At 40.8% G+C, this 56057-nt stretch overlaps 2 protein-coding genes across 4 annotated transcripts; one reads left to right on the plus strand and one right to left on the minus strand.

Moving 5' to 3' along the window:
* Window positions 1-1012: 1012 nt before the first annotated feature.
* Window positions 1013-7926, minus strand: ZC3H12B (zinc finger CCCH-type containing 12B). Its single transcript, XM_082289155.1, has 5 exons — window positions 7268-7926; window positions 4303-4442; window positions 3354-3588; window positions 3160-3266; window positions 1013-2603 (listed from the first exon to the last, which is right to left on the minus strand). Exons 1-5 carry the CDS (start codon window positions 7867-7869, stop codon window positions 1183-1185), a joined length of 2505 nt encoding a protein of 834 aa, XP_082145281.1. The 5' UTR covers window positions 7870-7926; the 3' UTR covers window positions 1013-1182.
* A 15279-nt stretch (window positions 7927-23205) lies between these two features.
* ZC4H2 (zinc finger C4H2-type containing) lies at window positions 23206-36296 on the plus strand. Of its 3 annotated transcripts, XM_082289421.1 has the most exons (6): window positions 23282-23344; window positions 24265-24316; window positions 29906-30077; window positions 31313-31485; window positions 32626-32788; window positions 33924-36296. In XM_082289421.1, exons 2-6 carry the CDS (start codon window positions 24276-24278, stop codon window positions 34035-34037), a joined length of 663 nt encoding a protein of 220 aa, XP_082145547.1. In that variant the 5' UTR covers window positions 23282-23344; window positions 24265-24275; the 3' UTR covers window positions 34038-36296. The 3 variants fall into 3 exon arrangements, with proteins under 3 accessions (XP_082145548.1, XP_082145547.1, XP_082145546.1); XM_082289422.1 differs by lacking the exon at window positions 24265-24316 and having other exon boundaries at window positions 23206-23344; XM_082289420.1 differs by lacking the exons at window positions 23282-23344; window positions 24265-24316 and adding an exon at window positions 26819-26970.
* Window positions 36297-56057: the final 19761 nt, after the last annotated feature.

Genomic DNA, 56057 nt, shown 5'->3' on the forward strand with positions numbered 1-56057 from the left:
ACCAATAAACGCCTCTTTTGGAGACATTTAGCTACAAAGGTTCCCACCCTGAGCAAGATACCAGTTGCGCAAACAATGCCACACAAAATTATCTCACCTGTTGAAACAGGAACTCTAAAAGCCTTCACGAGGCAAATGCACACCTTTGCGTGGATCTGTGGAGCAAAAACCAGGACAGCTTTGCCACAAACCCAAACTGGAGCATCTCTTTTCAAGAAGCAGCCTTCCCCCTCCACCATTTCTGAAGTTGATCTTGTACAGCCATCTTGAATGTCAGGCTCACTCAAACACCATCCTTGCTCCCAGAGGAAGGGCTGTAGTTAGTGATGAACTTCCATGTTAACATCCAGTTTTTGCTGCTTCAAGCTGAGTAATCCAGTTTACATAATACTGACAATTTATTTTCAGCTTGTCTAGTCATTTGGGCCAGCAGCTGCTTACTGCACATTTGAGAGGAGATTCTGGAGAGAAGCTACAGTTAAACTTTTCAGTTTACTGAATGGTACTCATGCCTTTACATTCCTTAATGTTTTGGTCCTAATTTAATAAAGTATTTGGCTCCTGTTGGGTTGAGCCAACATATTGAACAATGTAATAGTTATTCAAACTCTTGAGGAACAGTTCTGAAATTTAAGTACCAACAACCATGTTGACACTGAAAAACTGAGATCAGTTTTTCCTTTTATAAACAATTTAAATTTTTATCAAATTTACTTTTTCTTCAATACTTGAGATGCCAGTAGGCTGTGTCAAATGACAAAGCTGAAACCCTAAAAGTCATCTGGGTGTGTATAGAGCGTACTTTTAGAGGCCGATTAGGTATTTATATGCAAATTGTAAGTGTACACTAATACATGCAATATAATTGCTAACACTAATTTTGTAGTTACAGCTCTGAGACACTGATTGTGACCTTATAGTTCTTAGTGAGCTATCCATGCACCAAGGTATGCATTTCCTATAAAATACTATTAAAAATCCCTATATTTAAAATCTTAAAATTTGCAATACAATCAACTTTTATATAGTGCCTCAGCATATATATGATTGCTACTGTGTACAGAATTTTATACTATCTTAGTAGAAAGTATTTACAATAGATTGGCCTCTTCTTTCATGTAAGTTTTCCTCTGGCTCCTATGTGCTGTACAGTTTCATTTATCCAAAAGAGGCTGTACTCCTCTAACGCCCTGTTCTTAATTTGGCAACAATCATAGCTGCCAGCTGTTGTGCATCTGTCATATGGGGATTCTTTTCCATCACAGAAAGAACAATGCTTGGAGGGAAAATATTGCAGAGGTTCTTGTATGTTTGATACTGATGTTCTGGGATGATATGAGGTTCCCGTGGCTCACCACATATCCCAATCCAGGGATTTCTCCAGAGCTGCTCCATCTTCTCAGGCATGCTTCTTACCATTACAGGTTCATAACATGGCTGCATGAGGTTGTTACTCAGTGGATATGAGTGGTAAGTGTAAGAGTCTGATGCACATGGTAATGGATCCCAGCTGGCATGCTGCTCTCGACAGAGAGGTGGTCGCCTCTGCCTTGTCGGGTTACTTTCATAAAGCCGTGAGTCAGAAATACTGTCCATTCTTGTCATCACCAAGGCACGGCTTGGTTGTGCAGTTGATGGATGAACATTTTGAGGCACAGGGTATTCTCCTGGACAACTGGACCGTGCTCCAACAACTGGATGCTGGGCATGTAGGCCTAAGTGGGAAACTGACTGTTTGCGAAGGGATTGCTTAGGCTCTTCAGTTCCGTAACTCTGACCTCTATTTAAGGCTTCATGGTAACCATGAGGGAAAGGCTGAAGACGATTTTTCGATGGCAGTCTGTGGCTCTTCACATTGTCTTCTGGACTGGCATCTGCTACACCCAGATACAAGTCATTGTAAGAGGAATAAGAATCATTACTTGTATGGCTTAAGCAATTGTCAGGACAGGGGCTTGAGTTTCTAGAATACATCCCCTGGTCCATATCAGCCCCGTAATAATCTGAGTTACGGATACTACTTATGCTTAAGTTGGAGAAATCACTGAGTAAGGAGTAATAGCCATGGTCCCCCAGTGATTCATATTTGGGATACTGGTCAATATAGCTAACTGAGGTGCCATGGCTATTGGTGACTAGTATAGGAGGATATTGCACACTGGACATATGTTCCAGTGAGGATTTCTGATGTACGAACTGTGAGGAACCTGGCACCGGACTGCTTGCAGAACGAGTATTTAATGCACCAGCTGCATGGCTTTTTGGTGGAGGGAGCGTTGGTACACTTAATGCAGAAACCAGAGACGGGACAGAGCTGGCCTCGGACTTCCGGGCTGCTGATAACTTTTCCTCAGGCTCCACAGCTACTGACCTAATGCTTGGATCTGACTGACGTTTTGGGGCAATGCGTTTCACTTCAGAACTGATTTCTCCTTTGGAGCTGGATGGCCCTGTGCCACATTTGGCCAAGGCTCCCTCACTCATAGTTTTCACAGCAGATAATTTGGCACTTATTCGAAGCTCATCCGCTACTGACCTTTGAGGCTGGTTTGCACGTTCTGGGTGGTAATATTTACATTTGTGCCCATATGTGCACTTTTTACCTGGAAGAAAAGGAGTTTTACATTAAATAATTCAAAAACTCATTAATACCACCAGTTGCTATATTTTTTCTTTATGTTTCACCACTTTTCAATAGTAGTATTTCTATTTTAAACCCCTAAGGAATAATCATGTATTTGATATATACAGACAGCCACAGCCTCTGCTGCCTGTATTCATGTATATCTGCATCAAAGGCAAGATATACCATTTTTCTTCCTACTGGCTCATGATTTCAATAATGACAACATACACACAGTGCTATATAAAACAAATTGGCTTTAACACAGTTTTATTAATTATGAATCTCCTTCCTTTAATACAAACCAGAATAAAATAGCAAAAATCTGTATTATCCACAAGGTATATCTGGTAATCCTTAATTTTCTGCTACACTGTTTTTATAAATATACGTATGAAGAGTATAAAAGCGGATGTTGTGCTTGGATGGCAGCATGACAATGGTACATTTTCTTTTCCAGTAATGAGAAGATGTTAATTAATTGCTTGCTTCACCTACCTTTAAATGCAACAAATCAATCTGACTTGGGCACTTACCATAAGGACACGGTTGTTTCTTATGTTCAGGAATAACTGGCCTTTTTCTTAAGAAATTTTCAAGGCTTGGACCATGGCGTCCTAAAGGATCATCTGGAGGCATAAATCTAAGGGAAAAGAAATGAAACATGATCAGTTTTTCCTGAGAATGCTGAATTAGAAAATTTACTTACTTTTGAAGAAAAAACCCATACTTGTCATTCACAAAAGAATACATTAGTAGCCGCTCCTCTATGAACTTCTTCCATTCTGGTTTTTCATTTTGAAGATCCCGATAGTTATCATTTGACACAATAATGCCGTCTGAGTCGAAAGCAAGTTTTACTATGAATCGATCATCATAGCAAACTACTCTTCTTCCCTGAACTCTTCGAGATGGGGTGAAAACAAGAATTTTCTCTTTCTCCAATTTACGTAAGATTTCTTGATCTGTAAAATAAGTTTAGTTGAGTAGCTTTTAAAAAAGTTTTAAAAGAAAGAAATGCAACCATTGTATTATGAAAATTCTTCCCCTCTTTTCTGACAAAGTATCTTGCAATTATATTCATACACAGTCCTCATTATCAGTAAAAAACACCTAGATGTGGATTTTATTTCTGAGGTTTCAAAGCACTGAGTAAATATTCAATATTTGAACTTCATAATCACTCTGTAGCCATGTACCTTTACTCAGTCTTCCTGAACACATCAGGAACTCAGGTGTTACTGTATTACAGTAGCTTTCTTGTTAGCCTAGAGTAAAATGTAAGGACTTTCTATGGGTCAAAACACATGCTGCTTCTTCAGTGTTCAAGACAACCCTATTAACTGAGTCCCTGGCCTATTACTACTTATTTTATGTTCACCCAGCAAATAAGACTCAGTTCCTGTATGCTCAACAATGTTTGCTAATGGGAAAATTTCAACTACTGCTTCTCAAAAGTGTTGAAACCATCCAATAATGTTACAAAACCCACATCATTGTTTACACATGCAGGTACTTAAATGCTTGTTTCCTCACCAATGAAACCGTTGTGTTTTCAAACAGTTGAGTGCAACATTATCATCACCACATCCACAGTCCAGTACTGGGACCCATCAGAAACATGACAATAATTTTTTTTTCTTTTTAACTGAGGGGTCGAAGAAAAATCTTGATGTTACCTGTAATTGGTGCATCAGGTCGAGACTGTTCTTTTCTCCATGCAGGTACAAACACAGTGATATCTTTATGTCCTTTTTCCAGAAACCAATCAACAGCTAGTTGAATTCCCCGGCAGGAAAATCCTTCTTTGTTCCCATGGCTGAAGAACATGCAAGTTTTAGAAACAGCAAGGACAAAAGTTACAGTTGGTTTTGGTTTTTGTTGCGGTCGTTTGGTTGGTTTTTTCCTCTAAAGCTGCCATGGCCAAAGGACATAAGGAAAACAAAGTCTGTAAAGTTTTATTAGGCCTCCTTACATAATTGGAAAAAGACAACTGTACAGAGCTATTCAGCCATCAGATTACAGCAACCTTGCTACTTAAAAAGTCTATAAACGGTGAAATTTCACTATCCCCAGAGCAAAAGCAAGTAAACATGAAGTTTTTCCATTTTTTTTCATTTTATTAGCTGACCTAATGAAAAATAACACTTTCCCCAACAAATTGAGCTTACCTTAAGTAGCACCATAAAATGCTGTCACAAAAAGAGGAATGAACAGTGCTGATTGTCATGGGTGACAAGTGCTCTTAAACATCTTTATTAATAAAATCTTTTCCTCTGATACTAAATGTTCTGTGTTTTTTATTAGAATTTTTTATAGGAAAGAAATAATTGTGTTGAAGTTGTTTAAGTCCCACCCCCATCAAAAATTTGTTTTCTGAAACACACAGGAGTCTCTAAAACAGCACACAGTCCAAATGAAAGAGTTTAATTTTAAAAAGGCCTAAGTTTCTGCAAGGGAAAGGAGAAATTTTTAAGAGGTTTGATAGAAACCAAGGAGAATCTTAATTTTTAATCTTATTCAATCTCTATCTGCATCATCTATAATTGAAATATTTTTAAGCAGGAGAGGTACATAAGCCTTATGCTTTTCAGATATTCTCAGTCTGCAAAACAGAATTTGCATAATTAGGAGTCTTCCATCATACTAAAATTGTCTTTAAAATCCATAAAATTCTACAGATTATCATTCAAAATTTCACCTCAAAGTTGCTGTTGTTATTGTTACTATTGTAGAATGACATCACAGATTACTGGACTATGTTTTCATGGGCATGAAACATTCCAGGAAGTAACACCAAAGCAGACCCAAGGCAGATAGATCTAATATCTTCTGTTTGATTATTGATAACCCACATAGTCTAAATCCTCACAACTTAAATAATGAATACAGAAGCCACAATTTCTAAAAGCATTTTCCTTAAATTTTTATACATTTCAGATTTTACAGAATTTAATATCCTTTAAAACATTCAGATGCACATGCATTTTGTTATGAGTTGGACTTGATGATCCTTATGGGTCCCTTATAACTTGAGATAGTCTTATGGTCTTACAAATAAAGCATCAGATATGAGCTATGAAATAGTCAGAGTACACACCCTTTTTTCTCCAGTTGCTGCCCGCCACATTATTCTCAGAAGTAACTCAAGCAGTAGAGATTACAAATTCAACAGGCACAGAAAAAAAAAAAGGAAAAAAAAAAGTTAAATCCAGTTTTGGCAATGTTGGTTTACAGAAACATCTTATGGATTGATGTAACCACAACTTGACACTGGAAAATCCTGTATATAAAATACTGTTACAGGATTTGAAGGGTTTATGTATTTGAAAAGTCAGCATACTCAATACACCTATAAAAATCTGAATTTTCTTAATACATTGAAAAAATAATAATTAATATCCCAAGTTCCTCTAGAGCAGAAGACTGATACTAAAAGAAGTCTATTGTATGAACACTACCTGAATAAATCTTGGTATCACTGATCACTAAACAGACTTTTAATAGCTCCCTCATAAAAAAATCATATTTACTCAATGATAAACAAATCACTGGCTAGCTGAACCCTGTACTCTACAGACATGTTCAAAAGTGGCATGGGACAGGTATCTCTTGGGTTAGTGTTGACCTAAGCAGCCAAGTGTACATAGAATATCCTGAGTCAGAAGGGACCCACAAGGACCATCGAAATCCAACTCCTGGCCCCACGCAGGATACCCCAAGAATCCCACCACGTGACTGAGAGCGTTGTGCAAATGTTTCTTGAACTCAGACAGGCTTAGTGCTGTGACCACTGCCCTATGGAGCCTGTTCCTGTACTCAACCACCCTCTGGGTGAAAAAGCTTTTTTTAATATTCAACCTAAACCTCCCCTGACTCAGCTTTATGACATTTCCTTGAGTCACTGGTCATGAGAGTGAAGAGATTGGTACCTGCCCCTCCACTTCCCCTCGTGAAGATGTTGAAGAGCACAATGAGGTCTGACCTCGGTCTCCTCCAGGCTCAAAAAACCAAGTGACCTCAGTGCTCCTCATAAGACTTCCCCTCCAGACCTCTCCCCTTCCTCACGGCCCTCCTTTGGATGCCCAAAAGTACTTGCACACAGTACTCAAGGTGGGGCAAGCAGCATAGCCATGCAGGTCAGCAGGTTTAGCTCATGCATTACCCCTGTTCTGACACAGCTAAATTGCTTTGAATCCTGAGCAGGCTCAATCATCAGGAGCTCAAATACCATGAATTCACTGCATTTCATTAGCACACACTGCATGTCACTTTAGAAATAACCAAGTTTTCCTACCCTACTTGGTTACTTTCCTTTAATGTCCAGAAGCAATTTTCAGTATTGTTGAAGGACTTCAGAATATTAAACCCATCCACACAAAAGCACACTACAAGCAGATTTCTTGAACAAAAGTTTTGAGGCGAGAACTTGGGTTTAAAAGGAGGGTAGGGGAACTGGAATGTGGATTATGTATAAAGGAATAACAGCATAATTAAAAAGCCTAGACTAAAGAGTCTATAAAATATATGTATTATCAGTGTAATAGTCTACATGACTTAAAATGACTTTGCCATCAATATTGATTTTTCTCTTAAATATTTTAGTGAGCTATTATTTTCAAATATTGTGACAGGGAAACCCACCTCATAGCAACATTGCTTCCGTCAATGACAATTGGCCTCAAGTTATCACTGTTATCCACAACTTCATCTTCCAGGGACAATTCAGGGCTTGCTATTTCCTTTGGGCAAGGGCCTCTTGGCACCAGAGTACTACTGGTACTGCTGGCAGTGCTTTGTCCCTCTGATTCACTTTTGTTGCCAAGTCTCACAAGCTCTGCTAGAACATCATTGATGAGCGCATCTGCTCCCAACTTATTCAGTACAGCCTGGATCTGATCTCCTGCATACCCAAGCTTTAAAGCAAAATCCATTTTAGCTTGGTATTCCTTGTCCAAATTTGTTTTGCATTCATCTAGCTTCAAGTCTTGTGTGATACTGCTCTGTGAAAAACTTGGGCGATCCAAACACGGGGATCGGCAGAGTGGCCGATGTGGTTTGGTGGAAACCTCCTTTTCTCTCCACTGAGTACTGCTTCTGAAGTATGGTTGCTCAGGCTCACTTTCTGAGCTCGTCCATTCCTCAGATTCAGCACTGCATTCCCCCGCGTCTTGTTCCACATTTCTGTCTTCTCTGGAGTGCCTCTTCTCCATTTTCAGCTTCCCTACCATAGACCAGGCCGTCATCACGTTCAACTTCCAGCCAGAGCACTCAGTTCTCTTTCATTTCCAAAGCCACCTGGAATTCATACTCAATTGCATCATGTTAGCCAATTAAAAGTTTACACAAGGCTGGAGCTAATTTGCCTTGCTTACTATATTCTGGCATAAGCAGCACCAACATGAAGTTCCTTAAAAAAAAGAAAAAAAAAAAATTAGGTTTTGATCAATTCTGCAAAATAATCAACTACAATGATTTTGTTTACAAGTCAGTAGATGTCCCCAGTCATCCACATTTCTTTGTAAACTGATTATAATAAAGCATATAATTACATATTCTCTGTAATCACAAATAAAACTCTCCTTTTCTCCCCCAGTTACTCTACCGACAAAAAAAAGGACAATTCCCACAAAATAAATGTAGAGCTGGAACGAATGGATTATCTGAGTAACACTTAAGGATAATAAAACAGAAAAGGGTCAGCAACCATTTCCACTAGAAACCTGTCTTCTACTGCAAGAACAGCCTGTCTACATTAGGAACAACTGTGCAGTGTTCCAGTATGCATAAAATTTAACACAAACCATTTCAGCCTCTTTCAGTAAGGATTTACTATCAGGACCAACAAGTTTACCTAGCAAAAGTATCTTCTGGAAAACAATACAGACATTTAACAAAATATTATAAGCCACAAAAGAAAATTAAAAGCATCACCAGTGTGCATATAAGTCAAAGCTTATTAATTCTAAATTCTCATATCCTTTTGGTTTTAGGTAATAAGATGCTGAAAATCACAGCACCTAATATACCACTCACAGAATGATAGAATGGCCTCTTCAACATTTGCGAAAGGCCATCCCTAATTCCTTTGGGACAATTTACAGGTGTTTCCCTGCTGCTTCCTAGAGCGCTAGTGTTTCCTGGTTCCTCTCTGACACTCAGAAGTACATCCCTTCCCCTGATGAATCTAGTTCAAAGCTCTGCTAATAAGTCTTAGAAGGTTTCTTTCTTGACTATTTCTCTACATTAAATGATGGGGTTTTGTTGCCTGCGGGAATATTTCAGAGAACAGCAGGTCTAGAAGAGTGATAAAATTTGATAAGCAAAACCATAAAAATGTCAAAGGATCTCTGAGACAGGTCCATATTGGCCTAACAACAACCAAACTCCCTAGAATTGTCTCAAAGTGAAACAAAGACTATTAACCTGCAAAACCTTTACACAGTAATGTATAATTACCATAAACAGGCAAAACAGTAACATTCTACCAGACTGCACTCCAATTTATGCAAACAAAAATGTACACACATGGAGAGACAGCTGCTCAAAAGCCTAATTTCCCTAGGAAAATGCTAATCACTCCTACCTAAAAAAAGCCCCTAAAAGGTCAAGTTTTGAGCCAATCAACACTATTTTTAAATACAGAAGAACCATACTTTTTCATATTTTCATATATTTGTATCATATTTATATTTTGTCAGCCTGGAGAAAAGGAGGGTCAGGGGAGACTCTCTACAACTGCCTGAAAGGAGGTTGTAGCCAGGTGGAGGTCAGTCTTTTCTCCTAGGCAACCAGCAATAGGACAAGAGGAAACGGCCTCAAGCTGCGCTGCAGGAGGTTTAGGTTGGACACCAGGAAGAATTTCTTCACAGAAAGGGTTGTCAAGCATTGGATTTGACTGTCCAGGGAGGCAGTGGAGTCACCATCCATGGAGATGTTCAAGAAACAACCGGATGAAGCACTCAGCACTCTGGTCTATTTGACAAGGTGGGGACTGGTCAAAGGTTGGACTCAATGATCCTGGAGGTCTTTTCCAACCTAAATGATTCTGTGATAGTCTAAGTCCTTTATGCCATATAAAATAAAAACACAGTTTCCCTGCTTGTGAATGGAAATTCCAATCTTCACTAGTTAGGTTTAAATTAGACTTTAAAAACTGCTGTTCTTTCATGTTATTTATTCAAAGAGTATCCCTCTAAATACTTAGGTATTATTTCTACAGTACTCTCTATTTTCATTCCAAGTGATTTTTCTCTCACATAGCACTAATAGCAGTATATTTACAATCCATGTACTTGCCAACATAGATGTATTAATAGCTTAACCTGGAATGGATTTTAATTAGGTCTCATGCATAACCTTGTACCTTGCCAAAACCAAAAAAAAAAAAGTATATACAAAAATTATTATAAAAGAAGGTTAAAAAAACAGGTTAACAGCACACTGCGCTCACAGCTTACAAAATATTGCAATGAAGAAACGCTTTACAATACATGTGGTAAAACTAATTTTTTTCAAATTATTGAGACTATACTGCTTTGGCACTGGACAAAGAACAGCATGATTCTGTTCATCCAGGTTTAAAGAGCTCCATTATTCTTTCCCAGTTGTGATCTCTCTAAGCACAATCTCACAAGCATGTTTTCGGCTTTTGTTAAATTTATCATCTTGAAACCTCCATTCTCTTCCCTGAGCCTTACAATGCCTTTGATGCCTCCCCAGACTGTCCAAGTCATATGCAATCACAAAACGCTTTTTCCTTGCATGCCCCAAGTGCATCCCATACTCCCTCCATCTGTGAGACGGCCCAGCCAGCCTCGACCCCCAGACTCATGGCGATGGGTGTCACCCCCACAGCACAGCGCTGGCGGCTCTCCTGTGACAGCCCCCAGAGAAGCCTGTGCTGGGCCACCACTTCTCTGTGTTACTGCAGTTCTTGTGCTGACCATTGTCATCCCAAACTCCTTTGTGGTTTTGAAGATGAGTTTTTATCACACTCTGTAACAGTTTATTACAAACATTTCAGGCAAGATGCATTTTTATTACTACGTGTAGATAAATACCTACTCTGTGTAGACAAATACCTACATTTTCACTACTTGAACTTCTTAAGGTAATTTGTTACAGGTATTTCTTTATAGTGTTTTCCATACAGCTGAATGAACTGTGACTGAGAAGACAATCAAATTATATTCTAGTATTATAATAAATAAAAGATTAGAAAAGGTTCAAACAGCAAAAGCTTGATACACACAAAAAATTATATTGCAGTTCTTAAATATAAATTAAATATTAATTGAATATTACACACATTTCTAAAATACCATATTGTGCCCAAACATTGTAATTTTAGCTTTACTTGAAAAAATATTTAATAAAGTGCAAAATGCAAAACTACAATGTAAAGAACTCAACATCTGAAATAATGCACCCTGGTTATTGAGTTTAAAGCCTATCTTTGTTACTAGTAACTGTACAGAGCACACATTTCACGAAGTGCCTTTAAATCTTCCAACTTCGGCTAAAGCTACATGTATTCAATTTCTTTTCTAACAATGACTCAATGGCTTGACTTTTTAAATTCACCAAATCACCACTATATTTTACTACAAAAAAAGAGAAGTGATAGTCTGCATGTGATATATATAATTTGTATACATACAGTCTGAAAGAAAAATATAAAATGTTTATTTTTTTAATAAAAGACTATTTGGTAGTTTGTATTTCCCACATCCAAATGAAAACAACTCCTGGCTATTAATATTCCTACTGTTTCCCACTTTAAGTGACAAATTCCATAATTTCTTTGATACATGTAAAAACAACCACCACAATTATAGCCACAGCTCCAAGAGTACTTCCAGTCAGCAGGAACATATTTATGCAATTAACTCACTGGCATTTAGACTAAAAAAAAAAATCCCACAAACAACAACAGCATAGTTTGTTTGTTTATGTGTTTTTCCACACTGTACTTCTCAGAAATTCAAATGTCATCTTGCAGAGTACTGATAACAGAGAAGTTCTTTCCTTTCTGATCTATATTATTTAGTAGTGGTAGTACAGCTGTACCTAGGGATCTCTATCAGTTCCTAGCCTATTCTAACCACAAAGTCCCTTGCACAATAAATATACAATCTAGAATTATGATGACAGGCTGCAATATCAGAAAAACCACATGGAACAGTTTGGTATTGCTTGTCCAGACACCTTTAGAAGGTAGTACTTTGCGGGCACACTAAGGGAGTTTATGGGGGGAAAAACCCACTAATTAACAGTTAATAGAACTATCACTGTGAATAATTTTCCACTTTTTTGTTTTCTTACTGCTTATACTCAATACTTATTAAGGTTAGTATAGATGCACTAAGGAGTTATCACAGTGGGTTAAATTAATTTTTTTTTAAATTCTCTTACAACCAAACTCAGAACAAAAATTAAAAACCATAAATAATTTGAGTAATGCTTGATTTTGCTGATAAGTACAAAATTGAGAAACAAGTCAGAAAATCTTTTCAAAGATAGAATCAATCCTCATCTTGCAGATCATGAACAGCAACATTTTACCACTGAAATTTCAACATTTGTTTATTATGAGTTACATTCCCCCCAAAGACAGCCAAATATGAACACACACTTAAGGAAACAAAAGAAAGCTATTACGAATTTCTAATTTAAAGCTATTACAACTCAGAAATACAGACACTGCAGCTTTAAAATTTTAATTCTCATGATGCTCGCTGCTAAGCAACCACCCAAGTTTTCTTCCTAAACACCTCTTTCAGCACAGTCACGAGCAACTAGTAGAACTGATAATGTGATTCAGAAAAAAGAGTCAGACAAAATCATGTATATTTTGTTCATAAGGGGCCAAACTGAAAGCATCTCTTCAACTTTGATGGTATTAAAAAAGAAAGAAAGTATCTGCACAGTAATGAAGTACTGTAGTATAAATGAAATCACTTGCAAGTTATTCAACAATTACTATTCAAATGACAATGAGTATTAAAGAGCTGGTACTAGAAATACTCTATTCAAAGCCTGTTCATTTCAGCAGGACCAACAGAAACGAAGGTAAAAGAATGGATTGAACAGCTTCTTTTGGTCCCTTATGGCACTACTTTTCCATCATCTCAGTGTGCTCTGAGCCATGCCCTACAAAGGCACAAATATATGATACACACATCTACTTTGAAGAACAACCTTTAAATGAAACATTTTATTAACTCCTTTCACCAACTTTTAAGCATTTTTATTTCTTTTCTGTCATTGCAGATACTAAAATGCAAAACAAAACAAAACAAAGAAACCCAACTCATGTATTTTTTCAAATCTCTCTCTCTCACCAGGATAAGAAATACTTAATAATGATTCTATAGTATTTATTTTAAGGAGGGATAGGTTTGTTTGTTTTCCCTTGTGTACTTTTAAAATACATGTAGCTAATCAGTGATTTTTTTTTTTAAATAACTACCCCCCTTAAAAAATCTAACTGAAAAATGACATGTGAAATGGTAACATCTAGGGGAGTTCCACATGCACAGCACGTCCTTTTGTATTTCTTAAACTATCTGTATTATCAAACTAAACCAAAGAAACAACTTGATAATTTTTTTTAAAGGGCCTGGTTTTTATTAAGAAAATTAAGTTATTCCCTCCATGGGTTCAGCATGAATTTTAATGTCTTAGTGTCTCTCTGTACTCTTCATTTCACTAACTTATCATTAGCAAGCACCTATGTGTAGAAGGAAGAGGTATCTTTCTGGAAGAAGGCTGTTCTAAACAACAGCCAAACCTTTGATTACTGTGGCTGTTTCTACATGATCAGAAGCTGACCAAAGTATACAAAGACATCTATTCAAACTAGTTTTCATGTAGCTAGTTCTGACAGTAGCTAGTTCTGACAGTAAGAGCAATACAGACCTCAACAGCAATTGGATGAACTTATCATGATCCCAGGTTACTTGTTCTACAACACATGAATGAATGAAACCTGATCTATCACCCCCACAACTAAAAAATGGATCGGACTGGAACACTATATATCTACAGCTATGCCTCATGATTACGGTGTACACAGTGTGTAAGCCAAAGCTGACAACTTCCTTGTTACACACATACCAACTATTGCCTAAAGAGTTTAAACCATGGAAACAATATAAGTACAAAGAGAAAGAGAAGTCTTTTTAAATATTATTTTAAGTAGTGTTCAGGGACACTACAATAAACAAGACCTCCAGCACTGTACTGTGCTACATCACAGACCAGTGGTTATTCTCAATAACTCTAAAGCACTTCCCAAGTACCTTTTTCTGAGCTTTAAGAACTTCCCCAACACGACTAATTGCCATTTTAAAGACATTACGATTCAAGGCTGTAGTGCACGCACACACAGAATCCCAACAAACCAACCAGTACCAAAATGCACTGCACACATCTTCAGGAATGTGACAGAACAGTATCTGTTAGGCAGCAGTTATTGTCAGAGGATATAGACCAGAAGCAGCTCAAGATGCATAGATGGCCCTGGATTTTGGACTAGCCCTCGATTTTGAAAATCACATTTCTACAGTGCTTATGAAGAAAGTAACACAGCTCAACACAGTGTTTTCATGGCACTGAAGACACAACCATCTTGTTATATTCTTATCTGAGGAGCAGCACAGATTTTACACATTGCTGCCTGCTGCTTTGAATATTTTCTAAGGTAGTGGACTATTTTATCTACTAAGAAAGTGCTCAAATCTGACAAAGTATATGAGTCACAAACAAAATGGGTAGCTTTTTCTCATTTTAATTACACACTTAGGTGGTACGCATCTGCTGGGACAGATTCACAACTGAAGAAAAGCAGAGAAATATTCTAAAATTAACATTTGGGTATTTCAGAATGGATTAAAAAACTGGAAAGAGTTGTGCTGCATGACATTATAGGCAATTATCTCTTGTCCTTAATAAAAAGGCAAAGAGCTGGAGATTAATAGCATTTTGCCAGTGTGTATGTACACCTTGAACTACTAGATTTTCATACTTATCATTATTTAAAGCAGAGGTAACAGGAATACATTACAGTTTACATATGCATATCATAATAATGCATATCATAATAACAAATATGTTGCAGTTCAACAGGAATTAATCACTGTCACAAACTTATTTTTTGAACCTTAGAATGAATTATTTTCACTACATAACAAATGTGGTAGCTTAGCATATTTAATTTTCATTTACTGTGTCAAATGTTGCATGACTGTAGGAAAATAGGACATACAGGCTTTTTAGAAAATGTTCCTATTTAAGTTGGCCATTTGGAAATTAAAGTGACTCTAAAATTTGATGCTTTTAGAAAACTACAATATTCACCACTTGTAGTCACAGTTTAAAACTGTATTTTACACAGTTTTATTAAAACTGTTCTAAGAGTTTTCATACTTAGCAAACAACACTCATATAAGCATCAAATCAGTGACAGATGTATTGCATATATATTCTGATATAGCTTCCTTAAAAAGTCCAAAATACATATAAGTAAAGGAAAACAAATATATCAGGCTTTAAAAGCAGCTGCTTTTTGATGGAAATATTTGGCATTAACAGTGCTTACAACATTTTGCTTGCCGAGCAGTGAGGAATCCTAATTAAAAGGAATACTTCAATTTTAAGATGCTTAAAATGAACACATGCTCAAATAGTTCTTGTACTTTTAAATCTAATAAATTAGATATGGTCTAAAGTAAGATCTGAGGACAGATCTGCAGCACACTTATACATTTAGAGACATGTATAACAGAGTTCACAGAATATGCACTAAGTCAAATAGCATTTTTAACAGACCTGTTAAAATGGCAGATCAGACTTTACAATCCCTTGATAATTAGAGCCATATAAATGACAGCATTTTGATTCAGTTTAATGGATTTTTTTTCCTTATCTTACTATGCAATGTCAGTTTCAACACATTCCCGGCGAGTCCCAACACTGTCATTTTGATGAACAGAGAAACCTTAAATTTACACAAAAGCCTAATATTGTACAGTCTTTTATCAAGTGAAACTCAGTACAATATCAAGAAAAATATTTTACTTTTTTTACTCATTATGACTTTTCTGAAATAAAACACTGATATATAATAAATCTAAAGTACTAGCAGTTTACACCAGCAGTGAACACCTTGTCCTTAAAATTAATATTGAAACAGCAATTGAAAAATAGCCTGCTAGCTATGGTTAGTAATAAATTTTATTTAGAAGCTTCCTCTTTTCTGAGTCAATTCAGATAAAGTATTTTAAAAGAAAAACAATTTGCCATTTCTGCTTCTCCATCTGTCTCTCTCCCTCCCTTAACCATCCTTGGAAAAGAACAATAAAGAATGTGACTTAGCACTCTTCTATTACAGAGGCAAAGGACAAAGGAAGATTTTCAGTGTTGACTCACCAGTTAAGACAAATGTAATTGTTACCACCACCCAACCCTGAAGGGGATGTTCTTTCTTGACAAATGCTGATGGAACACTTGTAACAGTAGGAAAAGTTCAGTTGTGCAGAGAGGGCTGAATTTAACGAATTCATACACCAGAACATATAGAATTAGAAATTACTTTAGAAATACCACTAGGCTTTACCTTTCTGATCTTATTTGGCCTACATGCGTCTTGTCTCCACCGAACAGTGACGGAAAAAACCAATCATATGCAGACACAAATAAATACAGATAGACAGATATGCCCATATATACATACACATGTAAGTTCTGATTCTGTCAGTGTATGACTTGATACATTTCACAGATCAATTCAGAAAAGTGAAATAGAGCTCTTCTTTCCCAAATGCTGCAAACACTTAGAAGTTTGGTTGTTCTCCTTCCTCACCAAGCTCTAGCCCACTGTTCCTGAAATCCCTTTACCACAGTTGGCTCAGTTTAAGAAAGTTATGAATGCTGTTTGAGAACTATGGAAATGCAGGGAACTGCCAATGAGTAAGCAGATCAAGTAATTTTCAAACATCAAGAGAATATCACTGAGTGGGTATGAAAAACTAAATTAATGAAATCATGCCATAGACTCTTCACCAAAACACCTAATTAACTAGGAACCTACACTTGTTCATGACTCCCTAGAATGTGAAGAAGCTGATGGGCTCATCATGACAGCTGAAAAGGAGATTGGGTGGGATGTTTTTGAGGGAGGAATTAGTTTGTTTCTTAAACATAGGTCAAGTTTACAGTGCACCTCAAAAAAATAATTGCACCTGCAACACAAAGGCAAGAAAGAACCATCACGGTAGACAAAAATATATAAGCATTGTCATGCAAGAAAATAATTGTGCAACTACCACCCTAAGTTTCTCACTTTCCTTTTCAACATTGCTGAATGCAAATTATTGGTGGTTGGCTGGATTACTGAACAGGACATCAGAGAGTGACAGTATCCTTCAGCAATGACAAGACATTCAGCTGAATTAAATTCAAGAGCCACTCCTCACTTCCCAGGCTGTGAAAAGTAATGAGCACAACTCTGCCTTTTAATGGTCTTTTTATTTCAGGAAAATTAGATTAAATACTACATTTCTAGTGATCACGACCTAAAAAAACCCCAACCGAACAACCTTAAGAAGAACATCCCATATTTGCAACTGAGTTGCCACAGGTTTCAAATTTAGATTTTTTTTTTTTTTTTTGGGCTGACCTCGATGAAAACTTCCCCATTCAGTTTAGCAGAAATTGCACTGAGTTACTGTGTTACTACGCACAACCTCCCGATAACAAGCAAGAAATTAAACAGAAAAGCAGAGTACTTGCTGCATCAGAAATAAGACTTCAAAGAAGGCGCTCAGAATTTCATTTTCCTAACTCTGCTCAAACTGTACATTTGTACATCACAAATACTAGGTGCTTGCCCTGCAGGATTGACAAGATTATGACTGAACATCTGTGGCACTTTCCTGTGGTTAACCTTTTATAAAGGATTCAGAAATTAACCTAGAGACCATTTTAGAAAATGCCAGGAACAGAAAAACATGAACCTATCAACAGACACCAGGGAAATAAGAACCAGCATTTTAATTACCTGTAAGTCGGAGAAATCATGGCTGTTTCTGAAAACCCAAAATAAAACCTGTGAAATACTAGGGTCACAGTAGATGTGTGTTCCAAAACATTAAATAAAACAATGTTTCCTTCGCCGCGCAAATATGAGATTAATCCCTTGGCCCAGATCTACAGCTTTTACCAAATCTAAACTTGCCAAGAAGTCATTTTGCTTTGATGATGACTACAGGATTTAACTCAAACCATATGACAGAAACAATACCATAGAATAGAAAACTGGGTAGGAAAGTATCCATTTTTACGGCACTCTTAGCATATTGTGGAGCTTTGTTAAGCTGAAAAAATGTTCTAAAAAACTACAGTAACACCTCAATGTTTGAGGTACTTCAAATTTACTTCAGCAAATATTTTAAGTGATCACTGATATGTGTATTGGATTATACATAAAAGCAAGCTGTGTCAAGCATGTCACATAGAGAACTTAAAGTAGCTTGTGAAGGAGTCAACAGGGGAAGTTTAGGTTGGATATTAGGAAAAGGTTCTTCCCCAAGGGTGGTCAGGCACTGGAACAGATTTCCCAGTGCAGTGGTCATGGTACCAAGCCTCGGAGCTTAAGGAGCCTTTGGACAGCACTCTCAGGCACATGGTGGGATTCTTGGGGTGAAGGGACAAGAGCTGAATTTTGATAACCCTTGTAGATCCCTTCCAACTCAGGATATTCTATAATTCTATGAACTACAAACCAAGTGTGAAGAGAAATGCAAAAGCAGTACAAAATTTAAGCACCTTGCCTCAAACTTCACTAATTTTGTCACACTCCTAAATATGAATTCAAAGGAATAGGATGGACATAGTTGGAATTATAAATAGAGGAAGCAGCATTTTAGCTCTTTCTTAAGATACATGATTCCTGTTTGGAGTTAACCCAACCTAGAAAGAACAGGTAGTGCGGAGCACAAGACAAGTATAAAGTCTGAAGGGAAGGAAATGGAATATTTCTATTGCATTAGGTATTTAATCATATTTCCTAAAACAGAAAAAAAAAGGAAATAATTATACAGTAAACACGCATTTAAAACAGGTGTTCTAACAATAATATATAGTACCCTTTTTCCACCAATCTTCTCTTTCTAATAATCTTAAGGAGCTACAGCTATTGCTACTCAAAAGGTCTGCTGTCCCTACTAAGGCAACATTTACACTTCAGTTGACAACATTACATAAAGTAAGAGCAGACACGTAACTCCTTAAAGCTTATTTGTGGGCAGTTCCTTATAAACTAAGATGATTTATTTGGATCTGTGACCAAAGGAATACACTAGTTCTCCTAATCACATTCTGATAGGAGGCCATTTGGTACTACCTACTCTGCAGATATAAATGACTCATTAATGCTCTGCAAAGAGAAAAAAAAAGTTGTGACTGCAGCTAAGTAAAAGACACATCAAGGGGGTGATGCATCTTACCATCTTAACTTACACTAATTCTATTTGTAATTGAATATTTAGAACACTACTTTGACAGACTAAACCAAATGTTCCTTTAACCAAAATTCTCCTCCAGAAGCAATCTTTGAGAAACCTGAAAAATAAAGGGTATTCTGTTTCTAAAGGCTTCAATATACTGGATGGACTCTCACATGCTATGTCATCCAACAAGAGACAGGATGTACTCACCTGTTAGGACAGAAGCTTTCTGATAAACTGAAACCACCACTTTAGAAACTATTAACAAAAAAGTCTGAAGCAGAGAAAGACACCTCACTCAGTAAGCATCAAACCGTACCTTTGTGGAAAGCTGCAAGAGGAGCTTTCAGGCATCTTGTGACTGTATTTTCACTCCAGTTACCTTGCTTTTGCAAAAACTAAGTCAGTCCATGGCTAATTAAGTCTGCCTTAAGAATGGTGTTGGACTACGTGATCTCCTGAAGGAGGTCCAATGCAAACTAAATCTTTTATGCTAAGATACCTTTAAAGATTCGTATAATGGCAACACTGCTCATTTCCAAGGTGAAGAAGCTGGAAAGTCATCATCAACAAGACAAGAGAAAAAGCCCACCACTTTGCTTTTGAAAATGAAAACGGCAAATCCCTATGCTCCAGCAACTTCATCACTTCCTTTCTAAAGGAAGATCGACCTATGGGCAAGACCTGAGGGAGGAAGGTTTTTTGGTGTGATGGATTATTTTGTTTTAGGGGTGGGGGTTTTTGTTTGTTTTTTAAATCAGGACAACCTAGAAATCTGAAAAGGGAGAGACTTGGCAAAAAGATGGAAACTAGTATTTGATCTTAAAAGAAAAAGCATAGCATCAGAGGGGGCAATAGCATGCGGTTTTAGCTTGCAATTGTCAGACTTAGTTTTGACTTCATGTGATTTGGCTGAGGTGTCTGCGGGCTCATTAAAGGAGTGCATACTTCTTGTAGATGTTGTCACTAAACATAAGAGTCTAAACCTTTGGCTTTAACCTAAGGTCAATACTCTGCCCCTGTTATAGCATTCAATTAAAATAGAAGTTGACTCAGCTAATAAGAACAGATATTAATCTTGATGTGGGGTCTCTCTCCAGATGGAATGAAGCAGAAAGGGGTTCTTAAATTCTGACTATGTAACAAACAAGCAACTTTGCCTATGCTGGGATTTGTAAAACACTTTATTTGTAGTGTACAATGACATCCTAATGAGATTCTAGAAGAGGCCTACAACAAACGATGTAAAGCCTAGGTTTTATTTTGACATGGTAAATCAATCTGCTTTCTAGCCAGCCATGTCAAAAATACCCCATGTAAGAAAATTAAATACAATAGCTACCTTTACAACTCAAAGACACTTAGCTGAAGTACTTATTTAAATATACTATATATATATACAATATAAATATACAATATATATTTGAATCAAAATTGCCAGCTAATGAAGAGTTTTGCTTATTATGGCCAGTCTCATGAATAAATTGGTCACCTCAGAAGAATGAAACTACATCTTAGGAGATGTTATACTGCTTAGCTCTGCACTTCCAAATACGTTTCCTAACTCGGAAATATATCTAACACAATACTACATATCATGGCAACAGACAGCCTAGATCTGTAAAGGTGGTCAGGGTATTCTTATTTCCAGATGAATTATCTGTGATACCATGAAAATATCATATAAAATATAGCTTATCAACAAAAAGGGACAGTTCACAGGAAACTAAAACACCCCACGTTAATAGATGGCAAAGCATTTTTAAACTACCAGTATTATTGCTTAAACAAGCTTTTAATTTATAACATCTGGGAAAAAATAGCCTTTTACAATAAAATTACAAAAAAAAAGTTTATATATTTAAAAGTATATATTTGTCCAGCCATGAAAATATGGCTCTTCAAAGCCCTTTATGTCTAGCAGATTCCATGACGCAAATGAAGACAGCATTCTCAGGGATATGTAGCATTACAGCCATTTGGGTTTTTTAAATTTATTTTTCGCATTGTGAGATGGACAAATCAATATATCAAACTAATTTTCAATGTGGCAACACCTGGGAACTTCTTCCAAGTTTATAAATTGTTTTTCTTCATGTTTCCAAGCCCTACTTTCATAACTGAACTTAGATACTGCCTGCCTTATTCCCAAAAGCCCCAGTGCTTCTGCTCTTGAGTCAAACAGTAAAAAAACTGTAAGTGATAGAAGCAATTTGTTTTACTTCTATTATTCACAGATTTATAGTAGAATTATAAGTGTTCAACAAAACAACAGTTCAGTTGCAAACAGTAAAGTGGCTAGAAAAGTAAAAACCAGCAGATGTCTACAATGGAATAATTTGCATTGGAAAAGGCTCCCAGAAAGATCAAAGAACAGAAAGCCAGAACTTACCTAAGTCACAGCTGTTGACAGTAAGAATTTACTTCCTTACTAGTTCATCAGCATATAAAGTGTAACTGGTATTCATTCATCCATCTTAACCCTTTTTCTAGTCATTCTTTCCAAACAGTGAATTTGGGTTTGGTTTAGATTTAGCAGTTAGATTTTCTTTTTTTTTAATACTTTTTATTGTGATCATTCAAATGAAGTTGACTTAGGAAGCTTTACAGATTGCTTCTACTAAAACTTGCTAAACATTAGATTATTTTAGAAGGCAAACCGATCCAGAAAATGTCAACAGTGACAGGATTGATATATGGAAAAGGTGTGACATTGAAGAAGAAAAGACATATTCCAAAGGCAGCTAAATTACTATATATTTGAAGATGACCTTGAAATTCCTACTAACCCATTTTTCCATTAAGAAGCAAAAATAATTTCATCAGTGGCACCAGCCAAACTTGTGAAATATACCTTCCAGTCCTACATACCACAGTTCAGTTATAACATATGTCAAGCAAAAGATATATATCATCCACAAAGGATACCTCCTATACAAAAAAAACCCCACTTGACAGGTTCTTCCATTTCAATAAACAAACATACCAAGCATAAGAAATCGGACCTGGAATGCTGCATATTCCCAAGCACTCAGAACTATCGATATGCATAATGGAAATTCATAAATGACCAGCATTTTAATATGCCTCCTATTCTTACTTCCCATTTATGGCAACACATGCTAATCACTGCAACACATTGCAAGATTTAAAAAAAAAGCAAAACAATATCAGACATATCTCAGTAAATCCAAATTAATTCAGATTCACACCTATCGGAAGACACAATATAGCTTTTTCTTCAATTTTACTGTTTCACTAGCTTGTGAAGTACATGCCTCTCGTGAAATATAATTTCCAAATTATTTAATCACAATTAGAAAAGCAGAGAGCGATAAAAAAAAACATTTTCAAATGAACTGATTTTAAAAGTATCTGAAATCTCAAGCATACTGCATGATTGAGCAGTTCCTTATTCACAGTTGCATTAAAAAGCAAAATGAAAGGATGCAAGTTGCAATCATCAGGTATCCTCTACAAAAGTAATTTCCTTATTTCACTATCTTTGTTCGTTAATGCAAGTTTCTTGCATTGTTCTTTTGTTCAGACATTGAACACCTTAAACAGCGTACTAACGCAGCCTTTCCAATCTCTCCTTGTCGCTTTAAATTAGTAAATGACACCAGGAGAATTTCCCGTCTCCGTACCCAACTGTCCAGGCCGTTTCACCTGCCCCGCCACAACAGCCCGCGGGCTCTGAGCAAGCTCCCGCAGGCTGTGCGAGGACGCTGGCAATGGGTCCCCGCGAAGGCCTCGTGTCCCCTCGCCCAGCATGCGGCTACTGCGGGGCAGGCGGCAGCAACCAAAGGCGCCAGCCCCGTAGCGGGGAGGGACGCGCCAGACCAAGCACCGCCGCTCCCGGTGCGCGAAGGGCGGCAGGGGCACCCCCGGGCAGGGGCGGGAGCGGGAGCATCCCCGTACCAGCGGCGCTCCCCGCGCTGCTCCCCGTAGCGGAGCGCAGTCGGACGGCGGCCCAAGGCCGCGCCGCGGCTGCCGCCGGGCCCGGACCGCGCCCGATGAACAGCAGGGGGCGCCCCACAGCCCCGCTCCCCCCGCCGCGCGGACCCCGGGGGAGGGGAGTGCTCCGCCGGGCTCCGCCGCTCCCCCGCTCCGAGCCGCCCTCGGCACCCCCGCCCCCGGCTGGGGCCTCACCCGCTGTTGTCGCTACAGACACCCTCCGCGGCTCCCTGCGGGATCTGGCGGCGAAGAGGTGAGGGACGGCGGGGCTCGGCGCGGCCGCGGCACGGGCCCCACTCCGGCCGCTCCCGCCGCATGGAGGGGGAAGGGCTGGCCGGAGCAAGGGGAGACGAGGGGGCGTGGAGGAGCAGAGCCAGGACGAGACGGGATGGGGAGGGATGGGGGAAGTGCGGGTGCGGAGTTCAGCGCCGACGGGAGCGCGGAGGCCGCTGCCGCCGCCTCATCGCCGCCCGCGCCGCACCGGGCCCGCGCCGCCGCCCGGCCGCCGTCGCCCGGCAACGCGCGCGCCCCCGCTGCCGCAGGCGCGCAGCTCCGCGCGGCGCCCCGCGTGCTCCCGAGGGCAGCGCACGCGCAGCCTGCACGCGGCGGCGCGCGCCGGCCTTCCCTCCCCCTCCCGACGCCAGGGGGCGCTGCAGGCGGGGACGGGGCGCGGAGCAGGGACACGAGGCACAGAGCGCGGAGCAGGGGCACGGGGCGCGGGGGACGGAGCAGGGGCACGGGGCGCGGGGGCACGAGGCACGGAGCAGGGACACGAGGCACAGAGCGCGGAGCAGGGGCACGGGGCGCGGGGGACGGAGCAGGGGCACGGGGCGCGGGGGCACGAGGCACGGAGCAGGGACACGAGGCACGGAGCAGGGGCACGAGGCACGGAGCGGGGGCATGGAGCATGGAGCAGGGGCACGGGGTACGAGGCACGGAGCATGGAGCGCGGGGCGCGGCCACCACCGGCTCACCGCTGGGGAGGACCGAATCAGGGGAGCAAGCCACGAGGTGGCTGTATGGTCGGGCTCCGGAAGAGAATGGGGAAAGGGAGACAATTTCCCTTGGCATTGTTCCCTAGGGACATCCGATCCCCTTGCTGAAACAGGAGGAGGAGGCTTAGGGAGGGCAGATAGGTGCCAAGGAGTTTATAAAAATACTGTGTTTTCCCAGTTTTGCAGGTCATGGGGTTGGAGGATGAAATAAAGGACATGACCAAATGCAGGTATATTTAGGCATACCTTTGGGATGGGCCAAGATTATTATATGCAGGTACTTAAACCTTTAGCTATGTAGGATGCTCTGGCGCAGGATTAACAAAAATTTGCAAATACTTTAGGTTTTGCTTAAAACATTGATATTTAAAGACTAGAAGATCTGAGGGCTAGCATATAGTTGCTTCCTATCAGTTTCAGTGTTGCTGATGACTGTCTTCAGCTTTCCAAAGCATTCTGAAACCAATACCAGCTTTCCCTTGAAATATTAAATACCAGTGTTACTGGGGTGACCCACTCATAGGAAAAAATCTTCCAAATGGGAAGAGTATATTTTGAAAGCTCAAACCCCCAATGGGATACAGAAAGAATATATTTCCATTTAAGAAACTCAGTAATTTAAAGCAAATTTCAGTACTTGGGATGCACCAATTTGAATCATCTATTTTCTGATATTTAGGTTTTACAACACTGCTACACATTCTGCTTATGGTGGTGCCTAATCCAGTAGTGTATTAACACAAGTTCAGTTCTGTTGTGTGTTTTACTGGGGGCTCTTCTCCACTAGTCTTTAATCTCTAATATTTCTTGAAATGCTGTGTATTTCATAAAACATGTTGCACTTTTTAAAAAGTGCAGTTAGAATATTAATATTTAATAGTCCGGTTATAAGGACCCTGCATTGCATCACTGCATCCGGACTTGTAGAATTAATTGCTGTAGCTGGGATGATTATCTAGGGAGAAAAAAAACATTCTTCCAGTTGGAATTGTTCTGAACTAGATTTGTTGTCATAATGCTAATGTGTGTGGACTGATGTTAGACTGCTAAATGGAAGCAGCTTTTTTTTTGCACAAAAATTAAATCCTGTGCTCATTGAAGTAGGGGAGTATATTAGCCTTGGTTTCATTCTGCATGATACTGCAACTTGTTTTGAAATCTATCTGCCTGTTAGTTTTTGGTTTAAAAAGGATCAAATAGAAACAAGGTTGAATTTTTCAGGATCAGCTGAAATATTTTTTCAGTGTCAGTTTAGTGCTTAAGTCCCTTAGCTGTCTTTGGGAAATCTAATCCGCATGCTGGGAAAAACTGATTGTTATTTGGATCCCGCATATCAAAGTTTGTAAACAGCACCAGAATAGATAATACGTATCAGTGCGGTGATTTCAGATCATATAAAAACTGTCTAACCCACTTTGGCTAGGAGAAAAATTGAAACACAGACATTTAAACACTCGACCAAAGCCATGAAGCACAAGTCGAATGCTACCAATTTATATGTGCTGGGACTGCAAGTATCAAACTTTGTGACCACTTTGAAGTGCTTTGAAATGTGGAGATGTAATATTTTCTCTCCTTTTTTTAAACATGGAGAGAAAAATAATTGCTAATGCTTGCGAGTAGGTTTACTTCCTTAGAACTTCCAACTAATTTATAACACTTTGTGAAGTGGTTTTCTTAATGTCATTCAAAGCAGAGTAACAAGTTGAACTTGCATTTTCCTTTTCTACCCCCAACCTTTTAGCTTAGCCTGTAAAACCAGAAATTAAAAAATTGGATAAACAGTGCAAAAGTAGGCTGGGATTCTCATCACTTCTGTTCGAGAGCATTTTCCTTCTCTCCCTCTTATCCTCACCCTGCCTGCTCTTGCTCCCTCACTGTCTTAGCAACAAGATTCACTGGCTGACTGTAGCTAACTTGTCTTCTACCCCCTCAAACCAATTAGTTCATCTATTTAAATCATGCATCAAAGAAGCCTGCCCCCTTTGAGCACACAGCTCACTTAGGGCTCAATCCTACAATCTTCAATTTTTAAGGCAGCAAGAGTTTGCAATTGACTCAAATTACATGAGGATCAGACCTTTTATATTCTAATTTCTTTATAAAATCTGTAGCCTGATGAAGAAGGTGCTGATGCTATCACTGTTTTCCTTCATCTACCTTTTTCTTTATTTGAAGAACACAACAATATAGGGAAAAGTCCTTAAATAATGGAGAAAATAACTAAAACATCTTCTATTCACAAAACATCTTCTATTCACAACTGCTGCTTATTCATTATCTGTTCTAGAAAATTGCAAAAATTGGATTTGGTGAACAATCAGAGCATTGAGTAGAAAACTCAGAGCATCCAGGAGAAAACAGCATTGTAGTAGTAATGACTACAGCATGCCTTTTTGTCAAAGCTTTTAATCAAAATCATGAACCCATCAACAGTCTTTTAGGGCATATTTTAACGAAATGCTACACGTTGCACAGATCTCAGAAGGAAGCCTTCTACTCTTTTTGCACTCCTAACAACCTTTGACATAATGAGGTGTGACAAATTGATTTAAAATGTAGTTGCAGGAAGAAGGGCAGGCAAGCTTTGCTCTGCCTTGTGGGTGTTGTAGTCTTCGTGCAGCCTCTCTGCCTGGGCAGCAATAGGAACCTGGACTCTAAGTCCCATAGCTCCCACTAGAGTCTACCGCACAGGCTCAGAGCCCATATGCGAGGAGGGGGTGACTACATTGTGTCTATTGTATGTTTTTTTGGTTTGGTTTGGTTTCGGTTTTTTTTTTCCCCTGGCATTTTGCACATTTCACCGGAGGTGTAAAGCGGGAGTAAAAAGCATGGCAGATGAGCAAGAAATAATGTGCAAACTCGAGAGCATCAAGGAGATCAGGTATGTTTGCTTTGTGCCCTATCAGTTACATGAAGCAGCTTTTTCCTCGGGGGAGCGGAGGAGTTACATCGATCTGAAAGTAGCTATTGTGCTACTGAGGGAAAGAAAACTACCGCTGAGTTTACGATGAGAGCAGAAAATGCATTTTTCTAAGCAGGGAGGGAGCATCCGCTGCTGGGAATCGCCGCTGGAATGCGTAGTGAAGGGCGGTAATGGTCGTGTATTTCCAGAGCACTAGCCGTGAGTGATAACACGAGAAGGCGGAGTGCGCGGGTGGGAAGGGCTGAGCAGCCCCAGCGCAGCTGGGGGGAGTGGTGTCGGGCCGCGGGTGTCGTAGGGGTTTGTTTGTTTGTTTGTTTGCTCGCTTTTGAGTCGTTTGAATTAGTATTTCATATTCATGAGGCTCTGTGTCTTGAATCTGTTATTTTGCCCCACTCCCGGGCTGAGAAAAAAGGGGGATGGTAAGGAAAGCAGAGTCTGACACCCAAAGCCGAGGGCGGACGTGTCCTCGGGCAGGACAGGGCTGGGCAGCGCTGCTGGCACCGGCGGAGCCCCACCGGAGTGCTGTGATGGAGGACAGCCATCCATCCATCCATCCATCCATCCATCCATCCATCCATCCATCCATCCATCCATCCATCCATCCCCCGTGGAGGGCGGCATTAGGGCCCGCCGGGGAGCGGTGGATCCGTGCGGGTGAGCAGCAGAGCCTTAGCGGCTTCTCTGCCCTGCCCTGCCCTCCCCTTCGGCCGAAGGCGGGGAGGCGACCGAGAGCACCCCGTGGAAACCTCCTACCTGCTGCTTCTGGCCGCCGCCCGGGGCGCCTGGGGATGGGGGCACACCGGACCGAGGCTTTTTCTGCCGTTCCCTCCTGCCACAAGGCCGGAGCTGCCTCGGGCTGCCGTTCATGCAAGGCAAAACACCAGGAATTTGTATACAGCGTCCTTCATAGGATGAGTTGCAGGATGCTTTGGAAGAGGTGGCTCATAAAAAAAGCCAGGCACGGTACGGCACGTGCCTGCATCAGGGACATTCTTCATAACTTTAGGTAGAGCATTTCCACTCCTTGGCTTAGGGCACCGATTTTCAGGATTGGGCCTGAGCTGTCTATTTAGTAGGAAGTGGTGCATCCAAAAGCCAAAATACATTAGAGAGGACAGTGATTTTGAATGTAGCTGGGAGGTGGAAGGCATGCTGACTGGGTAACCCTGGAGCCATGAGAAGTGTTTTGGGACATGACAGCCAGAGAAGGGCTATCAGAGAGAGAGGAGAGAGGGCTGGCAGTGAAAGCGTTACCTTCAGCAGTGCGTGCAGGTTACCGCAGGGACTTCTGACTGGTTACAGCATCTCTAAGAAGCACACTATCCATGGAAGAAGTGAATTAGGCAGCAGAGTATGGGCCTCAGCTTTCTTCACACAATACCACAAAGGTGAACAAAGATCAAGCAAAAATATTTGTCTGTCTAATGTCCCCAAACTACTTGTAGAAAGAGGCGTGACAGTGTAAGAACAATGATTTTCTACTCAACTGGTAGACAGGCTCTGTTTTAAAATACAGATCTAAGTATGGCCTACTACAATTTGTGGTCCAATTATTGTAACTTAATTTAAATTTTTTTTTTCAGTGAGAGTGGTATTTAGAAATTTACAGTGCATTCAGTTTTCTGATCACATATTCAAAGGTCACATATAAACTGCACTTAACAGATTTTTCCTATTATTTTGTAGCATAAGGTAGTGCAAGGGTGATGTTACTAGCTTTATGATGAAGTATCAAAATAGTTGCGTGAATGTATTTTAAATTTCAATGTCAAGAAACCAGTCTTACTTGCAACATTGATGTCTATTTTGAGTCACCTTTAACAAAATCTGATCAATTAAACCTATTTATTGATTCCCAAACCTTTTTAAAGGAGCTTGCATTCTGTGAAGAATTTCCTTCGAAATAAACATGAGAATTTCTTACGTTTACAGATTCACCTTTGATAGATTTAGCAACTTTATTTTAATCTGCATTCCATGTATTCTATAGACAGGGGGGAAAGAAATCTTCATGATCAAAAACAAAGAACTTGCCCATTTGTGTCGTTGATCTCTATCAAGTATTAAAGGCAGCTGGGTTTTGAAGGGATGTAGGAATCTGATTTTGAATCTGGAATCTGATATCTATATCCATGTCTGTATCTATAGATAAATACATATAATCTGTAGTCAAGGGAATACTGTTTTCAGTAAATAATTGTATGCCCACAATCCAAACATATATGCACATGTTTATTTATATGCATTAAATACTTCCACAGAAATAACCCAGTCATAAAATTAAGTAAATACCTAAAGACTCAGCATTTTGACTGAGAGGAGATAAAAGAGGATGAAAGTTAATTTACTGATGAGAGATGCAGACACGTCATAAATACAAGAGAGGAAACAGGAGTTTTTAAATTGTTTTGTTTTTAATTTCCTTCTCATATTATTCCTGCCCAGACTGCCTGCTTCTGAATACATATTGTAGAAGTTATTTATGATACTGTTTTTATCCCTTGCAGCTTTATAAACTCTTGAAGTGAGAGAGGGAGGAACCCAGGTCATATTACTAGCTATGACACTTGGAATATGTAGCCATAATTAATTGTCCAAGTGACTGACTCTCCTTTCTGCCATGCTCTGTTAAAACCTGACAACACTCCATTAATTTCATAATTCAGTACAAGAATTCTCCTACCACTGAAAAGCTCAGCAAAAGAGCTGGGATTAGACTTCAGTATTCTCCTTGTACCTCAGCTTCTCTCAGACACATTTAGTCTCACTCTTGTCTATTGCTGCTATTGCCTTCTTTCATCTATCTAATCCCATATAAAATGACACTTCACAAAAATATGTTTCAGTGACTTACTGTTGCTTCTCTATCTTTTTAACTATCACTGGGATTCAGGAATAAGACTTTGCAGATGGAAAAAATCAAGGCACGACTGAAAGCAGAATTTGAAGCCCTGGAGTCTGAGGAGAGGCACCTGAAAGAATATAAACAGGAAATGGACCTGCTGCTGCAAGAGAAAATGGCCCACGTGGAGGAGCTGCGACTGATCCATGCTGACATTAATGTGGTATGCAACAGGCCAGCTGCAGACAGTCTAAGACACAGCTGGATATGGATCATTCCACAGATTGTGGAATTGTGCACGAGTGAACTGTCACTGGTTCAATCATAAAGACTTTACAACACCATCCTAGGATCCTACAAAAAGTGCAAAGTACAGTTACCTCAGGATAATTGGTTTTTTCCTTTGTAGGACAGGATATTTTATAATGTTGGCATAATAAGCTGAGAGCATAGATAACCAAGCCTACTATGGCTGTGACTTTACCAGTAGCCACAATAATATCACTCCAGCTGTCCTGTAGAAAACAGTTCTTCCTGTTAGTCTTTTCTCATTTAGCACCCAGAAACAGAAACTTTGGCAGGTAGGTGGGACTAAGAGATTTTGAGAAAATACAAAGTATTTGTTAAGTTCGTAGTACAGCTGACCTTCATCACTAAGTGGAATCACCAAACATCAAGAAGCACCAGCCTGAAGGGAATTAATTCAAATAAGAGAAAAAGCAATTTATAAACAGGGAAGATTAGCAATTAGAGGGACTAAATGGGGAATATATTTTTAAGTACATTTTTTTAATGTCATGTTAGGGCTCTTATATGGGGTTTTTAGCCTGAAGGTATCTCTCTGTTGCACCAGAAGAAAAAAGCTCCAACAAGTAAAAAAGTACAAGCTATGAACTGGATGTGCAGACTGCATTTATTTATGACTTCAAATGTCTGTTCCCCTGTCCAGCTGCATAATCTCAGCCTCTGTTTCATCCTCCCCTCTTTTTCCAGTCAGATTGTCTTTTTCTCTGATGCTTTTCCCACTTACTGCAGTAAGAGAAGCAGAAACCTTTCCTTAGCTTGTTCGGTAACTTCTACAGGTCAGTGTTCAGGTGTCTTAGAAACACAGAAAATTAGTTTATACTACTTTAAGCTCTTTTTAATATCTCTTAAGATTTTTCAGTAGCTCCTCACTTGCTGACTTTATTTGTAGCCTGTCTCTCTGCTTTTTCTGTTCAGAAAGTCATATAGGTTGAGTGCAGCTTTTTAAAATGAAAATGCATCTCATATGTCACTTTCTGTTGCTTCTCCTTTGCCCATTTTTCATCCTCCCAATACTTTAAGTCTTTGCTTTACTATTGCATTGTCTCAAATCTCTTCCAGTTTGAGTGAGAAAAATCTCTCCTTTCTGATGCAGTCTCTGGCTCAGTCAGAGAGGAACAGTTCTTTAAAAACATGCCCAACCTCCTGTTTCAGATGGAGAACACTATCAAGCAGTCTGAGAACGATCTTAACAAGCTCTTGGAATCTACTCGCCGGCTGCATGAGGAGTACAAGCCCCTAAAGGAGCACGTAGATGCCTTGCGAATGACTCTGGGATTGCAGAGGCTGCCAGACCTATGTGAAGAGGAAGAGAAACTGTCCCTTGAGTAAGTCTCCAAAGCAAACATTATCTGGCTTTATGCTTTCTCTCAATTCTACTGGTCATTTTCTCATTTTACTTTCGTTGGTAGGTAGAAAAAAAAGAACCCAAGAGGTAAGCATGAAAAACAAAAGTTAACAAGAAAGGGATGTGGAGGGCATGTATTTGATAACATTCAATCTGAATTTGTTCCAAGTTAAATTTAAATTACTCCAAACTGCAAACTCTACATACCACATGCAAACATTCAAGGGTGGTTGGCCTTCTAGGTTTTATTCTATATGTTGCTTTATCTGTCCTTTTCCTTTTCCCTGAAAATTACTTGTCTAGCAAGCAATAGTAGGAGGCAATACAAGAGAGGGATACAAACCAAGTATTCTTCAGTTGGTTTGTGCTGCTGCTAGTCAGAATTTTACTTTTTGCTGCCTGCACATGGCAGTGGCATTTAGCCAAGTACCTGTCACTGTCAACAAGTAAGTTTCCCTGACATGTGGAATAGATTTGGATAATAAATCACAGTTTCATTTTTACGTATAACCTAGGCAGGGGAGAGTGACAGAATTAGCTACTATTCAAAGAGACAGTGTCCTTTGTTTAACAGATCAGTTTTAAACACAAGGGATGTTTTGATAGGCATATATTTCTCTTAATGCCCGGCACAATTAACATAGTTCTCACAGGCACAGAGTTTTCAAGATTGCCTTTGTATTTCTGTAGAAATGTTGTTTTATGTTCCAAACACCTTGACACTACAAAGAATGTATTAATGTATTGTGTACAAAAGTTATTAATTTTAACAGAGTAAGATAGAAAAACTGTTTGACAGAGGTGCATCTGCAGCTGTTGTCTATTTTTTTCTATACATGTTGTCTATTTTTCATCTTACTAGATTTATATCCAGTTGTACATCAAGATGCCTTAGAAGCTTATGGTCTGGAATCTGGCTAAAGTGTAAAAATGCAGAAGAAAATACCACTATATTCTATTTATGAACTAGTCTATGTGTAGGTAATTTGGCAGTTGACTCTAGTGTAGGAACATGATAGGGAAATGTGATCCACTGTATTTTAACACAAAATATTCTTTACAGACTAATGAAATACTCCAGAAGGTGGTTACATTTTTTGTTTGTTATTCTTTTGTCTAGCTACTTTGAAAAGCAGAAAGCAGAATGGCAGACAGAACCACAGGAGCCTCCCATCCCAGAGTCTCTGGCTGCAGCTGCAGCAGCTGCCCAACAGCTGCAAGTAGCTAGGAAGCAAGATACCAGACAGACAGCAACTTTCAGACAGCAGCCACCTCCAATGAAGGTCAGGAGATGAAATGTGCTGGGTTTTCTCTTTTGTCATTGGAATGCATTATGTTTATAAAGTGATCAGTATTTGCAAAAAGGAAAAATTATGTGTCCTGATTCCGATTTTCCTTGCAGTGGTTCCAAACAAGAGCAAGCGGTAGACTTAAAGTAGTAGCACCAGTTATCAAGGGTTAAGGATAAGAATCTTTTAGGACAAGAATCTTTTAGGACTTAAGAGTCACCCTCAGCAGAGGTGTAGGCAGTTCCCTTCCTCTTGTGTTTCACGTGGGAGCAAGGCACATAAGAAAGAAAAAAAACCTTGGCAAAAGGAAAAGTAGCAGCTCTTAGTTAATGCCATATGGAGTCATATTAAAAGCAATGTACGTATTTTATGAGGGAAATTACCAGTGGTATAAATTACCAGGAAAGGTGATTGTTTCTGCACTTGGGATCTTCAAGAGTAACATGTAGGTTAATGTAACATAACCATGGGCACTTAAGTGACAGTTCTACTCAGCTCATTCTGTAGTGAGAAGAGCGAAGTAGTTACATAGGGGCATTCATCCCACCCATGTTCCAAAGAGTCACTAAGAAGGCAAACTGATGTAGGTACACTCCAAAGTAATATACTTACTATTTGTAGTTAGGCAGTTGAAAAGCCTTTCTGCAAGTAATAGGCTTCAGTCTAATGTGAATTAAAGGACTTAGTATGGAGCAAAAGGGCAGAGTTCTGTACCTTGTGTTAAATATGTGGAATTCATCTAATCACCTGCTCCTGCCTTAAGTTCTGTGACATTGCTGTTGGCCATAACTGTAACTTCTCTGACTCAGTGAGCTATTAAGAAGGTAAACACCTTTAAAACATCACTGTAACATTTAACACAAAATAGAATTCAAAGTTATTCGTACATGTATGAACCACATGTCTGTGGAAATGTAGTTTAAGTTCAATGAGATGCTCCTGTTTTTCAGTTGGCCTGAAATTACTGTACAATCCACATACCTAGATTGTATAGAATGTAGCACCAGTTCGCCTTTGAAGGCAAAAAGCCGTATTTTTTTCTGTACTGTAACTTAGAGTATGATACTCAATAATCCGTGTAACAACACCACTTTGATGTTTGTAACAAGAGGCTGCAATTGCATTTCAGGCGTGTTTATCATGTCATCAACAAATCCATCGGAATGCGCCCATATGTCCACTCTGCAAAGCAAAGAGCCGATCTCGGAATCCCAAAAAGCCCAAGAGGAAACAGGATGAATGAAATCCAGGAGATTGAAAAGCTGTGTGACCTGTCCCAGTACTCTTCCAGTAGAACTGCAAATTTGCCCAAACTTTACTGAATTTCAGGCTCAAGTATGACCATCTCATTGTTTTCTATTTAAATGCAATGTAAGCACAATGTTCCTGCTGTAAGTTCCTTCCAGTCTTTAGGATTTGGTTTTAGGAGACTAGATATTACTGGTGCTACAGTTTAACATTTCAATTGTTCCATCTTTTGTACTCCTAAACAAACTGGAATTCTTTGTGCAAGTATCCTAAATGTCAGGCTATTTCTATTGACCAAGTGTGATTACCACAAATGCTTTTTTGTTCTCTTCTTAAAAAACAGATGTTAGTAAAAGATTATTCTGTTTTCTCCTGACAACAGGAGACTATTTGAAGTGCTGAAATAGCAGACTGTCTGTTTGTTTCACTGAAGAACATTTTGTTTTCCAATCTCATAAGACTGGGTAGGTTTGGGTATGCAATGGAACTCTTTTTAAACAGGAAATGTTCAGGGAAAACGAGATTTGTTATACAGAAAATCAATGCATTAATGACACACGTGGGTTTTGATTTACTGAAGTTCGATTGTACCGTTCCCTCAAACTTGACTTAAAACTTGGAAAGGTGCTGGCTGTGTATAAATTTCTAAAAATGATGTAATTTGTAATGCTTTAACATCTTAACAGGTTATTATTTTCAGCAGTCAAAAGACTGATTGACTTAAGAACAAGGCTGAAATTAACTGTATCAGTGGTCCTCCCTGGCTCTATGGCCAACCAGCACACTGTGGTTCTCTAGGAAACAGGCATGACATATCTCAGATCTCTATGTGCACAGACTGCACATCAGCTGTTCTGCAGGTCTTCTGTTCCTGGTTTCTACAGCCAATATCTGGCAGACATATCCTCCACTGGTGCATAGGAAAGTTTGGGAACATGCATGAGGAACAGTGTCAGCTAAAAATTGTGTATTTCACCAGAGACAACAAGCTTTGGTGTCATTGTCTTCCCTCAAACAAAACTTCTATTTTTTTGTCTTTTAATAGGTCATTTTCAAATAAGCTTTACTTCAGGCCAGTTTGTTTTCTTGTTCCCTGTGAGCCAAAAGAGCCCTGACTAAAGCATCTGGAGTAGATCACTCCCTGTCTGTCTTCCCTTTGTCTCATGCAGTGTAACAACAGTTCTTCCAATGGGGAGGATGGCAGTGCCCCACTTACAGAACTGGCACTTAAAATTTACTCATCTCTAATCCAAGTTTTGTGACCACTTTTGTTGCCTAAATTGATCTAAAGTATTAAATATTCTTTTCACTAACTTTGGGATGCAGGAAGTGCTTGTTCACATTCTTCTCTCTTTAGCCCAGGTTTCTCTCTACTATTATGTTAGAGTGGTTATATTGGGAATTTGGCTTGTTAGATAGGAAAAACAGGGAAGCCCCAAGTCTCTGCTCAGAACTTTGCCAAACACTGACAACTGTAAGAAATCCACATGATGCAGTTTTGCTGGCCAAATCACATACTTCACCATTAATTTCCTAAGTCTGCCACAAAGTACACAAGTCATTTACTTAATATAGTCCTAAAACTTAAGCCAGGTTCAGGAGATACTCCCCCATTTTAATGTTACATAGTCAAATAAACATCCGTCAACAGCAGACAGAATGTGGACCACCTGCCCCTGAAATTATGTGAAGTGCAGATTCTGCTAGCTGAATTACAGGGATTTGGTCTCAGATAGCAATAATGGAAGATAGTCTGACTCCATGCTCCAAATGGCAATAGTGTGTTATGCATGTTTTGTAGCACAAATACTGGATTCTACTATTTTAAATGTCAGTGTCCACATGCTGTGTGCCCTGTTCAGAGCAATTCCTATGGAGTTGAAGGTAAAATGCACAGAGTTAAAAGTATGTGGGCTTCCCAAGGTGCATACATGAGAGGAGCATACTTTGATGGTAGTTGTACATAAATTTAAGAAGTAGTAACAAAGGAGTGGGTGAATGGTCTGCAATGAAGTAGTGTGAATAGAAGGATTAATTTGTAGACACTTCAACTTACAGTTCTGAAATAGGTAGGGTTAGTCATAGTTGTTCTCACTTCGCTGTTATTTTGCCAGGTTCTTTCTTTCTTGGGAGATCTCTGAACTGAAGTATACTTAAGGATGCACCATTTACTAATTTAGTACAACAGTTTTGTATTTTTACTTTTTTAAACTAGTCTCATGTGCTCTTGTCGTTTTACAAGGTGAGGGTTTTTTGTTTAAGTGAATATTAAATACTGTATTTGCATCAATTGTACTAATATTTACAAATTTTCACATCCTTTATGAAGTTCTGCCATATGAAAAGCATGCAGTGCTGAGAGTGAGTGTAACTGAAGATAAGTCAGCAGGGTGCCATGGCTGCCAAAAGGGCCAACCATGACCTGGGGTGCATTAAGCACAGCATTGCCAGCTGATTGTCTCACTCTACACTGCACTGGTGAGGCTTTGAGTACTGGGTGCAGTTTGGGATGCCTCAGTGCAAGAAGGACACCAGACTGTTACAGTGTTCTACAGGTGTGTGACCAAGATTACAAAAGGTCTCAAGGACAAGACCTCTGAGGAGTGCCTGAGGACACTTGGCATGTTCAGTCTGGAGAAGACAGGGCTGAGGAATGTCATGCAGCCTACAACTTTCTCAGGGGGGAAGCAGAGGAGGAGGTGCTGATCACCCTCTGATGACCAGCAGCAGGATACGAGGAAATAGAATGGAGCTGCATTGAGGGAAGTTCAGACTGGACACCAGGAAAAGGTTATTCTTCGAGAGAGTGGTCAGTCACTGGTGCAGTGACCCAGGGAAGTGGCCAAGGCACCAAGCCTGTCAGGGTTTGAGGAGGACCTGGATGACACTCTTCGCCATACAGTTTGATGCTAGGTAGCCCTGTGAGGAGCAGGGAGCTGAACTTGATGATCCTTATGGGTCCCTTCATACTTGAGATATTCTATGATTCTAGCTCTTTCAAGGAGATAAAATATGTTTGATGTATTAGGGGACCATGGGGTGGGGGCAGGGAGGGAAGCAGTATCTTTCATAGGGAAAGAGTATTCTTTTCTCTCACGGAATAATCACAGAAGTTTAACTGAAGAACTCTTCTTGTGACAGCCCCAGGCTCTTTTCTCCCAGGCAACTTTCTCAAGAGACTGGAGGAATAAGTACAAAATATTGATTTCTTGGTTTTCAGACAGAAGAGGAAGCTGTCTGAAGTACAGTTCTTACCACAAGTCTACTGCATTTTTGTTTCATGGAGCAACAATGGCTTCTTCCTTTGTATCTAAAGTCTTTGTGGATACTTCTTCACTTAGTTTAAATTTATTCTTCTTTTTAAATTTATTCTTATAGCCACAATGAGACCCTCCTCAAAGCTTAGAAGACTTTTATATTACTAAAGTCTGGTTTAACCCTGTCTTTGTCATTTGATTTTTAAAAGGGTATCCAAGTGACAACAAAATAACTGGATTCTCTTGGTATGGATGGCTTCCAGGGTCTTTTCCTGATTCATCATTTGCCTTGAAGAATAGTCCTGTTGTTCTGCAACCAAACAGAAAAAAACCAAATAAAATCCCAAGCCTTTCACCCTGCCACTGACCTTAAGCTCACCATGAAAGGATGCAAACAGTGTACTGTATCTAAATGCTTTGCTATAGAAATTTTCATACCCAAGCTGGGGTGGATCAGTTGTCCAAACTTTAGTGCCAAGGACACAATTACAGAGAAAATGTAAGGCAAATTTAAATACTTGCACTTCCTGAATTCGACTGTAGCTTTCTAAACAGGACCCTGACTGAACCTGACAGTGGCTTCAATTTACATAATCTAAATTTGAAAGAATAGACATTGTTACTTTAGTCAGTGTTACAATAGACAGCGTTACTTTAAATAGCATACTATTCAAGAAATTAAGACTTCACTAGCACTTTAAATAAATAGAAGTGCTTTATTCCTTTATTGTACAGTTTTCTAATGCCTCCAGCATATGTTTTCATTTTAGTATTTAGATATTCTAGCAATATCTGGTGTTTTCACTGGCTTCTGTGTTTTAAGTATTTTACTCCTGTGCCTTGTAGGAGTAACAGTGTGAGACCTGTTTAATTTGTCTGTACAGTCCTTTTTAATAAATGTTTGTTTCATGTCATGCTTTCTTCTTGCAGAGTATGTTCACATCTGTTATTTGCTTATGCTACTAAGAAGCAGCCGTAGCCCAGATGGTAAAACTCAACTCTCTGATTTTACAGGATAAACTTAGCCACAAGTCTGTTGTACCTTTGTAGAAACTTGATGGAAATAAATATGGGGAAAGAAAGATCTCTTCTAATAATCTGTAGAAAATAGAACAGAAAAGGAGATAGCATGACAGGTTTTAGACTAGCCAAACTTCTCAGTTTTGCCTTCTAAAGTTAAATTTGAAAGCAGCAAGAAACACAATTCCTTCTCCAAATTAAGGTACAGGATAGCTGCTTTCTCAGGAGTCCTGCTTTGCCGTTAGGACATTATATCTACCAGTGCTTGCTAGAAGTTGTTTCTCTCATCAGACTGAAGACTGAGGATCTTATGGGAGCACCCCATAATCCAAGTCTGTCAGGAAAGCTCACAGATGCTGTATAGCGAAGGAGGTGACCAACTGCATGGTAATGAGAACAGTTCTGAGAAACAGCATAATCCATTGGCATAGCTGGATTCAGAGAAGAATGTCTATCCCAGACCTCACAGAGCCTGGAACCTGTGAGTGATTAAATATAAGAGGCTTTTTTTTTTGCGTAGATACTGTCTTCAAACACACATAAACCACAAAATCAAAGAAGTACCACAATCTTCCATTGTACCATAACTAATCCAAGACAAAAGAAATAATTTTGATATCTGTTCATTTTGTTTAGCAATATGAATTGTTCAGACTTTGAAACAACCTGCCCTAACTTCTGTTCATCCTGCTGCTTTTTTCAGTTCCTTAATCCTAATCTCAGCTGTAACATTACTTGTAACAGTAGTGAAAAAGGTAATTCACATTCAAATCTTCCTAAGAACTAACCCTGAAATATTCCCTATAACTAACATCAGCTTCCATCATATTTTCCTGGGCTTAGAGCGTCCTGCAGTAAAATGAGCCTCAAACCCCTGGATCTTCCTAAATCTAATATTAAAGTCTAGCATTAAAAATCATCTAATATATTTCAAGGAAAAAAACACAAAGCACCAAAGCTTGTCCCACCCTTAAAACCACTACTTAAAAATTTCTGTTGTGCTCTTCAGGCTTTACTTCACTACTCTTTATTTCACTTACTCTTAACTTCCCCTCTTCACTCTATTCAAGTGAAGTGGTTTAGTGGTGGACTTAGTAGTGCTGGGTTAATGGTTGGACTTGGATGATCTCAAACTTCTTTTCCAACCTAAATGATTCTGTGGTTCTTTATCTCTGTCCTGCTCCCTTCCCCCCCCCCCTCTTGCTGTTCCTCTCTCCTTTTTCTTGTCCCTGTCTTTTCTGTTTTTCTCTGTTCCATTCCCAGCCTTGTGCTTTCCCTGAACACCCCCACCACCAAGCTGGCTTCCCCTTCTTCTTTCCTCCTTCCTCTTTCCTCCTTCCTCCTTCCTCTTTCCTCCTTCCTCTTCCCTCATCATGGGCCCTGATGCTCGTTTTTGGTGAACTTCGCCTCTGTCCGGCAGCCCATGGCTCCAGGAGCTGACCAACTGTCAGTTCCCCTCCAGACTGACCAGCGCTGCTCCGGAAACAGCCACTGAGGTGTCCCAGGGGCAGGGGCAGCGTCAGGGCCCCCAGGTGACAGAGCAGACTTACTGAAGGAACTTGTCACACGCATGACAGAATAAACCCTTATCGGCCACCCTTGCCCTCCCTTTGCACTGGGCAGGAGGTGATGTGCAAAGACAAACGCATGATGGCCTCCTGGGCCCCAGCTGTGGAGCCCGATGGCATCTCTGGTCCTGTACTCACAGTTCTTAGATTTTTTTATGTCTCTGGGTCACATTGTTAGTTTTGCTTGTACAAATACAGATATATAGGCGCTTGGAAATACAAATATAATTTTTGTACATATAAATTATATAAATGAAACAAGAAAGGGCTTGAAAAGGGGAGAAAATATGATCTCTGTGAAGGCAACAGAAAGCGCTCCGTGTGTTCAGAGGTTTTGTGTCACTGTGACAGTCCGAGCGCTCGGCTGGGCGCTGAGTCGCTGCTGCCACCTGGTGACAGCGCGCGGTACTGCAGCCGCCGCCGGGAGGAGGGGCGCTCCGTAGTGACTGGGGGGTGCGGGCACCGGCGGCACTGCGCTCGCGGACTGCGCGTGCGCGGGGGCTCGAGCGCGCGGCGGGTGCCGCTTGCGGGCCCCGAGCGGCGCTGCGGCCGCGGGCTGTGGGCGTGAGCCCCGCAGCGAGCTGAGCGCGCCCGTGCGGGGGCTTCCTGCAGTTTCTGCACTCTTTGCACCTTTTGCTCTTTTTAACCCCAGTGCTGCCGCCCGGAGGGAAACACCCGGTACAGCGGCTCGGAGCGCTGCGTTGGCGCTGTCTGTGGCTGCCGCTGCCGCCCGCCTGCCCTGCCGCACCCCTGCGCGGGGCCCGGGAGCAGCGCGGCAGCACCGCTTTCTCCCTGAGCAGCAGAAATCCAGCACCCAAAACCCACAACTGTCTCGCCTCCGAAGCCGGGCAAAGACTGACCACCCCCAGTTAAGAAACTGCCAAAACAGCCCCGTTCCACTCCCCCCCCCCCCCCCTTTCCCCCGTCCCCCCGATCCCCAGAACCATTTCAAGGATATGTCGAGGCACTCGGCTTCCTCTTTTGTCTCTCCATAGCTGTCTATTTTCTATCTCCCTGACAACAAATGCGAAGAAATTCCCTGAAAAAACCTAACCCCCAACACACAGAAACTCGAACAAAGAAGTGCCATAGCAGAGATTTTTTCCACATCTTGAATTCAGTGTGTCACATCATCACTGCTTTTCTAATTCCCTGTGGCTGGAGAACTTCTTAAATTGATACTACTTTCACTAGATATGAACAAAAACCGGGTACAAGCTTTGCAGTTACACATAATAGGGTAAGACTCATAGCTCCCGTAAGTGGATGTATATTGCTTCCTCTCACTGGTTGTGCAGTCAGGGACCCAAACCACGGGGACTGTCACCACCAACAGGACAGTGAACTGTCACACCAGCCTTTGCTTCCCCCAAACAGCTGCTAAGATACTTCCTCTGTAACATGTCTTATGGGCTGTGATTTATTACAAGGTTTTATTTTATTAACAAGCAATGCCGGGACTCTTTTTACTTGATGTCTTGCTAAGAGGGAAGTGCATTTTGCTCATTAATTACAGGTACTAGATGTGAATGGGAGGAAGGGCTTTTGTTTTCTCTCTGTTCCAGCTAGTTATCCACACGTATCTGGTGAAAAGGAAAAACAGTCATGCAGAGGTAGATCCTGGGAGATTGAAATGCTGCCTTGTGGCCTGCCTTGAAGATGGCTGGGGATGATGGTGCACCTCTCATGCAAAGAGTGTGCAGCACACACACAAACTCTGCCAGCAGATCCTAGTGACTTCCCATTTCACAAGCTGAAAAAAGGAGCCATGCCTTCCCACCAGAAATTCCTCCATACTGGGCTTGCAAGTGGCCTTCAAAGGGAGAAAAAGGAAGATGAGATCCTGTTGAAGGGTGGAAGGATGAAGGCCAGAGTGGTTGGATGTTCTTCAACTATGTCTCAATCCACCCTCACCATCATGCTGGGGTAAAAGGGCCCCGGAGTGGTCATGGGCAGGGCTCATATCCTGGCTGCCAGAGGGATTCCTTCACCCAGACCATGGCACAGCAGTGCCCACATGGCCAGTGTCTGCTGAGGCTGGGTTTTTCCTATGGCTTCTGATTCCTGCCCATGGCTGTGGCTGTTCTATCCCTGCCAGCACAGGGCAAACCTCAGGCAATTCTGTGGTTCCATTCAAACACATTTATTCTAAGTGCATCCTCATGCCATCCACACTCTGCTGAGGATATTTTGTTTGGGAATTTCTCCTTTAACTCTTTTAATTCCCCTGTAAATAGGCAGCTGCCTTTACTTAGCAACTGCCTGAGTCATTTCCTCTCTGAGCAATCCTCTGGGTTCACTCTGCAGTACTTCCTCTTCACATTTTCTACATCTTCTGGTATTTTTCCTTTTATAGCTGAGGCAGGCTGTTAAAAATAGCAAGAGGATTTCACTGTGTATTTGTAAAATTAATACTACCATCCCAGAGATCTCTTTATGCCCTTTCTCAGAATCATTTCCATTTTCAGTTGTATAATTACTGTTAAATTTTGAGGCAAGAGAAAGGTTTCATTTTAGTGGTCCTAAGGAAAAAAAAATCTTAATGAAGATATAAACTTCTTCAATATAATTCAGATTTCTGTTTTGAAATATTACTGAAATAATATTGACATAGACAATATTGTCAGAATAGGAAAAGCAGGCTTAAGAGATGAAAGCTTTTTGCTACTGTAGTGGTTTGGTCCAAAATACTCATTACTGTTTATCTGCTGTGAGATAAGAATTAGGAGAAATGCAAAGCAGGCACCAAACTTGAAAGAATACAAAGAAGTTTATTAACAGACCTAAAAGAAGGAAAAAAAAATATACCACCTTCAGAACTCTCCTCCTCCCCCCACCTTCCTCCCTTCTTCCACTGACAATGTAAAAAGACAACCCTTAAGATGTTCAGTCTGTTTACCACTTCCATAATAACCTTGTTCAATCCATTTAGAAAGAGAAGTCTCTTCTTGCTCGTGCTATGAAAACATTATCACAAGGAGACAGCCGCCCACTTCCAAATATTGTTCAGTCCATTTAGGAAGAGGAGTCTCTCCACTCGCATGTGAATCCCTTCCCTCGACTTGCAGCTTTTCCCACAACTGCTTTCGAGGGTCCACTCTTGAAGTTTTTTGGGGTACAATTTTTAAGGTTGAGCTGTTCAGAAACAAAAAAACAGAGGCCCTTCTCCTTCCCTGGGAGCAAAGGGTCTTCCTCATCTTCATCATTAGGACTATCTCTGGGAGCATCTCTAGGAACTGAGGTTTTCTCCTTTCCCATTTGGAGCAAAAGTCCTCATCTGGTCCATCTCTCCCTGTCCAAACTTCTCGTGAAATTACAGCTGCATCAGCATCTGCCTATCTCAGTGCAGGTGCTTTTGCTCATGAGCTGAACACTCCACCCCCCATATCTTCATGAGATTACAACGGGATACTCTGATATATCATAGCTTCACAACAGAATTTCAGCTTTAAGCACCTCCTCTCTCTCTTCCCTCAGGCTTTCAGCTCTTCACAGCAATAAAAAGGGTTAATCTCACCTCGGCCTTGCAGCTTTGCAGCTGGAATGTTGAATTTTTCTTATCGAAGTGGAGAGGGGGGAGAGCCGAGCCGCTCCGGCTGCCCACGGCAAGGCAGTGGGGGGGGTTCCATGGCTGGAACAGGTCCATGGCTCCAGGATGGCCGTGGCCCGGCCCGGCCTGGCCCAAGCAGGGCCTGGCCGGGCCCGCTGGCCCCCACACGGGGCCCGCAGCCACCTGTGCCAGTGCCGGAAACGAGAGAGAGCTTGGAGGGGGAGTTTGCCTATTCTTAAGTGTGGATCACAGAGGTGGTCACAACTTTAAGTGGCTTAGAGAATTGTCCATATTCAAACTGGCCAGCTGATAGGTTCTATCAGGTCCCAGAGGAAGCTGTAAGCACCCCTCAGCAAGGACATCCCTTCCGGGACTATGCTTGCTAACCTATGACAGCTACCTTTTCATTCTCACCAGATGCCTGGAGGGTATCAGAGAATCATAGAGGTTGGAATTGCTAAGCTTAGAAAAGACCTCTGAGTCCAACTGTTAGCCCTGCACTGCCAAGTTCATCACTAATCCATGTCTCCAAGTGCCACATTCACACATTTTTTAAAGAACTCCAGGGATGGTGATTCCACCACTGCCCTGGGCAGCCCATTCCGGTGTTTGACCACCCTTTCAGTGAAAAAAATTTTCCTAATATCCAATCCAAAATCTATACACATACATATAGATATAGTACATACTGGTTTTCAATACATTCTTCCACACTAGTTTACATTAACTATCACCTAGAACTGTCCTAATATGAGTTTATTTTTTGCTGTAAAGAGATACCAAAATTCCAGTATGTAAAAGCCCAAATCTTGTAACTCAGTGGAACAAGATGTGCTGTGCTAACCAAGATCATTTCAGGAAAGAAAAAAAAAAAAAAGCACCTTGGTTTTAGGTAAAGGAAGAGTTTGGGATTTACCAGCTGCAGTAGCATTGCTTTGAGGAAAAAGTGTCCCTGTCCCATTTCAGGGCAAGGACCTTGCTCAGACTATGGAGAATAAGGCTTCAATATGAGACTTCCCAACACATCCCATAAAAAGTCCTTTCTGAAAGAAGACAAGCCACACCTGACAGCCAGTGGCATTTATGCCGTCACCATCCACGCTGCCAGAATCCCCCCTTGTGTGAGTCCTGGGTCTAACTCATCCTCAGGAATGGTCAAGGAAGCCTCTCTGCCAGGAGCACCCCATCCAGCCTGTCACTGCTCTGGGCAGGGACAAGCCTTGACCAAAAGTGTGGCTGGAATTCTTGGGGCCCAGGAGATGCTTAAATCCAAACCTGCATCTGGCTCCTGCTGAAAGGATGTACTTTTGCAGCCCCTCAGAATGTCCTATCTGCTCTGCTCAGGGCATTTGGACCTGAAGCAAGCTTTTAATTGTACTCTTCTAGCTCACTTCTAATTGAGTTTTGCTTTAATGTTTGCACATGAGGAGTGATAATTGAAGGGGAGGGGACACTGCTCAAGTCAGAAATGTGTATGTTCAGCTGATTTACAGCAGGTATTAACCAGGGCCTCACTAGATTGTTCCCATTGGGAAGAGAGGCTGGAAAAAAGTCAACGATACAGAACCTAGTTTCCTTGAACACAGAAGTGCACCAAGGCCTATTCACTGTTTCCAAACCAAGGTCATTAAACCCAAGTCTCTCCTCCTGTTATTTCAGGAGTCCCTTAGATGACTCCTTTTCTTACTGACACAAAAACCACCCAAATCCTCCACCCTGTGCCTTTGCAAGTACAAGCTTTGACACACAGCCCATTGTTTTGGCTGGGAAACCAAGGAGAAACATCCACCCTCACCTCTCATTACAGAAATAGGTGGTAATTGGTCTTTTTATTCAGTTTCCAAGATCCCAGTGGTAAGTAAACCACCAGCTTTAACCAAGTCTGCAGTCGACACACTCTACCTCACATGAAGTATTCATAACTCCTGATTTATTCCATCTGCCACAGCCCACCGGAGCCAAATTCCAGATCAGATATTACATAGCATCCTTCTGTGCTGTATCCTACATTTTGTCACTACACACAGGCTTGCATCTTATTTCATTTCCCGTGTTCAACTCTGCAGTGTGTTCAAGTGGACGATTTCTGAAGGGCTGGAATGCATCAGAGGCTTTTAAGGAGAATAGTCCCATGAAAGCAGGATGAAATCTGAATGTAGAGGACAGCTTTGTGCTTGTACCACTTCTCTCTGGAACTGAGCTCTTTGTCAGAAAAGCAGCAAACAGGCATAAGTAGTTCTCCTTTTATTTCTGCAGGTGGCACCAAGCATTTAGTTCTGAGACTTATTTGTTCTTTTAAAGCTATTATTAACTCCTAAAAGATGGTCTGCTGCTCTGCAGACTCTCTGTGGCTGCACATGGCCTCTCTGCAGCTCTGTGAGCCCATGTTCTGGGGCCAGCTGGTCAGTGGTTCACCCATCCATCCCCCAGGGCCAGCTGGTAAGTGGTTCACCCATCAATCCTTGTTGTCTCTGGGATGGCAGTGGGAGTCGAGGTGTGAAGCACGGATAACCCTAGACAGGGTGAAGACTGGGCAGGAGCCGGTGGCACGAGTGAGTGTGGGATTACAGCTGAAGCAAGCCAAGAGCTTGGCAGGGGTGTCACTAACTAGACCCCTATCCCAGCCCTGCAGTCCTACCCACGTCCTATCCTCCCAGCTTGTCTGAGCTGCTGCTGTGCCCTCAGATCCCTCTCACAGGGTCATTTTTCTGCTGATTTCGGAGACAGAGAGACACCAAAGGGCTGGTTCTGCATGGCCAGGGCACCCTTTGAGCAGTGAGGTCTGCAGAGCCACGTGCAAGGAGCACGCCAGAGAGCCCTGTTCCATGATAGCTCTGGCTAATCCACACCCCACACTGATCTGATGAGCCTGGGAAAGAGCCAGGACTAAAGTGGACAAACCACAGAAACTAAATATCCATATTCCTAACCACTTCCCATCACTGTAAAATGTCAGTGCCACAGTCACAACTCTCAAATTTGCCAGATGTAAGCTCCCATAGCCAACCGGGCTGGGTGCTTTGAGTTTTTGAGGCTGCTGGGGATTACCCACCTGAGCCAGTTACCTTTTTGGGTGCTCCTTCCCGCAGATGGCCCAACTGGCTGCCCTGTGTCCGATCCAGATTGTGTTTCACTGCAGCCTTTGGAGCTGTCACTCTATCCCCAGGATAACATATCTGCCATGCTTGCGTGCAAAGCACAGAGCGACAGCTCCCTGGCCCGAGTGCAAAAACGTTATGACTTGTTAATTTAGCAAGGCATTTAATTCACCGCTGGCAGCATTGGCTGAAGAGCAAAATGAGGAAGTCAGATTCATCCTTGTCTCCAATGCATCAAAATAAAAGAACATCTATAGCACTGCACAGCACAGCACACTCTTAGCAACTCGGAGCTCCTGGGCTGGACATTGGAAATAATTGGAAATCAATGATGCTATACCTTCTCCATCTGCCTCCAGCCCTGCTCACACTGTGATCGGATTGTGCAGAGGTTTTGCACTACACCAAATATTGTTTTATTTGGCAGCTATTTGTACTCTGTTTTTCTTAGCTGGGCTATCCATGCTCTGAAGGTACACATGCTATAAACTTAAAACTGGTAAGATTTTTCTTGATTTCCTTGTGCCATGGGGGCAGAAACTCCCAGATTATTTCCCTTAGGAAGTACTTCTGGCCTACCGCTGAGTGTGCAGCTGTGTACTGAAGCATGTACTTGTTAGAATATGTTACAGAAACATTGTAATACTTAAAAGGTAGATAGTGTCTTATACTTTCAAAGCACTGTATAAGCACTAACTAATTGAGGTTCATGGTACTGCCTTTACACAGATAAGGAACTACCACTGAAAAGCAGGTAGCAGCCAACACTTACTACCCTAAGGTCTGAACTACAGTAGTTATTTTTTCAGGTGTGGAATGGCAAAATATTCGAATTTGCTCAGATGCCACTGTACAGTAATAACTGGCAAATGTCAATATTAAATGAAACTTCAAATGGAAACCCCCCCACCCCCATCCACTCCCCCACCCACTCACCAGCCGAATTTGTACAGCTGAAGTTCTGCCATGACAGGACTTGTCACAACTTCTTTTCACACAAGTTACACAGCCTCTATACCCCCTTGGAGCAGTGGGGTGCAGGTTGGCTGAAAATCCTGCCCCTGGGAATTGCCTGAGAAAAGGTAAGGCTCCAGCCCTGGTAGGCCAAGCAGGCTGTTGTCATACTAAGAAGAATAACCAGTGTTGCTGGTGGAAAGCCAGCACCTCATGCTCAGCCCTGCCGAGGCACTGGCAGCTCCTTTCTTTTTTCATTTCCTGTAGCAGGACAAGCTTCAAAGGGCTCCTGTGACAGCTGCTGGCTTTGATCCAGGGCTAAACCACCTTGGAGGTAGGAATCTCAGATAACAAAGCAGGTGCTGCATCACCATAGTAAGGCAAGGGAGACTCTCCAGGGCTCTTCAAACTTCTCTCCTTTTTTCTTCTTCACTGAACAAACCATTCAACCCCAACAACACGTTTGCAGCCCAGTTTATGCACACATGGGTATTATCACACTGTGCTCACAGCCACTCATACCAGACCACTCACCACAGGATTTCAAACCACTCAGGGCTCACCACTGCTGACTTGAGACAGAAATCTTCACATGTGGAAGCTGAAGTCGTGGCAAGGGAACAAGTGGAAACTCTATTAGCAATGCTGTGACCTGTGCTAATAGCAGTCATACTGAAAGCCAAAACAAGAGCCCTAGAGGTTTCTGTTAGCTGAACGTGGGTTGGAGAGTACCAAAACTGAAGGGTTTGCCTTGAAAAGCTCATAGAGCATGTGCTCAGTGCTTGACTAAATCTGTTTTGCTGAATGTTCAGGTGGTTGGCGGCTGCTGTGCCTGGTTCACTGTGCAGGGGTACGGAAGAGAATTATCCTCTGGAGGGTTCTTCTGGACATAATGTCATTTATCACCCAGCATTGCTACAAAATGTATCTAAAGGATTCCTACATGATATACTACATTTCGTTTATTTCAGAAATATTTAAATGTCTTCTTAGTTTGGCCCTTAAATTTCTAGAAGGAAGAAATCTGTGTCCTTGCCAAAGATGCAAATAAATGTAGATCTAGAAGGCAACAGACTGGATGGAGTGGATTTCATGAGGGGCAACAATCCTTCATGTTGCTGCCCACAGCATCAATTTATTCATCATGAGGAATTTACCTATTATTTTACACTCACAGTTCTTCAAGAACCAAGCCAGTGCTCATTACTGACAGCTGTACCAGGGCCCTAATTGCAGAGCACATCCCTGATTGCTTTGGAGGGGCTGGATAACTGATTGGCTCTGCAGGCAGAGTGGCACTGCCAGACTTTTAGCATCTGAATGATTTGTGTCTCTGACTGAAAACCCCAGATACCACAGGAAGGACTCACACAGATAGACTGCCTCACATCAATCACCTTCACACAGTCCATGCAGGGACCTCTTGTTACCTGCCTGTTAAAAAAAAATGGATCATTTTATAATAGTAATTTTGATTAATTAATTTTCTTTTTCATAAGTGGAGCATGTGTCCTTTTTCTCTGGTGTAAAGCCTAATTCTGTTGCAGCTCACAGCCACATTTTGAAATGTGTTCTGCTAGGAAAGCTAGAAAATGCTTTCTTAGATTTTAGTCTTGAAGACTTCCCAACACTGACATTAGATAAAAATATGAAGCCAAAGGAACCACAGAATAGTTAACTTTTGAGGGAGAGACAATCAGAAAATGGTCAAGGAGAAACATCTGGCCTCTCTCTTCCTGCTCCATGCCACCAGTCAAAGCTTTAAATGGAAAGTAACCCAAATGGGAAACCTGCTTATGACAGATGCAAGTGATGTGTGGGGCTGTCCCTGCAATGCAATCCACAGTGTCAAGAGTAAATGGCACTGCTTTGATTCTCTAGTAACAACTTCACAAAACAACCCCACCAGGCAGGGAAACTGGCCACAGATGGGCTGGTGCTTGTGTTTGAAGGCTCTCAGCTCCAAATTTGGCCAGTTATCACTCCTTCTGGAGTTTGAGGTTCTCAGTAGCACAGCTCTTGTTGGGCTAGTGTTTACAAAGAACTACCTAGTGGGTCCAAAAGTGATTTATGGGTGAAACTCAGAAAATAAAAAAGCGCAAAAAGAGAGTTTTGTAAGTGTAAAATGAGCAGAAGTCTGATTAGAATCTGACCCTGCATCTCTCACTGTGTGTGCATAGATGTGTAGGAGCAGGGAGGCAGGGGAAATATGTGAGAGAAGCCACAGAAGCTCTCAGATAATGCCTCCAAAGTATTTCTAAGCCATTGCACAAGGAACAATATACAGAGACTTAAATTCAGACACAAGGGATCTATTTACGTGGATAGAAGAATCCTCATGTGGAATACGCTTACAAAGAACCTTCTTTAGGCAAAACAAACAAACACTGGAGTCATTTATCTCCTTGCCCTCTTTCTGTGCTGGAATACAGGAGCTTCACAGTGTTACAGTCCCAAACCGTGGCAGGGGCCTCCTGCTTGTCCCTGCAGAATCCCACTTCAGTTCATTCAGCTGGTCAGGAGCAGAGGGCCCATTTCATGGGAGGACAAGGTAGGGTCTATGGTGAAGCAGTCTGTGAGACCAGGGTCTTTCCAAGCCATGTAAGGAGCCAGTGGGAATTGCCAAGGCAGCAATCTCCAAGCCAAAAAAGGAAGGAACACCGTAGAGTTCAGTAACAACACTGCTAAAGCTCTTCTCCAAATAAATTTTCTTACAGATAGAAACTTCGCTGTTTGCCTAGACATTATTTCAGTATGAAATTGGAGTTTTAAAACTGATTAAGTAATCCAAGAGCTGAAAATTTTTCTTGATGCTGCTGAATAGGACCCATAGACTTTACCCCATAATGAACACAACTTGGAACAGCAGCTAGAAGGCATTGGGATAAAGGAGGGATTTTCAGGTCAGTAAATACCAAAATACTGCAGAAAGTTAAAATTTGGATTAAATTAGCTCCAGCTATCAAGTGTGTTCATAAAATCAATATTAGATTTTTGGTGGATTTTGCTGCCACTGCTGCAAAGCCATTTCTTTTTCCTCTCCTCCTTTGTGCACAGGACAGTGTAACCATCACTTCCAGGGTTCTCTCTGGCTCGAGTCCACTTTCCTTTGGAATGGGAATGGCTGCCCAAAGGCAGCACATTGCCTGTACCAAACCTCTGCAGGGAATCTAGACAATGTAACAAGGCTATTAAATCCAGGCCTGCCAGGAAATGTAGGGAGAGCAGGTTGCAGTCTGAAGCAAAAGATCTACACAGAGTTTGGGAAATGGGAACTATTCCTGACAAATCTCATTCTTACTGCAGGCAGAGCCACTCTTCAAACCCCAAGCAAACATCTTGGGATAACTATGGGAAGCAAACACTTCAGACCACGTTTCTGTCCTTGCTAAGAACCTTCCCTATCATCACTACAACCTGCTCTTTATTCTTGCTTTTTCCAAAGACAGTGAGGCAGTTACCAGGGACTCTCTTGTTCTCTGCCAAGGAGCTCTTCACAAAATAAAATTTGCATGACTGACTGTTCTTCTTTTTTGTCCAAGGAGACTTCCAGGACAACTGATCTTTCAAAAGCAGTGACCTTCAAGCTGTTACAAAGAAAAACATCTAAGCAGCACTAAGTTACTTAGAAATATTTTCACGCTCAAACAACTAAAAAATCATTCTGTATTCTCATATTTCCGGTAAGTGCTCACTTCTAGGCAGGGATCAATCAGATGGATTTTTAGATCATTACATAGATTTGAGAAGTCATTTAAGAGTCTTCAAAAAATGTCCTCTCAGTCAGATGCACAGCACTGCTAATGAAATGCTGTAACTCACATTGGTGTTTTATCTGAACACTACTTGGAACAATAAAATATTAATAAAAAGCTACTACTGGAATATATTATCTCATCAGCACATGGTGATAACATTAAATTGTTTGGTGTTAGAAGTAAGGATAAGGATTACCATATCAATATTTAGCTCATTGAAATCATATTACCTAGTGCCATTGACAGTAATCACATCAAAATTCTGGATAATTTCAAATGATTCAGTAATAATTACCAGACTGTGCTGTAGGCAAAGGGAGATGCTGGAATCTGAACAGCCAGTGCCGAATTTGTACAATGACTCAGTGTGATGGGATTCGTACCTTAAGAAAATTGACTGAGCTGATTCCCCTTAATCTTTCCTTTGGGGAATGTACCGCTCCAAATCAGATCAGGGCAGAAGGGAAACAAGTATGGAAATTATTTTTAAAATTATTCAGCTGCTCTACAGCTCCTGTAGCAAATCCAGGACCAGGTTTGGGCTCTTTGGGGTAGGGAGTAGCCTACTGTGGTCTGTATTTAGCCATTATTCCTGCAGGCTCCTAGGCCATGTGGCAACACAAATAAATAGCCAGTGATGACACATGCAGTGAGAACTTGAGCACAGAGCATCTCAGTTTGGTTGAACAGATGCAGCTTTGACGCACACTGTTAGGCAGCCACTTTCACAAGAATTGGCGTAAGAGCTTAACTTTTATCATTTACTATTATTTGTTTACTGTCTTCAGTGTGCTCAACTTACCAGACACACCCATACACATACACTGTACAGCAACTGCCAACCTCAGAGAGAGATTATGTTTGATGGAAAGCCATCAGCTTTAATTATAGAATAAATAAGTAGATACATAAACACTGAAAAGACAAGAGGTGGTGAGAACAGACTTACTTAACCCTATTTTGACCCCTGCAAGAACTAAAATTTGTATGGGAATATGTTTTCTAAGACAACACATAGGTGTAATTCTATGAAGTGAGAACTGGTGGGCAGGCACAGAATGACAGATAGGAAAGGAGTGGATCTGTTTCCATACGTTACATGTGCATGTTCTTTCTCACTTAATTCCTTTCTGTATAAATTGGTCTCCTGCCCTTACTAAACTATTATACAGAAAGGATGATCTCAGATACAGAATTGGTGTCACGCACTGAAGCATCAAACCCTTTCTGCCAGCCAACCAAGCAGCCACATGACCACCATGTCTTCCCTTGAACTCATTTATCTTTTGTCACTGCTTAGAACACTTTGTCTAATTTTAGAAGGCAGTTCTGCAACCCTTGCAGTGAATAACACTTGTTCTGGCCAATAGTCCCAAAATGCACAAGTAGGAGTGCCAGAATCACAGAAACACAGACAGCTGAGACATGAGGTCATGGGGTCCCTCTGATCAGACCTGTCTTTCTGGGCTGACGCTCACCCAGACACAGATCCCCAGTGCTGGAGCTTTACTGCTTCCCCAACAATCTATCCCACTATTACTTCCCTACCCCTACCTGATAATGTTTTCCTTAAAATCAAATAATCTTCCCTGATTAAAATCATGTCAATCATCTTTTATTCTCTCTGCTTCAAACAGATTATCACCCTTCAGTTACCTCTTCTTTAGACTGAAAAAAATAATTCCAATTCCTTAACTTTCTTCCTTTATCCTCTCATTTTTTCTTCCGACTTCCTCTAGATGTTCCCCATCTGGCTTGTATCTTCTCAGGCAGGACCCCGAGAGTTATCCTGCTGATCTCCAGCACTGCTGATGAGCAGAGGGGGGCTGTGTGTGCCAGAGCCCACCCTTTGTCCCTGCTCTTGAGCACTTCCCTTTTCACACCACCAAGCAACTGTTGACTCATGCCCAGCTTGTGACATCCCAGATTATTTTCTGCCCTAGCTGCTATTTAGCAAGCTGTCCTCTGTCATGCCTTTCTGCACTGAATTGTTCTTGTCTAAATGTTTTATCTTGCATCAGTCCCTATTTACCCTCATCTTCTCCTGGATTATATCTGTAACTTTCAGGATCATTTTGAATTCTATGCTTGTACTCTTACCATGTTAGCAGTGCATACAAATGATAAAGGAATGCTTCCCATTCCGTCATCTAGGTAACTAATAAACATCCTGGGCCAAGGACAAACTAAAGGCTGGATTCTGTACCTTTTCTATTAGGCAATATTGTCTAATAACTTCATATCTAAGGAGTTATTCACCCAGATCAATACAAGTGAACTTGAGCCAGAGTTGAGAAATGAGGTCCTTAGGGTGTATGAGTAACACCAAGGTTTGCAGGTATTTCTCCCATCAAGAGAGTAATAAACAAGAATGTGCAGTTAAAGCCCCTTTGGAAAGAAGATTGGGCAGCTACAGTAATTCTCATGCCACTGATTTTCTTTCCATCAGCCACAGAAGTTACATTCACCACAGGAAACCCACTATAATCTGTCACAATACAGGCTTTTGGACTTAAAACATTTGGAAATACTTGTTCATAATTTTTCAAAATCCTACACAGGGATATAAATATACAAATACATTTAATTTCCCTGGTTTCTTGTTTTAGCTCTTACTCAGCAAGACTCTGACATAAATAAAGTTGAATACACACAAACATTTTACTGTTAGATACTTCAATGACCAAAAGAATTAGGACCTGTAATCTCGCAGAAAATCTGGGGGCAGTTTTCTTGAACTAGAATATAAAAACCATTACACCAGATTTCAGACTGAGTCCACACAAGCACAACATCTAATACTGAGTAACACGGAATACTTTGGGAAACACAGTAAGGAATAAATTAATAGGTGGGTGCTTCTTCCTCTGACACCCTCCCCAGATCTATCAGTGGCTTAGGTATTTTCTGAGCATTTCTTTTTGCATCTGGGTCATCACAAGTGCAAGCTTCTACCTGACTAATTTCAGCTACTATTATTCCAACTACTTTCACTATTCCTTAAACTGAAATGGATAGTATAACCCCCTGGAATCTCACACTACGTGCAGTGCCAGGGCTCTATCGATTCTGATCTCACAATGTTAATGTGCACCCATCAGTGATTCGGCCTGAAACAGCTTTGAAAGATTTGTCAGAAACTATCACATGAAAACTAAAAGGACAGAAGAAATGACTGTAAAATTAAATTATTCATTTTTCCACAGGGACATGGAAAAAAGGACAGTCGCTAAAGGATTAGGATAAATCAGCTACTGCAATCAAATCTGCAAATGCTAAAAAATTGAAAGGCTATTATTGCAAGTGCTGCAGAAGCCATGCAAGGTCAAAATTTTAATGAAGTTCCACCAAAAATGCATAAGCAGTAATTACATGACTGAACTGAAAATCTGAGAAATGAGGTTTAAAAGGAAATAAGATGGATGTTACATTTGCAAATGCTGCAACATTACCTCAAACATTCCCAAATTGCTCATCAGAGAAAAAGATAACACATTTTCCACATTGGGGCAGATTTTCTTAGCTCAGTTCCTGTGTGCCTAAAGATAAAAGATATGCTTATCAAGCAGTATGTAGATACATGGAGAGCAGGGAGAGACAATGCCCCACTTCTACCTCAAGAGTCCTTTTATCTCTCATGTATTTTTATGGGCTTGGCCTTTTTATTTTAACTTTACAGCCTCCACTGCACCACCACAAACATCCTGAGTGTGCAACACTTGGTTTATTTCCCTTCCTGTAATTCATACCTTCTACTCTGAAGCTTTGCACATGCAGAATCTCAGGCGTGTCAAATTGCAAGCAGTGAGACTACTCACATATGTGTCTGTTGAGATGGAAAGAAAAGAAAATGCCATCTCATCTGAAAATGAATTTTAGTTGCCCATTCTGTTTGCAAGCATCCCCTCCAGTGTGATTGCTCCCATGCCAGTTGTCTCATCTTTCTCAGAAGAACAAAAATGTAAAAATAGACTCTGACCTCTTTTATTGCACAGTGTGTTAAAGAAATGGGAAAGTTAAGGAAAATAACTGTAACCTAATAAAAATTCAGAGGCACCTCAAAACGTTAATGAATACTTTATTATTACAGATATGGAAAGTACAGCCCCATAACTACACATTACTTTTGGGGCTTGCAAAACATAAAAATTACATTCTTTCAGGTAGTTTGACCATTTTTTCACACCACATCTACTATACTTCATGCTGTTGAGAATCAATACAAACCATTTTGGTGATATTTTCTGATAGTTGGTGATTAAAGGAAGATGGGAAAATACATGGATACAGAACAAGGAATCAAGAAACGTGGGCTGGGCTTTTTTGCCGTGCTGCTTTGTTCATGACATAACCAGAGACTTTGATTTCAATGAATCAGTCTTCTCATCTGTAAAATGAGGATAACATCTGAATGTCTCTCAGTGGAATGGTGAAATTTAATTTCAGCATGTGTATAAAGGACATGGAGTTTGCTAAGTGGCAAGGTGCTATTACCATACATTATAAACATAAACCTATGAAATTTGGCATTGAATGTGTAGGGGTTTTTTCCCCCTTAGCTGCCCTTTTGTTTTAAATAGTACTACTAATAATTGACATTCTATTAACACTGAGAGGAAACAACAGACAAAGGATTCTCTACACACACATATAGCCAACGTAACAAAAAAAAAAAGAAACAAAGAATAGGGCAAGTCTGTGGTCTGAAGAGGCAAGTTAAAATGGAGCCCTGCTTGGAATATTTAGAAGGTTCCTTTTTTGTTCTCTTGAAATGCTACCTCATCTTACTGCTTCTTTTTCTGCATTCATC

This window comes from Coloeus monedula (genome assembly GCF_965178545.1).
Source record: "Coloeus monedula genome assembly, chromosome: 12".
In the NCBI taxonomy this organism is placed as follows: Eukaryota; Metazoa; Chordata; class Aves; order Passeriformes; family Corvidae; genus Coloeus; species Coloeus monedula.

Coding starts and splice junctions, on each gene's coding strand:
- ZC4H2 (XM_082289420.1), top strand. CDS start 26,918: ATGGCAGATGAGCAAGAAATAATGTGCAAACTCGAGAGCATCAAGGAG. Junction 30,078..31,312: donor TCCATGCTGACATTAATGTG/GTATGCAACAGG, acceptor CTCCTGTTTCAG/ATGGAGAACACTATCAAGCA. Junction 31,486..32,625: donor GAAGAGAAACTGTCCCTTGA/GTAAGTCTCCAA, acceptor TCTTTTGTCTAG/CTACTTTGAAAAGCAGAAAG.
- ZC3H12B (XM_082289155.1), bottom strand. CDS start 7,869: ATGACGGCCTGGTCTATGGTAGGGAAGCTGAAAATGGAGAAGAGGCAC. Junction 3,589..4,302: donor ACCTGATGCACCAATTACAG/GTAACATCAAGA, acceptor CTTATTTTACAG/ATCAAGAAATCTTACGTAAA. Junction 2,604..3,159: donor GAAACAACCGTGTCCTTATG/GTAAGTGCCCAA, acceptor CTTTTCTTCCAG/GTAAAAAGTGCACATATGGG.